This window comes from Coregonus clupeaformis, chromosome 28, assembly GCF_020615455.1.
Source record: "Coregonus clupeaformis isolate EN_2021a chromosome 28, ASM2061545v1, whole genome shotgun sequence".
Lineage (NCBI taxonomy): Eukaryota > Metazoa > Chordata > Actinopteri > Salmoniformes > Salmonidae > Coregonus > Coregonus clupeaformis.
Genome location: NC_059219.1, coordinates 27,623,458 through 27,675,079, shown reverse-complemented (window position 1 = coordinate 27,675,079; position 51,622 = coordinate 27,623,458). Strand labels below are relative to the sequence as shown.

Sequence of the window (51,622 nt, the reverse complement as noted above, 5' to 3'; positions counted from 1 at the left end):
GGCTTCAGGACGCTCCCCATCCAACCTGACAGAGCTTGAGAGGATCTGCAGAGAAGAATGGGAGAAACTCCCCAAATACAGGTGTGCCAAGCTTGTAGGGTCATACCCAAGATGACTCGAGGCTGTAATCGTTGCCAAAGGTGCTTCAACAAAGTACTGAGTAAAGGGTCTGAATAATTATGTAAATGTCATATTTCGGTTTTTAAATTTTTTATACATTTACCAAACAATTAAAAACCTGTTTTTGCTTTGTCTTTATGGTAGATTGATGAGGGAAAAAACAATTTGTTCAATTTTAGAATAAGGCTGTGACGTAACAAAATGTGGAAAAGTCAAGCGGTCTGGATACTTTCCAAATGCACTGTATGTTTGTAATACTGCAATGTCATTATATGTACACTACATGACCAAAAGTATGTGGACACCGGCTCGTCGAACATCTCATTCCAAAATCATGGGCATTAATATGGAGTTGGTCCCCCCTTCGCTGCTATAACAGCCTTCACTCTTCTGGGAAGGCTTTCCACTAGATGTTAGAACATTGCTGCAGGGACTTGCTTCCATTCAGCCACAAGAGCGTTAGTGAGGTCAGGCACTGATGTTGGTGATTAGGCCTAGCTCGCAGTCGGCGTTCCAATTCATCCCAAAGTTGTTAGATGGGGTTGAGCTCAGGGCTCTGGGCAGGCCAGTCAAGTTATTTCACACCGATCTCGACAAACCATTTCTGTATGGACCTCGCTTTGTGCACAGGGGCATTGTCATGCTGAAACAGGACTATTGCCACAAAGTTGGAAGCACAGAATCGTCTAGAATGTAATCGTATGCTGTAGCGTTAATATTTCCCTTCACTGGAACTAAGGGGCCTAGCCTGAACCATGAAAAACAGCCCCAGACCATTATTCCTCCTCCACCAAACTTTACAGTTGGCACTATGCATTCGGGCAGGTAGCATTCTCCTGGCGTCCAGCACTTACAGTTGACCGGGGCAGCTCTAGCAGGGCAGAAATTTGACAAACTGACTTGTTGGAAAGGTGGCATCCTATGACGGTGCTTCAGTAAGGCCATTCTACTGCCAATGTTTGTGTATGGAGATTGCATGGCTGTGTGCTCAATTTTATACACCTGTCAGCAACAGGTGTGGCTGAAATAGCCGAATCCACTAATTTGAAGGGGTGTCGACATACTTTTGTATATATAGTGTAGCTACAATTGACAAAGAACGTTGTACAACATGTCGATCATGTTGTTTGTAGTTACAACACATTAGGAAAAGATGTTTGTAAAACATGTCTATTATGTCATTTATAGTTACAGCAGACAAAGAAGTTTGCACAACATGCCTTTCAAGGTAAAGTAGCACATGCGCAGAAGGCATGCGGTTGTTTAGCTATCGGGAAGAGGCGTCCAGAGAATCTGGTAAATGTCACCCCCTCTGTCTGGGACATCCCAACACCAACTGCTTCCTCTCCTACAGTCCCACCATGACGTCGGCACGTTTTGGACTTCTAAACATTGTGTGTTTGAGCTACAGACTTCTGGGTTGTACCATTGGATTAGTCTATTTCTGTGTGATTAACAAAGGCTGAGCTAGAGCGGTGTTTGTGAGACAAGGGCGGATCCCGAAGGGGCCCGGGGCTAGTGACTGAGTAAACAATTTCTGTACTTACAGCATTCATATACATTCATTTTTATCAGGTGTTTGCTTTGGCTGACCTTTTTCTTTATTATTGACATTTGTCACTAAAACTCATGAATGTAACTATTTATGTCAAATTGTTTTGTGTTTTACGTATAGCCCTGGTAAAACACTTCATTGTGAGCCTAAATATAAAGGCTGGACATGCAGATAAATTAAAGTCAGATAAATGAAAAATATATTTTTGCTGGGGTCTCAGGACTGATAGGGTTGGTGACTTGACATTGTTACCCATCAGCCAACCCACCCTCCAAAAGGCAGAAAATGCAGGGGCTGGGATCCCTCGCCCAACAGCACCTTCCTGTCAGGACTGGAGCAAAGCAGCCCCTGGCTGTATCAATCTACAGGAAGCACTGGAGTCCCAGCAAAGTAGCAGAGACACAGAGCTACTCCTCTCGCTAGTCACTACTAGCATACACAACAGCTAAAATATGCCATCATGTTCCTTGCCAGTCGGTTTTCTTAGATCACACTCCAGGGAGAGCTAAGATAAGTTTTAGTCAATTTTTTCTCATTGTGCCGAGAGGCATATGGTGCCAGCTGGGTGGTTTGAATTAGGACTTTGATTCAATCAAAAACACAGTGATAATTACTATTATTTGTATATTTTCCATTTAACCGTAACAAATATGACCATTATAACGGTCAATTCCCTGATTCTTGAGTCCTTGTCTTATTTGTGAACACTGATGTGTAAAGATAACAAAACATTTATAGCAGTCAAACTCATAGGAACCTGACTTACTGGCCAGAAGTTGAAAAAAGGCATTTTGAGTTTTATGATTTCACAGTGTAATTGAAAGCAGGCCCAGGGCAGGCGTTATTGGTCAGGCAGGCCAAATGCTGTTTTTTATTTGTTTTATTTAACCTTTATTTAACTAGGCAAGTCAGTTAAGAACAAATTCTTATTTACAATGACGGCCTACACCGGCCAAACCCGGACGACGCTGGGCCAATTGTGTGCCGCCCTATGGGACTCCCAATCACGGCCGTTTGTGATACAGCCTGGAAACGAACCAGGGGGTCTGTAGTGACACCTCAAGCACTGAGATGCAGTGCCTTAGACCCCTGCACCACTCGGGAGCCCAAGTGGAGTTACAGACCCAACAGCAGCTGCCCACAACCACTATACGCATCAACACACTGTACATCTCACAGTTTCTGCATCATAGTCTGTATTTCTGCAGTTTTCTTTGCCTATTTGTCTCTTTGTTTTCTGCCTATTTCCTTGTCTCTGTGTCCCTGCCCTGCCAGTATGGGTATACAGTGGGGAAAAAAAGTATTTAGTCAGCCACCAATTGTGCAAGTTCTCCCACTTAAAAAGATGAGAGAGGCCTGTAATTTTCATCATAGGTACACGTCAACTATGACAGACAAAATGAGAAAAAAATCCAGAAAATCACATTGTAGGATTTTTTATGAATTTATTTGCAAATTATGGTGGAAAATAAGTATTTGGTCAATAACAAAAGTTTCTCAATACTTTGTTATATACCCTTTGTTGGCAATGACACAGGTCAAACGTTTTCTGTAAGTCTTCACAAGGTTTTCACACACTGTTGCTGGTATTTTGGCCCATTCCTCCATGCAGATCTCCTCTAGAGCAGTGATGTTTTGGGGCTGTCGCTGGGCAACACAGACTTTCAACTCCCTCCAAAGATTTTCTATGGGGTTGAGATCTGGAGACTGGCTAGGCAACTCCAGGACATTGAAATGCTTCATACGAAGCCACTCCTTCGTTGCCCGGGCGGTGTGTTTGGGATCATTGTCATGCTGAAAGACCCAGCCACATTTCATCTTCAATGCCCTTGCTGATGGAAGGAGGTTTTCACTCAAAATCTCACCATACATGGCCCCATTCATTCTTTCCTTTACACGGATCAGTCGTCCTGGTCCCTTTGCAGAAAAACAGCCCCAAAGCATGATGTTTCCACCCCCATGCTTCACAGTAGGTATGGTGTTCTTTGGATGCAACTCAGCATTATTTGTCCTCCAAACACGACGAGTTGAGTTTTTTACCAAAAAGTTCTATTTTGGTTTCATCTGACCATATGACATTCTCCCAATCCTCTTCTGGATCATCCAAATGCACTCTAGCAAACTTCAGACGGGCCTGGACATGTACTGGCTTAAGCAGGGGGACACGTCTGGCACTGCAGGATTTGAGTCCCTGGCGGCGTAGTGTGTTACTGATGGTAGGCTTTGTTACTTTGGTCCCAGCTCTCTGCAGGTCATTCACTAGGTCCCCCTGTGTGGTTCTGGGATTTTTGCTCACCGTTCTTGTGATCATTTTGACCCCACGGGGTGAGATCTTGCGTGGAGCCCCAGATCGAGGGAGATTATCAGTGGTCTTGTATGTCTTCCATTTCCTAATAATTGCTCCCACAGTTGATTTCTTCAAACCAAGCTGCTTACCTATTGCAGATTCAGTCTTCCCAGCCTGGTGCAGGTCTACAATTTTGTTTCTGGTGTCCTTTGACAGCTCTTTGGTCTTGGCCATAGTGGAGTTTGGAGTGTGACTGTTTGAGGTTGTGGACAGGTGTCTTTTATACTGATAACAAGTTCAAACAGGTGCCATTAATACAGGTAACGAGTGGAGGACAGAGGAGCCTCTTAAAGAAGAAGTTACAGGTCTGTGAGAGCCAGAAATCTTGCTTGTTTGTAGGTGACCAAATACTTGTTTTCCACCATAATTTGCAAATAAATTCATAAAAAATCCTACAATGTGATTTTCTGGATTTTTTTTTCTCAATTTGTCTGTCATAGTTGACGTGTACCTATGATGAAAATTACAGGCCTCTCTCATCTTTTTAAGTGGGAGAACTTGCACAATTGGTGGCTGACTAAATACTTTTTTTACCCACTGTATGTCTTTGCATATCCCACCATGACTCAGGGTGTAGTTGCTGTTGAGCATAAGTACATTTTTATAACCATGGACTTGTCAACCTTTCTTTATTGTTATTGCTCCTAAAGAAGTCATGGCTGAGTGACTGAAGTTTGGTCAAACTACTGTCCTAGCAAGTTTTGCTTTGTCAATGGTTCTTATAGATAATACAAGGGATAGCATTTATGGTTAATTGTTGAGTAGTGCACTTGAGATATTCATTGTCTATGCTCTCAGTCCTTCAAGGTCCAAATGACCAATGGCAAGCATCAGAAAAACATTAATTCCATTTTGACATTATGGGGTATTGTGTGTAGGCCAGTGACATTTTTAAAATATTTAATCCATTTTAAATTCAGGCTGTAACACAACAAATGTGGAAAAATTCAACGGGTGTGAATACTTTCTGAAGGCACTGGAACTACGATTGTTAGGCTTTTGTTACACAATTGCAAACAATTGTAGTTGATTGCAACTAAGTTTAATTGAGATGTGTAACACCCCTAGTTAGCAATGAGTAAAAAACGAATCTGTTACTTGATTGCATCCAGTTGCAAATTGTTCAAGAAAATAGTTCCATGCAACAGCCAATCAAAACGTTAACTGCAGGTTGTTGACCTTTGTTTGATCATGAGTAATAAATTAGGTTTTTATAGTGATGGGGATTGTATATGTACATTTTGCTCTTCATTGGCATCTAATGTGGCCTCAGTTGGTACATAATCAAAGAGCAAAAATCTGCCAAAATATGGGTTAACCTTTCAATAAGTAAACTCACTATCTATCTTCGAAGATAAGTTCCACAGCTTTTGTTTCCCTTCAGTCTTTAGATAAACATTACTCTGTAAGCAGACAAGCAGCCAAAGTGCTGACAGGTCAGGATTGCTGTTTAATGTGTTGTCTGCAACCAGGGTATTTTATGGTGATTCAATCCATATAACAGAGCCACTATGATTAGCACTGCTTTGATAAGCCCTGAACCATAGATACCCTGGTACACCGAGACTTTTCCATGGCACACATTCAGGTTTCCAAACATTCTCCACAACTGTATACTTTTTCAACAACAGAAGCTTACTATATCTATGTATCTCCCCACTTTGTATTACCAACATCTTTGCACACTATTTATATGACTGATAGCAGCTTGCAAAATAAGTTTTCTTTCTATTATCAAATGTGGACAGTGAGTTCCCGATGTAGATGGGAAATCAATACAGGCTACGTAAAGACTTGTACTACATACATTAAGCCTATATGCACAGCACATCATCAGAGAGATAGAATGGCAACCAAGTCCAAAGCCCTTTTCAATAATTTACCTCAAAATCAGGTCATGACCTCAGCCCATGCATGGTAAACTATTGAAATGTGCATGCAGGCCCAAACACTGTAAAATGCTGAGTGGGTGGTCTCACTGATCTTTGGACTGGTTGACCACTCGTGCAGCTCTTTCCCTGGACCCACCAATGTACAACGTCAATAAGAACAGAACAGGACGCACCGAGAGCCATATTAGGGAGATTGCTGAAACAACCTGAATTAATATTGGACCCAGTCAAGATGAAAAATGCTCCTTCAAGATTAAGAAATGGCCACACTTGGGTTACATTGGGGCCCAAAGTCTCACAGGGTGCAAAGAGCTTATGCATTTATTATATGTCATAATAAATAACTGGCAGGCAGGTGTGACCCACATAGAAGATGGTCTTACACATGTGGAAAGGAGACATGCAGACATAGCCACGGGAAGTAGGGGTGCTGAAAAATCTAAAAAATCTAAAAAATGAATACATATTTTATTTTATTTCTGGAAGACAATCTCACAAAAGCAGTGCACTGTGCCTTTTTACTAGTCCTGTATTAGTGTTCTGATATAGCCGTCTGTAGCACCGTCAGCACTCCCACCCCCAAACGACTTCCCGCGGCTATGCATGCAAATAGGTTCACCCTCAATGTCCAGCTATTTGATAAAGAATTTGGATCCATCAGGTGTCAGTAGAAGGCAAGCAGAGTGAGCATACCTTCAGGTAACCAAGGCTCAGTCTAATCCAATAGGCCTACATGCAACACTATTGATCCAATTACTTTTAGCTGGATCTCTGCACACACACACACCCAGCCAACCAACCACCATGCACAAACATCCAACTCACACAGAGATAATAAAACCCACCCAGGTTACACCCATTAGAAAGACATGGTACACATACACTACCAGTCAATACACATACACTACCAGTCAAAAGTTTGGACATCCTACTCATTCAAGGGATTTTCTTTATTTTTAATATTATTTACATTGTAGAATAATAGTGAAGACATCAAAACTATGAAATAACACATATGGAATCATGTTGTAACCAAAAAATTGTTAAACAAATCAAAATATATGTTATATTTGATATTCTTCAAATAGCCACCCTTTGCCTTGATGACTGCTTTGCACACTCTCAGCACGTTTCAATAAGACTTTTAATAACACTGCTAGCTTAGGTTAACTGTTTTGAACTCCAAGCACAGATAGGACACATGGAAATGCATTTGCTTAGGCATTAATCATGCAAACACATTAGTTTTTTATTGTGGCATGGCATCAATGAGTTCGTACGTATGATCTTCTATTCTCTATCCATGGAATAAGTCCACTGCCCCACCAAGATGGAGCTAGTATGCCATGTTTTCTAACTCATACAAAGCTGTTAATTTTTGTCTATTCAAACAGACCCCATTTAAAAGGAAATAAGCACTTATTAAGATCAGGTGTGGCAAATTAGTGGGCATGGTCAACACACCTGAACAGACTTAACAAGATACTTTTTCAATAACATTCTTAGAACATTCTACGAACGTTACTAATGTTTTCTTGTGTTTGTTATGGAAAGTTTTCTTAATGTTCTGAGAACATGACATTAAATAGAACCATGAGGAAACCTGCAAAAAACGTTTTGCTTAAGAACTGAAATTCCCACAGAAGAATTATGTTTCTTAACATTCTCGAAACGTTCCCGAAAACATGACTTTAAATACAACCATGAGGAAACGTTATGCTGAAGTACTGAAATTCCCACCTAAGAAACATATGGTTCTCAGAACGTTATGTGCTAGCTGGGTATCCGCCACCATTCCCAGAACATTGTGGGAAGGTTGTATGCAACATAACCATAGGACAACCACACTCTCATCAAGCTCTAAGAAACAAATGGTTCTCAAAACGTTATGTGCTAGCTGGGAACCTAAAGACATGGCTAAAGAACAATCAGGTGTGTGAACACAATCTCTAGCTGTGTATAGCCACTTTCAATGTTGTACGTTGTCTGTTAGACAATTATTTATGTCATTTTGTTTGCTTGATTTTTGTGTTTTTGCTTTGTCTGTCTGTATTGCAGTGTAGCTTTTTATATGTTGCTCTGTATGTGCTTATTGTCTGTCTGTATTGTCATTTTAAGTGTTATTAATAACCTGCCCAGGGACTGCGGTCGAAAATTAGCCGACTGGTTAAAACTGGCACTTTTACAGAAATGTTGATTAATGTGCACTGTCCCTGTACAAAATCAACTTAAATATAGCTGCGAGCAGAGCAAAGCAAGCACTCTATCATGTAGAAACTACAGGTAACTGACAAAATAATGGAAAAACTTGATTGAGTAAATGAGGGATACAAAGTACAGTGAGCACCATAATTCATTGGACAGTGACCATTTTTTTGTTATTTTGGTTCTGTACTCTAGCACTTTGAGTTTAAAGGATACAATGACAATGAGGGTGAAGTGCAGACTGTCAGCTTTAATTTGAAGGTATTTTCATACATATCGGATGAACCGTTTAGAAATGACAGCACCTTTTGTACATGGTCCCCCCATTTTAAGGTACTACAAGTATTTGTTAAATTGGCTTCACAGATGTGTGTCGTTAGGCAGGTGTATTCATTTGTGTCATTAGTGAATGCAGGAGAGCTGTTGATGAATAGTATTGATTCTAGACTTTGCTATTGCCTTTGGAGGTTGTTGTTGGGGTGTGACAACATGAGGAAGACAGCAGTGTCGATGTAAATGAAGCTGGCTGTCATAAGGCTCAGAAATGGGCTCCCGAGTGGCGCAGCAGTCTAAGGCACTGCATCTCCGTGCTTGAGGCGTCACTACAGACCCCCTGGTTCGATTCCAGGCTGTATCACAACCGGCCGTGATTGGGAGTCCCATAGGGCGGCGCACAATTGGCCCAGCATCGTCCGGGTTTGGCCGGTGTAGGCGGTCATTGTAAATAAGAATTTGTTCATAACTGACATGCCTAGTTAAATAAAGGTAAAAAAAATATATATATATATATATATATATATATATATACAGTGGGGAGAACAAGTATTTGATACACTGCCGATTTTGCAGGTTTTCCTACTTACAAAGCATGTAGAGGTCTGTAATTTATCATAGGTACACTTCAACTGTGAGAGACGGAATCTAAAACAAAAATCCAGAAAATCACATTGTATGATTTTTAAGTAATTAATTTGCATTTTATTGCATGACATAAGTATTTGATCACCTACCAACCAGTAAGAATTCCGGCTCGCACAGACCTGTTAGTTTTTCTTTAAGAAGCCCTCCTGTTCTCCACTCATTACCTGTATTAACTGCACCTGTTTGAACTCGTTACCTGTATAAAAGACACCTGTCCACACACTTAATCAAACAGACTCCAACCTCTCCACAATGGCCAAGACCAGAGAGCTGTGTAAGGACATCAGGGATAAAATTGTAGACCTGCACAAGGCTGGGATGGGCTACAGGACAATAGGCAAGCAGCTTGGTGAGAAGGCAACAACTGTTGGTGCAATTATTAGAAAATGGAAGAAGTTCAAGATGACGGTCAATCACCCTCGGTCTGGGGCTCCATGCAAGATCTCACCTCGTGGGGCATCAATGATCATGAGGAAGGTGAGGAATCAGCCCAGAACTACACGGCAGGACCTGGTCAATGACCTGAAGAGAGCTGGGACCACAGTCTCAAAGAAAACCATTAGTAACACACTACACCGTCATGGATTAAAATCCTGCAGCGCACGCAAGGTCCCCCTGCTCAAGCCAGCGCATGCCCAGGCCCGTCTGAAGTTTGCCAATGACCATCTGGATGATCCAGAGGAGGAATGGGAGAAGGTCATGTGGTCTGATGAGACAAAAATAGAGCTTTTTGGTCTAAACTCCACTCGCCGTGTTTGGAGGAAGAAGAAGGATGAGTACAACCCCAAGAACACCATCCCAACCGTGAAGCATGGAGGTGGAAACATCATTCTTTGGGGATGCTTTTCTGCGAAGGGGACAGGACGACTGCACTGTATTGAGGGGAGGATGGATGGGGCCATGTATCGCGAGATCTTGGCCAACAACCTCCTTCCCTCAGTAAGAGCATTGAAGATGGGTCGTGGCTGGGTCTTCCAGCATGACAACGACCCGAAACACACAGCCAGGGCAACTAAGGAGTGGCTCCGTAAGAAGCATCTCAAGGTCCTGGAGTGGCCTAGCCAGTCTCCAGACCTGAACCCAATAGAAAATCTTTGGAGGGAGCTGAAAGTCCGTATTGCCCAGCGACAACCCCGAAACCTGAAGGATCTGGAGAAGGTCTGTATGGAGGAGTGGGCCAAAATCCCTGCTGCAGTGTGTGCAAACCTGGTCAAGACCTACAGGAAACGTATGATCTCTGTAATTGCAAACAAAGGTTTCTGTACCAAATATTAAGTTCTGCTTTTCTGATGTATCAAATACTTATGTCATGCAATAAAATGCAAATGAATTACTTAAAAATCATACAATGTGATTTTCTGGATTTTTGTTTTAGATACCGTCTCTCACAGTTGAAGTGTACCTATGATAAAAATTACAGACCTCTACATGCTTTGTAAGTAGGAAAACCTGCAAAATCGGCAGTGTATCAAATACTTGTTCTCCCCACTGTATATCAATCAGGAACATTGCAAAAGCCATGCCCAAGTCAACAGTTTTGTTCATCATTGACAAGAAAAAAACAACCGGTGAACTCAATTATGTCAAAAGACCCGGTAGAACGAGGAAGACCACTGTAGTGGATGACCGGAGAATACTCTCTATGGTAAAGAAAACCCCCCTGACAACAGCCCAACAGATCAAAAACACTCTCCTGGATGCAGGTGTAGATGTGTCAAAGTCTACCATATGTAGAAGACTACACCAGCAGGACTACAGAGGGTACACTACAAGATGCAAACCACTGATAAGCCTGAAGAACAGAAAGGTGAGATTACAGTTTGCTAAAAAGCACCTAAAAGAGCCCCAAGAGTTCTGGAAAAAAGTATTGTGAACAGATGAGACAAAGATTAACAGAGTGATGGAAAGAGGAAAGTGTGGAGAAAAAAAAGAAATACCCATGATCCAAAGCATACCACCTCATCCGTGAAACATGGTGGTGTTATGGCTTGGGCCTGTATGGCTGCCAGTGGAACAGGCTCACTTGTCTTCATCGATGATGTGACTGCAGACAGAAGTAGAACAATGAATTCTGAAGTCTACAGAAATATTTGATCTGCTTAGATAAAACCAAATGCCTCCAAACTCATTGGACGGCACTTCATCATGCAACAAGACAATGACCCTAAACATACTGCTAGAGCAACGAAGGGGTTTTTGATGGCCGAAAAGTGGAAAATCCTTGACTGGCCGAGTCAATCACCGGATCTAAATCCAATTGAACAGGCATTTTACATGCTGAAGAGGAGACTGAAGGCAATAAGTCCCCGAAACAAGCAGGAACTGAAGATGGCTGCAGTACAGGCCTGGCAGAGCATCACCAGGGAAGATACCCAGGGTCTGGTGATGTTGATGCATCGCAGACTTCAAGCAGTCATTGCATGCAAAGGATATGCGACCAAATATTAACAATGATTACTTTATTCTACATTATGTTAAACTGTCCAATGTTTTCTGATGCCCGAAAATGGGGGGGACCATGTACAAAAGCTTCTATAATTTCTAAACGGTACATCCGATATGTTTGAAAATACCCTCAAATTAAAGCTGACAGTCTGCACTTCACCCTCATTGTATCCTTTCAAACTCAAAGTGCTAGAGTACAGAACCAAAAAAATAAATAAATGGTCACTGTCCAATGAATTATGGTGCTCACTGTATATTGAAAACAGGTGCTTCCACACAGGTGTGGTTCCTGAGTTAATAAATAAATTAACATCCCATCATGCTTAGGGTCATGTATAAAAATGCTGGGCAAGCCATTATTTTTGGCTACCATGGTTATGCCCCCATAGGATGACAATTACGCCATACAGTGGTCACTGAATAGTTTGATGAGCATGAAAATGCTGTAAACCATATGCCTTGGCCATCTCAGTCACCAGATCTCAACCCAATTGAACACTTAAGGGAGATTTCGGAACGGCGCCTGAAACAGCGTTTTCCACCACTATCAACAAAACACCAAATTATGAAATTTCTTGTGGAAGAATGGTGTCACATTCCTCCAATAGAGCTCCAGACATTTGTAGAATCTATGCCGAGGTGCATTAACGGTGTTCTGGCTTGTGGTGGCCCAATGCCCTATTAAGACACTTTATGTTGGCGTTTCCTATATTTTGGCAGTTACCTGTATCTTTCTTTATGTGCAATCAATGTAAATACAAAATCTGGAGTGAATCTGACGTATGGTCCATGAGAAGAAGATGATTTTGAGCATTGGCATTATAGAGTTGAATGAGTTGTTAATAGTTTCCTTGTCTTTTGAGATATCAATACCAAATTCAGTGTGGTTCATCTTAACCAATTCCTTAGCTTTTCTCAAACTACGTCATGAGATGTACCGTGGGCCTACATACCGAATGGTGTTATTTGGACTTATGGTTCATGAGAATATTTTGTCCAAGATGGAGGAAAATCTATCCTGATGGAACTTTTTTGTTTCAAGTCTCTAGGTCAAACAGGGCGGCGGATACGAGGGTTTAAGTGAGATAGCTTATAACAGCGCCACCTATCGGCCAATCGGTGTCATTCTTTTTGACCAAACTCTTGGCCTCTAGTTTTAAGTGTGCCAAATTAGAAAAAAAGTTACCAATCTATGCTTGAGTTATTCGCTGTGAACACCTAATATGGTGTAAAGTTATCCAAATAGTAATCTCTGTTAACCCAGAACTAAATGATTGTGTAATTTGGTCAGATGCTCCATTTATGTTTACATAGTCTGTCCACGAGAGATTATCTAAATAGAGACACATGCAACAGGCCATCCTAAATACACTGTAGCCCACTCAAAGGTCATCTTAATGCAACATTCAACTGCAGGCCTCAGTAAAGTATAAGTATGATGACCACTCAAGTTCTTTCTTATTTTTCCCCGTATCCTTCTTCAATACAACCAAACAGACTCCTTGAAGAGCAACACACCTTTTTTCCTTTCCATCAATGTGTGTAACCTTGGGTAAATGTAGCCATATAGGACTGTCTCTTGCGCATGATGTACACGATGTTTGCGGAACAATGGCTGGGAAAAAATAACCAATGCACTGCTTTGGTTGTGAAACTTAAAGTGACAGTGACAGTGATAGTAATAAAAGTTTCTCAGAGGTTTTTAGTCCCTAAAAAGTAGTATAATGCCAAAATGAGTCCACATACCACGTCATATGATTATGGTGATATTATTTATCAAAGTGCAGCTGCTACTACTCTAAGAACTTTGGATGCCATCTACCATAGTGCCCTTCGTCTTTGTTACAGGTGACAGTTTTGAAACTCATCATTGCATCCTGTATCAAAAGGTTGGCTGGACTTCGCTAAAGACCCGTAGATCTCTACATTACTCCCTTTTTGTTTACAAAGCCCTACTTCATAAACTTCCATCTTATCTAACTTTGCTGTTGAAGTATAGACACCTGAGTTGCCTAACCCGTTCACAGGATTGGTTAACTCAAGGTTCCTAGGGTCTCCACCGAGCTCGGTAAATCTGCTGTTAGTTTTAATTCACCGTATTGCTGGTACAAATTGAATCTTGATGTTCTGGTGCCGGTATTGATTGGGGACTTACTGTTACATACACCTTAGCCAAATACATTTCACAATTCCTGAAATGTAATCCTAGTAAAAATTCCCTGTCTTAGGTCAGTTAGGATCACCACTTTATTTTAAGAATGTGAAATGTCAGAATAATTTACATTTACATTTACGTCATTTAGCAGACGCTCTTATCCAGAGCGACTTACAAATTGGTGCATTCACCTTATAGCCAGTGGGATAACCACTTTACAATGTTTTCTTTTTTGGGGGGGTAGAAGGATTACTTTATCCTATCCCAGGTATTCCTTAAAGAGGTGGGGTTTCAAATGTCTCCGGAAGGTGGTGAGTGACTCCGCTGTCCTGGCGTCGTGAGGGAGCTTGTTCCACCATTGGGGTGCCAGAGCAGCGAACAGTTTTGACTGGGCTGAGCGGGAACTGTGCTTCCGCAGAGGTAGGGGAGCCAGCAGGCCAGAGGTGGATGAACGCAATGCCCTCGTTTGGGTGTAGGGACTGATCAGAGCCTGAAGGTACGGAGGTGCCGTTCCCCTCACAGCTCCGTAGGCAAGCTCCATGGTCTTGTAGCAGATGCGAGCTTCAACTGGAAGCCAGTGGAGTGTGCGGAGGAGCGGGGTGACGTGAGAGAACTTGGGAAGGTTGAACACCAGACGGGCTGCGGCATTCTGGATGAGTTGTAGGGGTTTAATGGCACAGGCAGGGAGCCCAGCCAACAGCGAGTTGCAGTAATCCAGACGGGAGATGACAAGTGCCTGGATTAGGACCTGTGCCGCTTCCTGTGTAAGGCAGGGTCGTACTCTCCGAATGTTGTAGAGCATGAACCTACAGGATCGGGTCACCGCCTTGATGTTAGCGGAGAACGACAGGGTGTTGTCCAGGGTCACGCCAAGGCTCTTCGCACTCTGGGAGGAGGACACAACGGAGTTGTCAACCGTGATGGCGAGATCATGGAACGGGCAGTCATTCCCCGGGAGGAAGAGCAGCTCCGTCTTGCCAAGGTTCAGCTTGAGGTGGTGATCCGTCATCCATACTGATATGTCTGCCAGACATGCAGAGATGCGATTCGCCACCTGGTTATCAGAAGGGGGAAAGGAGAAGATTAGTTGTGTGTCGTCTGCGTAGCAATGACAGGAGAGGCCATGTGAGGATATGACTTGGTGTATAGTGACTTGGTGTATAGCGAGAATAGGAGAGGGCCTAGAACTGAGCCCTGGGGGACACCAGTGGTGAGAACACGTGGTGCGGAGACAGCTTCTCGCCACGCCACTTGGTAGGAACGACCGGTCAGGTAGGACGCAATCCAAGAGTGAGCCGCGCCAGAGATGCCCAGCTCGGAGAGGGTGGAGAGGAGGATCTGATGGTTCACAGTATCAAAGGCAGCAGACAGGTCTAGAAGGACAAGAGCAGAGGAGAGAGAGTTAGCTTTAGCAGTGCGGAGAGCCTCCGTGACACAGAGAAGAGCAGTCTCAGTTGAATGACCAGTCTTGAAACCTGACTGGTTTGGATCAAGAAGGTAATTCTGAGAGAGATAGCAAGCGAGTTGGCTAAAGACGGCACGCTCAATAGTTTTGGAGAGAAAAGAAAGAAGGGATACTGGTCTGTAGTTGTTGACATCAGAGGGATCGAGTTTTGGTTTTTTGAGAAGGGGTGCAACTCTCGCTCTCTTGAAGACGGAAGGGACATAGCCAGCAGTCAAGGATGAGTTGATCAGCGAGGTGAGGTAAGGGAGAAGGTCACCGGTGGGTCAGAAGTTTACATACACTCAATTAGTATTTGGTAGCATTGCCTTTAAATTGTTTAACTTGGGTCAAACGTTTCGGGTAGCTGGTTGAATTTGTTGAATTTTGGCCCATTCCTGCTGACAGAGCTGGTGTAACGGAGTCAGGTTTGTAGGCCTCCTTGCTCGCACACGCCTTTTCAGTTCTGCCCACACATTTTCTATAGGATTGAGGTCAGTGCTTTGTGATGGCCACTCCAATACCTTGACTTTGTTGTCCTTCAGCCATTTTGCCACAACTTTGGAAGTATGCTTGCGGTCATTGTCCATTTGGAAGACCCATTTGCGACCAAGCTTTAACTTCCTGACTGATGTCTTGAGATGTTGCTTCAATATATCCACATAATTTTCCTTCCTCATGATGCCATCTATTTTGTGAAGTGCACCAGTCCCTCCTGCAGCAAAGCACCCCCACAGCATGATGCTGCCACACCCGTGCTTCATGGTTGGGATGGTGTTCTTCCGCTTGCAAGCCATCCCCTTTTTCCTCCGAACATAACGATGGTCATTATGGCCAAACAGTTCTATTTTTGCTTGATCAGACCAGAGGACATTTCTCAAAAAAGTACGATCTTTGTCCCCATGTGCAGTTGCAAACCGTAGTCTGGCATTATCTTTTATTTTTTTATGCCGGTTTTGGAGCAGTGGCTTCTTCCTTGCTGAGCGGCCTTTCAGGTTATGTCGATATATGACTTGTTTTACTGTGGATATAGATACTTTTGTACCTGTTTCTTCCAGCATCTTCACAAGGTCCTTTGCTGTTGTTCTGGGATTGATGTGCACTTTTTGCACCAAAGTATGTTCATCTCTAGGAGACAGAAAGCGTCTCCTTCCTGAGCGGTATGACGGCTGTGTGGTCCCATGGTGTTTATACTTGCGTACTATTGTTTGTACAGATGAACGTGGTACCTTCAGGCGTTTGGAAATTGCTCACAAGGATGAACCAGACTTGTGGAGGTCTACAATTGTTTTTCTGAAGTCTTGGCTGATTTCTTTAGATTTTCCCATGATGTCAAGCAAAGAGGCACTGAGGTTGAAGGTAGGCCTTGAAATACATTCACAGGTACACCTCCAATTGACTCAAATGATGTCAATTAGCCTATCAGAAGCGTCTAAAGCCATGACATCATTTTCTGGAATTTTCCAAGCTGTTTAAAGGCACAGTCAACTTTGTGTATGTAAACTTCTGACCCACTGGAATTGTCTGTAAACAATTGTATGAAAAATGACTTGTGTCATGCACAAAGTAGATATCCTAACCGACTTGCAAAAAACTATAGTTTGTTAACAAGAAATGTGTGGAGTGGTTGAAAAACAAGTTTTAACGACTCCAACCTAAGTGTACAGTGGGGGAAAAAAGTATTTAGTCAGCCACCAATTGTGCAAGTTCTCCCACTTAAAAAGATGAGAGAGGCCTGTAATTTTCATCATAGGTACACGTCAACTATGACAGACAAAATGAGAAAAAGAAATCCAGAAAATCACATTGTAGGATTTTTAATGAATTTATTAGCAAATTATGGTGGAAAATAAGTATTTGGTCAATAACAAAAGTTTCTCAATACTTTGTTATATACTCTTTGTTGGCAATGACACAGGTCAAACGTTTTCTGTAAGTCTTCACAAGGTTTTCACACACTGTTGCTGGTATTTTGGCCCATTCCCCCATGCAGATCTCCTCTAGAGCAGAGATGTTTTGGGGCTGTCGCTGGGCAACACAGACTTTCAACTCCCTCCAAAGATTTTCTATGGGGTTGAGATCTGGAGACTGGCTAGGCCACTCCAGGACCTTGAAATGTTTCTTACGAAGCCACTCCTTCGTTGCCCGGGCGGTGTGTTTGGGATCATTGTCATGCTGAAAGACCAACCCACGTTTCATGTTCAATGCCCTTGCTGATGGAAGGAGATTTTCACTCAAAATCTCATGATACATGGCCCCATTCATTCTTTCCTTTACACGGATCAGTCGTCCTGGTCCCTTTGCAGAAAAACAGCCCCAAAGCATGATGTTTCCACCCCCATGCTTCACAGTAGGTATGGTGTTCTTTGGATGCAACTCAGCATTCATTGTCCTCCAAACACGACGAGTTGAGTTTTTACCAAAAAGTTATATTTTGGTTTTATCTGACCATATGACATTCTCCCAATCCTCTTCTGGATCATCCAAATGCACTCTAGCAAACTTCAGACGGGCCTGGACATGTACTGGCTTAAGCAGGGGGACACGTCTGGCACTGCAGGATTTGAGTCCCTTGTGGCGTAGTGTGTTACTGAGGGTAGGCTTTGTTACTTTGGTCCCAGCTCTCTGCAGGTCATTCACTAGGTCCCCCCGTGTGGTTCTGGGGATTTTGCTCACCGTTCTTGTGATAATTTTGACCCCACGGGGTGAGATCTTGCGTGGAGCCCCAGATCGAGGGAGATTATCAGTGGTCTTGTATGTCTTCCATTTCCTAATAATTGCTCCCACAGTTGATTTCTTCAAACCAAGCTGCTTACCTATTGCAGATTCAGTCTTCCCAGCCTGGTGCAGGTCTACAATTTTGTTTCTGGTGTCCTTTGACAGCTCTTTGGTCTTGGCCATAGTGGACTTTGGAGTGTGACTGTTTGAGGTTGTGGACAGGTGTCTTTTATACTGATAACAAGTTCAAACAGGTGCCATTAATACAGGTAACGAGTGGAGGACAGAGGAGCCTCTTAAAGAAGAAGTTACAGGTCTGTGAGAGCCAGATATCTTGCTTGTTTGTAGGTGACCAAATACTTATTTTCCACCATAATTTGCAAATAAATTCATTAAAAATCCTACAATGCGATTTTCTGGATTTTTTTTCATCAATTTGTCTGTCATAGTTGACGTGTACCTATTACTAAATTACAGGCCTCTATCATCTTTTTAAGTGGGAGAACTTGCACAATTGGTGGCTGACTAAATACTTTTTTTCCCCACTGTATGTAAACTTCCGACTTCAACTGTATTTGTGGAGGAATGTAACTGTTTTTCTGGGTGATTTGTGATGTTTTATTTGTGCTTCCAACGACTGTGTTTTTTGTATTTTAATGTGTACAGTGCATTCGGAAAGTATTCAGACCCCTTGACTTTTTACACATTATGTTACGTTACAGCCTTATTCTAAAATTGATTACATAGTTTTTCCCTCATCAATCTGAACACAATACCCCACCATGACAAACAAAAACAGGTTTGTAGAAATATTTGCAAACTTATTAAAAATAGAAATTTGAAATATCACATTTACATAAGTATTCAGACCCTTTACTCAGTACTTTGTTGAAGCACCTTTGGCAGCGATTACAGCCTCGAGTCTTCTTGAGTATGATGCTACATGCTTGGCACACCTGTATTTGGGGAGATTCTCCCATTCTTCTCTGCAGATCCAGCTATTTTCAGGTCTCTCCAGAGATGTTCGATCGGGTTCAAGTCCAGGCTCTGGCTGGGCCACTCAAGGACATTCAGAGACTTGTCCTGAAGACACTCCTGCGTTGTCTTGGCTGTGTGCTTAGGGTCGTTGTTCTGTTGGAAGGTGAATCTTCGCCCCAGTCTGAGGTCCTGAGCGCTCTGGAACAGGTTTTCATCAAGGATCTCTCTGTACTTTGCTCCATTCATCTTTCCCTCGATCCTGACTAGTCTCCAAGTCCCTGCCGCTGAAAAACATCCCCACAGTATGATGCTGCCACCACCATGCTTCACCGTACGGATGGTGCCAGGTTTCCTCCAGACGTGATGCTTGGCATTCAGGCCAAAGAGTTCAATCTTGGTTTCATCAGACCAGAGAATCCTGTTTCTCATGGTCTGATAGTCCTTTAGGTGCCTTTTGGCAAACTCCAAGCGGGCTGTCATGTGACTTTTACTGAGGAGTGGCTTCCGTCTGGCCACTCTACCATAACTGCCTGATTGGTGGTGCTGGAGAGATGGTTGTCCTTCTGGAAGGTTCTCCCATCTCCACAGAGGAACTCTGGAGCTCTGTCAGAGGACCATCGGGTTCTTGGTCACCTCCCTGACCAAGGCCCTTCTCCCCCGATTGCTCAGTGTGGCCGGGCAGCCAGCTCTAGGAAGAGTCTTGGTGGTTCCAAACGTCTTCCATTTAAGATTGATAGAGGCCACTGTGTTCTTGGCGACCTTCAATGCTGCAGAAATGTTCCATACGCACAAAAAGCTTATTTCTCTCAAATCTTGTGCACAAATGTATTTACATCCCTGTTAGCGAGCATTTCTCCTTTGCCCAGATAATCCATCCACCTGAAAGGTGTGGCATATCAAGAGACTGATTAAACAGCATGATCATTACACAGGTGCACCTTGTGCTGGGGACAATAAAAGGCCACTCTAAAATGTGCAGTTTTGTTACACAACACAACGCCACAGATATCTCAAGTTATCAGGGAGCGCGCAATTGGCATGCTGACTGCAGGAATGTCCACCAGAGCTGTTGCCAGATAATTGAATGTTAATTTCTCTACCATAAACTGCCTCCAACATCGTTTTAGAGAATTTGGCAGTACGTCCAATCAGCCTCACAACCACAGACCACGTGTATGGCGTCATGTGTGCGAGCAGTTTGCTGATGTCAACATTGTGAACAGAGTGCCCCATGGTGGTGGTGGGGTTATGGTATGGGCAGGCATAAGCTACGGTCAACGAACACAATTGCATTTTATCAATGGCAATTTGAATGCACAGAAATACTGTGACGAGATCCTGAGGCCCATTTCTTTTAAGGTATCTGTGACCAAAATATGCATATCTGTCTTCCCAGTCATGTGAAACCCATAGATTAGGGCCTAATGAATTTAATTAAATTGACTGATTTCCTCATATGAACTGTAACTCAGTAAAGTCTTTGAAATTGTTGCATGTTGCATTTTTGTTCAGTATACATAATACTGTAAATAAAGGTATATTATATATAATATATATATACACACACAGTAGTGGTCAAAACTTTTGAGAATGACATAAGTATTGGTCTCCACAAAGTCTGCTGCCTCTGTGTTGACGATGGCAATTTGCATAAACTCCAGAATGTCATGAAGAGTGATCAGATGAATTACAATTAATTTCAAAGTCCCTCTTTGCCATGGAAATTTCCAATGCATTTCAGCCCTGCCACAAAAGGACCAGCTGCCATCATGTCAGTGATTGTCTCGTTAACACAGGTGAGTGTTGACGAGGACAAGGCTGGAGATCACTCTGTCATGCTGATTGAGTCAGAATAACAGACTGGAAGCTTTAAAAGGAGGGTGGTGCTTGAAATCAATGTTCTTCCTCTGTCAATCATGGTTACCTGCAAGGAAACACGTGCCGTCATCATTGCTTTGCACAAAAAGGGCTTCACAGGCAAGAATATTACTGCTAGTAAGATTGCACCTAAATCAACCATTTATCGGATCATCAAGAACTTCAAGGAGAGAGGTTCAATTGTTGTGACGAAGGCGTCAGGGCGCCCAGGAAAGTCCAGCAAGTGCCAGGACTGTCTCCTAAAGTTGATTCAGCTGCGGGATCGGGGCACCACCAGTGCAGAGCTTGCTCAGGAATGGCAGCAAGCAGGTGTGAGTGTATCTGCACGCACAATGAGGCGAAGACTTTTGGAGGATGGCCTGGTGTCAAGAAGGGCAGCAAAGAAGCCACTTCTCGCAAGGAAAAACATCAGGGACAGACTGAAATTCTGCAAAAGGTACAGGGATTGGAATGCTGAGGACTGGGGTAGAGTCATTTTCTCTGATGAATCCCCTTTCCGATTGTTTGGGGCATCCGGAACACACCTTGTCCGGAGAAGACAAGGTGAGCGCTACCATCAGTCCTGTGTCATGCCAACAGTAAAGCATCCTGAGACCATTCATGTGTGGGGTTGCTTCTCAGCCAAGGGTGTGGGCTCACTCACAATTTTGCCTAAGAACACAGCCATGAATAAAGAATGGTACCAACACATCCTCCGAGAGCAACTTCTCCCAACCATCCAAAAACAGTTTGGTGACGACCAATGCCTTTTCCAGCATGATGGAGCACCTTGCCATAAGGCAAAAGTGATAACTAAGTGGCTCGGGGAACAAAACATCGACATTTTTGGGCGAATGGCCAGGAAACTCCCCAGACCTTAATCCCATTGAGAACTTGTGGTCGATCCTCAAGAGGCGGGTGGACAAACAAAAACCCACAACTTCGGACAAACTCCAAGCATTGATTATGCAAGAATTGGCTGCCATCAGTCAGGATGTGGCCCAGAAGTTAATTGACAGCATGCCAGGGCGGATTGCAGAGGTCTTTGCATAAACTGAAAGTCATTGTCAATGAAAGCCTTTGACACTTATGGAATACTTGTAATTATACTTCAGTGTACCATAGTAACTACTGACATAAAGACCTAAGAACACTGAAACAGCAAACTTTGTGGAGACAAATACTTGTGTAATTCTCAAAACTTTTGACCACAACTGTATATAGTTTGGGTATATATTTGGCTATATTAATGTTATACAGTTTATACAGGGCTCATTTGTAAAAGATACCTAGGTCTCAATATGTCTTCCCTGTTAAAATAAAGGTTATAGTACCAGTCAAAAGTTTGGACACACCTACTTATTCAACGGTTTTTCTTTATATTTCCTATTTTCTACATTGTAGAATAATAGTGAAGAAATCAAAACTATGAAATAACACATATGGAATCATGTGGTAACCAAACAAGTGTTAAACAAATCAAAATATATTTTATATTTGAGATTCTTCAAATAGCCACCATTTGCCTTGATGACAGCTTTGCACACTCTTGGCATTCTCTCAACCAGCTTCATGAGGTAGTCACCTGGAATGCATTTCAATTAACAGGTGTGCCTTGTTAAAAGTTAATTTGTGGAATTTCTTTCCTTCTTAATGTGTTTGAGCCAATCAGTTGTGTTGTGACAAGGTAGGGGTGGTATACAGAAGATATCCCTATTTGATAAAAGACCAAGTCCATATTTTGGCAAGAACAGCTCAAATAAGCAAAGAGAAACAAAAGTCCATCATTACTTTAAGACATGAAGGTCAGTCAATCCAGAACATTTCAAGAACTGCAGTCGCAAAAACCATCAAGTGCTATGATGAAACTGGCTCTCATGAGGACCGCCACAGGAAAGGAAGACCCAGAATTACCTCTGCTGCAGAGGATACGTTCAGTAGAGTTACCAGCCTCAGATTGCAGCCCAAATAAATGCTTCACAGAGTTCAAGTCACAGACACATCTCAACAAATCAAATCAAATCAAATTGTATTGGCCACATGCGCCGAATACAACAGGTGCAGACATTACAGTGAAATGCTTACTTACAGCCCTTAACCAACAGTGCATTTATTTTTAACAAAAAAGTAAAAAATAAAACAACAAAAAAAGTGTTGAGAAAAAAAGAGCAGAAGTAAAATAAAATAACAGTAGCGAGGCTATATATACAGGGGGGTACCGGTGCAGAGTCAATGTGCGGGGGCACCGGCTAGTTGCGGTAGTTGAAGTAATATGTACATGTGGGCAGAGTTAAAGTGACTATGCATAAATAATTAACAGAGTAGCAGCAGCGTAAAAGGATGGGGTGGGGGGGCAGTGCAAATAGTCCGGGTAGCCATGATTAGCTGTTCAGGAGTCTTATGGCTTGGGGGGTAGAAGCTGTTGAGAAGTCTTTTGGACCTAGACTTGGCACTCCGGTACCGCTTGCCGTGCGGTAGCAGAGAGAACAGTCTATGACTAGGGTGGCTGGAGTCTTTGTCAATTTTGAGGGCTTTCCTCTGACACCGCCTGGTATAGAGGTCCTGGATGGCAGGAAGCTTGGCCCCAGTGATGTACTGGGCCGTACGCACTACCCTCTGTAGTGCCTTGCGGTCAGACGCCAAGCAGTTGCCATACCAGGCGGTGATGCAACCAGTCAGGATGCTCTCGATGGTGCAGCTGTAGAATTCTTTGAGGATCTGAGGACCCATGCCAAATCTTTTCAGTCTCCTGAGGGGGAATAGGCTTTGTCGTGCCCTCTTCACGACTGTCTTGGTGTGTTTGGACCATGATAGTTCGTTGGTGATGTGGACACCAAGGAACTTGAAGCTCTCAACCTGTTCCACTACAGCCCCGTCGATGAGAATGGGGGCGTGCTCTTTTTTTTCCTGTAGTCCACAATCATCTCCTTTGTCTTGGTCACGTTGAGGGAGAGGTTGTTGTCCTGGCACCACACGGCCAGGTCTCTGACCTCCTCCCTACAGGCTGTCTCATCGTTGTCGGTGATCAGGCCTACCACTGTTGTGTCGTCGGCAAACTTAATGATGGTGTTGGAGTCGTGCCTGGCCATGCAGTCATGGGTGAACAGGGAGTACAGGAGGGGACTGAGCATGCACCCCTGAGGGGCCCCCGTGTTGAGGATCAGTGTGGCAGATGTGTTGTTACCTACCCTTACCACTTGGGGGCGGCCCGTCAGGAAGTCCAGGATCCAGTTGCAGAGGGAGGTGTTTAGTCCCAGGATCCTTAGCTTAGTGATGAGCTTTGAGGGCACTATGGTGTTGAATGCTGAGCTGTAGTCAATGAATAGCATTCTCACGTAGGTGTTCCTCTTGTCCAGGTGGGAAAGGGCAGTGTGGAGTGCAATAGAGATTGCATCATCTGTGGATCTGTTGGGGCGGTATGCAAATTCGAGTGGGTCTAGGGTTTCTGGGATAATGCTGTTGATGTGAGCCATGACCAGCCTTTCAAAGCACTTCATGGCTACAGACGTCAGTGCTACGGGTCGGTAGTCATTTAGGCAGGTTATCTTAGAGTCCTTGGGCACGGGGACTATGGTGGTCTGCTTGAAACATGTTGGTATTACAGACTCAGTCAGGGACATGTTGAAAATGTCAGTGAAGACACTTGCCAGTTGGTCAGCACATGCTCGGAGTACGCGTCCTGGTAATCCGTCTGGCCCTGCGGCCTTGTGAATGTTGACCTGCTTAAAAGTCTTACTCACATCAGCTACGGAGAGCGTGATCACATAGTCATCCGGAACAGCTGGTGCTCTCATGCGTGCTTCAGTGTTGCTTGCCTCGAAGCGAGCATAGAAGTGGTTTAGCTCGTCTGGAAGTCTTGTGTCACTGGGCAGCTCGCGGCTGTGCTTCCCTTTGTAGTCTGTAATAGTTTTCAAGCCCTGCCACATCCGACGAGCGTCAGAGTCAGTGTAGTACGATTCAATCTTAGTCCTGTATTGACTCTTTGCCTGTTTGATGGTTCGTCGGAGGGCATAGCGGGATTTCTTATTAGCGTCCGGGTTAGAGTCCCGCTCCTTGAAAGCGGCAGCTCTACCCTTTAGCTCAGTGCGGATGTTTCCTGTAATCCATGGCTTCTGGTTGGGGTATGTACGTACGGTCACTGTGGGAACGACATCATCGATGCACTTATTGATGAAGCCAGTGACTGATGTGGTGTACTCCTCAATGCTATCTGAAGAATCCCGGAACATGTTCCAGTCTGTGCTAGCAAAACAGTCCTGTAGCTTAGCATCTGTGTCATCTGACCACTTTTTTATTAACCGAGTCACTGGTGCTTCCTGCTTTAGTTTTTGCTTATAAGCAGGAATCAGGAGGATAGAGTTATGGTCAGATTTGCCAAATGGAGGGCGAGGGAGAGCTTTGTATGCGTCTCTGTGTGTGGAGTAAAGGTGGTCTAGAGTTTTTTTTCCTCTGGTTGCACATTTAACATGCTGGTAGAAATTAGGTAGAACGGATTTAAGTTTCCCTGCATTAAAGTCCCCGGCCACTAGGAGCGCTGCATCTGGATGAGCGTTTTCCTGTTGATTTATGGCCTTATACAGCTCATTCAGTGCAATCTTAATGCCAGCATTGGTTTGTGGTGGTAAATAGACAGCTATGAAAAATATAGATGAAAACTCTCTTGGTAAATAGTGTTTGTCTACAGCTTATCATAAGATACTCTACCTCAGGCGAGCAAAACCTCGAGACTTCCTTAGTATTTGATTTTGTGCACCAGCTGTTGTTTACAAATATACACAGACCGCCACCCCTTGTCTTACCGGAGTCAGCCGTTCTATCCTGCCGATGTAGCGTATAGCCCGCTAGCTGTATGTTATCCATGTCGTCGTTCAGCCACGACTCGGTGAAACATAATATATTACAGTTTTTAACGTCCCGTTGGTAGGATAACCATAATCTTAGGTCATCCAATTTGTTCTCCAATGATTGAAGATTGGCTAATAGGATTGATGGGAGCGGCAGTTTACTCGCTCGCCGTCGGATCCTTACAAGGCACCCCGACCTACGTCCACGATATCTCCGTCTCTTCCTCATGCGAATGACGGGGATTTGGGCCTTGTCGGGTGTCTGTAGGATATCCTTCGCGGCCGCCTCGTTGAAGAAAAAATCTTCGTCCAATATGAGGTGAGTAATCGCTGTCCTGATATCCAGAAGCTCTTTTAAGAGTTATAAGAGACGATGGCAGAAACATTGTGTACAAAATAAATTACAAATAATGCGGAAAAACACACATAATAGTACAATTGGTTAGAGGGCTGTAAAACGGCAGCCATCTTCTCCGGCGCTGTTTGTTCATCAACTGTTCAGAGGAGACTGCGTGAATCAGGCCTTCATGGTCGAATTGCTGCAAAGAAACCACTACTAAATGACACCAATAAGAAGGAGACCTGTTTGGGCCAAGAAACACAAGCAATGGACATTAGACCGGTGGAAATCTGTCCTTTGGTCTGATGAGTCCAGATTTTAGATTTTTGGTTCCAGCCGCTGTGTCTGTGTAAGACGCAGAGTAGGTGAACGGATGATCTCCGCATGTGTGGTTCCCACCAGGAAGCATGGAGGAGGAGGTGTGATGGTGCGGGGGTGCTTTGCTGGTAACACTGTCGTTGATTTATTTAGAATTCAAGGCACACTTAACCAGCATGGCTACCACAGCATTCTGCAGCGATACGCCATCCCATCTGGTTTGCGCTTAATGGGACTATCATTTGTTTTTCAATAGGACAATTACCCAAAACACCTCCAGGCTGTGTAAGGGCTATTTTGACCAAGGAGAGTGATGGAGTGCTGCATCAGATGACCTGGCCTCCACAATCACCCGACCTCAACCAAATTGAGATGGTTTGGGATGAGTTGGACCACAGACTGAAGGAAAAGCAGCCAACAAGTGCTCAGCATATTTGAGAACTCCTTCAAGACTGTTGGAAAAGCATTCCAGCTGGTTGAGAGAATGTCAAGAGTGTGCAAAGCTGTCATCAAGGCAAAGGGTGGCTATTTGAAGAATCTCAAATATAAAATATATTTTGATTTGTTTAACACTTTTTTGGTTACCACATGATTCCATATGTGTTATTTCATAGTTTTGATTTCTTCACTATTATTCTACAATGTAGAAAATAGTACAAATAAAGCAAAACCCTTGAATGAGTAGGTGTGTCCAAACTTTTGACTGGTACTCTATATATATACAGTATATGAACCATGTTGTGTAAATTCTTAAAGTACATATGATGCGAAATCAATAAAAAATATTACAGCAATCCAGTTAAATTACTGTGGAATTTCTCTGTGTTCAAAGCCATAACCCTAGCTTCAATTTGACCAAACACATATTTATTTATCCAAGGGAGGCACAGCCTTTAAAAATGAAAGACTTTTCGGCTTTAACCTTTTGCTCATTTCTCATTTAGTAAATGTGAATCTCTGAAATTTGAAGACAAACAAATGTGAATGACCTCAAACCATTACCATCAAACTCTGAAAAAACCTATCTGCATTAAACTAATGTCATTCCATTCAGATATTGGTGCCAGCAGATCCTTTTAAATGGGAAATCCCTAGACAAAATATATATATATTTTTTTAAATAAGCCTAAGCGTTTCTTGATTGACAAGTTAAGCCTAGTACCTCCTCATTTCACTCCATTTCAAAACACTTTCTTCCATTCCGAGCCTACTAAAGACAATGCTGTTGCCAAATCAATCTACTGCAGTCGGAAGTTTCACGTGCAGACCCATCGAAAACAGAGCCAGTCGTAGAGCAAGCCTAAACTCTGCCATCCATTCCTCTACATTTTTACATTTTAGTAATTTAGCAGACGCTCTTATCCATAGCGAATTACAAGCGCAATTAGGGTTAAGGGCCTTGCTCAAGGGCACATCGGCAGATTGTTCACCTAGTTGGCTCAGGGATTCGAACCAGAGACATTTCAGTTACTGACCCAGTACTCTTAACCGCTAGGCTACCTGCCACCCGTAAGGTTGGGCGGTATCAAGATTTTCATATTGTCATACCGTTTCTGTACTATATATGTATATACGGTATTACCAGAAGTGCACACAAGGGGTACTATTTCAAAATATATATACCAAAAAACTATTTTGATCCAGGAAGGTATTGAATGTCTCTACTGTAAACAAGAAGCTTGATCTTGACATCTAGCCACTTAGCTAGCAAGTTGGCAAACCAAATGCATAGCTGGAGCCCTGAGCTGGACATAATATATTTGACACATCTTAAGATTTCTTCTAGTTATACTTAATTTATAGCTAGTTATAAACAGTGGCGTAGCACACATTGAAAATCATACCGTCAGTATATCGCCCAGGCCTACATTCCTCTGAGCCCTGGAGGTGGATCAGTTAATCTGAAACACATTAGACACATCTGGTTACTCACCCCTATCATTGGCCTGGACACCTACTTGTAAATGCTGCCCCTTCCTTCTGATCTGCTCACTCCTTATATCCCCACGTGCTCTCTCTCAGCTACAAACATGCCCTCCAGCTCAACCCTCAGTGGTAAGGCAGGCCATGCACTCACAATACTCTGGGTGGCCTGAGCTGGCCTCTGTCCCATAAAATATTTGGGGTTAACATGCACGATAGTACGCCTCAGCCTCGCCATCCAAACCGAGTCAGCTATAAACAGCAGTGAAACAAGTCATCTACTGGTTAACTATTTGTGTTCTAGTCCAGATGTCATCTACAGTATGACTTGCCATATCCACAATGAAACAACTAGGTGTTACTCTGAGTGTTCTTAAACCACTTTCTGATTCTGTTTAATAGTAAGGGCAAAATAGAACAACATTTTGTCAGGCGCATCTATTTGAGTTCTGACCAGCCGTTTGAAGTTAGGATAGGATATGTATTATAACATTTACATGCTGCACTGAGAAGGCCTTTGATGTGGGATGAGATACAACATACAGTTTTAGAGGGAGTTATGTACTAGTAACTAGTCTAAGATCTGTTTGTTCATGCTCCAGTTTCTCTTTTGTGTGTACATGCTGAATGACTCAGGAAAAGGACACACACAGAACCTACAATACAGGCTCTTACTTACAGCCTCTTAAATAATATAATGGAGGAAATACAGTGTCAGAAAGTATTCATCCACTTTGACTTATTCCACATTATGTTGTATTACAGCCTGAGTTCAAAATGGATTACATTTATATTTTTTCTCACCCATCTACACACAATACCCCATAATGACAAATGTTTTTAGAAATGTTTTGGGAAAAAATGAAATACAGAACGATCTCATTTACATAAGTATTCACACCCGAGTCAATACTTTGTAGACAATCTGTGAGACTTTCTGGTTAAGTCTCTAAGAGCATTCCACATTCCACCTTGTGTTTTAGGTTACTGTCCTGCTGAAAGGTGAATTCATCTCCCAGTGTCTGGTGGAAAGCAGGCTGAACCAGGTTTTCCTCTAGGATTTTGCCTGAGCTTAGCTCCATTTGGTTTCTTTTTTATCCTGAAAACCTCCCCAGTTCTTAATGATTACAAGCATAACAATGACATGATGCAGCCACCACTATGCTTGAAAATATGGAGAGTGGTACTCAGTAATGTGTTGTATTGGATTTGTCCCAAACATAACACTTTGTATTCAGGACAAAAAGTAAATTCCTTTGCCAAATGTTTTGCAGTATTACTTTAGTGCCTTGTTGCAAACAGGATGCATCTTTTGGAATAATTGTATTCTGTACAGGCTTCCTTCTTTTCACTCTGTCAATTAAGTTAGTATTGTGGAGTAACTACAATGTTGATCCATCTTCAGTTGTATCCTATCACAGCCATTAAACTCTGTAACTGCTTTAAAGTCAGTATTGGCCTCATGGTGAAATCCCTGAGCGGTTTCCTTCCTCTCTGGCAACTGAGTTAGGAAGGACGCCTGTATCTTTGTAGCGACTGGGTGTATTGATACACCATCCACAGTGTAATTAATAACTTCACTATGCTCAAAGGGATATTCAAGGTTTTACCCATCTACCAATAGGTGGTCTTCTTTGCAGGGCATTGGAAAACCTCCCTGGTCTTTGTGGTTGAATCTGTGTTTGAAATTCACAGCTCAACTGAGGGAGCTTACAGATAATTGTATGTGTGGGGTACAGAGATGAGGTAGTCATTCAAAAATCATTTTAAACACTATTATTGCACACAGAGTGAGTCTATGCAACTTATTATGTGACTTAAGCACATTTTTACTCCTGAACTTATTTAGGCTTGCCATAACAAAAGGGTTGAATACTTATTGACTTAAGACATTTCCGCTTTTATTTTTAATTAATTTGTAAACATTTCGAAGACCATAATTCTACTTTGATATTATGGGGTATTGTGTGTAGGCCAGTGACAAAGAAATCTCAATTTTAACTATTTTCAATTCAGGCTGTAACACCAAAAGGTGGAAAAAGTCAAGGGCTGTGAATACTTTCTGAAGGCACTGTATAATGGCATGGCAAAAAAATGTATGGGAGGATAGAAAAGAGTAGTTTCAAAAATAGATTTTTAAAAATAATTCAGATTCTGTGCTGTCATAGAAAGCCTGAGTATATAGTAGAAGCAGTGGAGGCAGGTTGGAGGAGCTATAGGACGACAAGCTCATTGTAACGGCTGGAATGGAATAAAAAGAACGAAGTCAAATGTGGTTTCCATATGTTTGATGCGTTTCATACCATTCCATTCCAGCCATTACAATGAGCCTGTCCTCCTATAGTGCCTCCCACCAGCCTCCACTGAGTAGAATTGTCATGTCAGTGTTGCTACTGCAAAACCTCTCAAATGACACCTGAAGTGAAAAATGATCTGAACGAAACTCCTCTGAGCAGCGACAGAGCAAAGGCATGGGAAAAAACTAACAGACAGAGTTGAAAGCTAATGACTTTTAATGAGCAATGGTACAGTTCCTCCGTTTAATCCTCACAGGAATGATCTAGACTACAAAACCAAATCAAACAGCCCATAATAGTACAAGCACAGTTTATAGTCATAATAACAGTTGTAGGAGCGCTAAACATCTTTGATTCAACTGACCTAGCTATAGGTTTCAAATGAATAAATAAATACACAAACGGTTGACTACCAGACAACAGTCCTCCACAATCACACACGCTACATGCAGTTCATTTAAGTATATTGAAGGAAAAGTAGGCATCAATGGACCTACCCCAATTGCTCTGGTCCATAAAAGGTATCTGAGTAGCGCAGTGGACTAAGGCACTGCATTGCAGTGCTAACTGTGCCACTAGAGATCCTGGTTCAAATCCAGGCTCTGTCGCAGCCGGCCGCAACCGGGAGACTCATGGGCGGCGCACAATTGGCCCAGCGTCGTCCAGGGTAGGGGAGGGAATGGCCGGCAGGGATGTAGCTCAGTTGATAGAGCATGGCGTTTGCAACGCCAGGGTTGTGGGTTCGATTCCCACGGGGGGCCAGTATAAAAAAAAATATATATATATGTATTCACTAACTGTAAGTCGCTCTGGATAAGAGCGTCTGCTAAATGACTAAAATGTAAATGTAATGTAAATGTCTCTTGAATGTACTAATTGTGTTATGAGTAAGTAGATAACGCCCCCTTGAGGCCAACAGCATTACCTTCAGTCTAATGTCATGTTAGAGATAGTAGTCTATGATAAACGACCAGTCCAAGGGAAATGGTTTCATGCCACTAGCAGCACAGGCAAAGGTCACTTCAAGTCAAAATGACAACTTGCATTGCCTGTAAGCGGTATCATCTTACACTTCTAGAAGTTCTGTGCTTCAAACATGATGTAAACTGTTACATATCACATTAATCTGTACCTTCCTTCTCTACGAAAAAAACAACAGTTTGAACATGTGCCATTACAGTAAATATACATGAGGAAACCAGGCATCACATTTCAAAATCCCTAGCAAGTTAATTGAACAGTTAACATTGTGTCAAATGTATTAACTGGCCTCCAAAAGACAGAAGAAACTCAGCAGGCAGTATTGAATTTGTATTTGGATCAAGTCTCAGTGCTTAAATGAGAATAAATGTAAAAGGAACATTCAAAGGACAATCAAAAATGCAAGCTCACAATGAACTCTTCTCCTAAAGCACATGTTCATTTAGCTTGGACAGTCAATAAAGTCTAGTCCCAGTCAGTTCAAACACAGAATACCAGAATAAATTCACAAGCATTTTCACATTTACACCTACACTCTCTCTGCCTCACTGACACTCTCTCTTAAACACAGCGACAAATAAATATACAAAAGCAAGTCTGAGTTTAAATCTAACAATCAATCTGAACACCTTTTCAGCCTAAGAAAAAGAGGTTCAACAGATTACAATGTCAGCCGTCAGCAACCTTGGGAAACAGCCCACTACAGCACTTGTCCCATCCAATCAAAGTGAGTCACTGTCTCAACTGCAGCCAAGGCCTAAACATACATAACAATATCCACGGCATGGCCGATCCAAAAGACAGTAGAGTAGAACGAGGGGGTGGAAAGTAACTTCACAGAGCCCTTTACACTGGGAGACCTTGGGTGTTTTCACTACAGCTGAGACAAAGAGCATAGGAAGCCAGTTAGCCCAAAACCCTATTATCCACTAAAAAAAGCCCTCACACCTATGGCAGAATAGGGGTGTGTGTATGAATGATTTGCATAAGAGGTAATAGAACAGAGTACATAAAAGGCAAAGAGGCTGCTTCCTTAGTTACTATGCTGGAACACCTGCCAAGTAAGTGAGTACATATGGCTTGAAGCTTTGTGAAACAAATGTTCTATGAATCAGTGTATAAAAACTTTTATAAACTATTTGTGCTTGTCAGTGTTACCAAGTTTAACTTTCTGCCTGTAGGAGATCTTTCCGTTGAGGAATAAAACATTCTATGAAAATAATGTTTACCAGCTAAGTCATCACCAACAGGACAGGGGAAAACACTGGCTTAAGTCCTGAGTTTAGAAGAAGACGCAGTAAGTTCCATGAAAAAGTTAATGGTTTAAAAAAATGTGATGGCAAAGGTTCAAGGCAGTGTAGCCACTAATTAGTTCCAGGGAGCTGTGTGGAAGGGGAATGTTCTCTTAAGCAGTCCTACTGGAGCCACTGAGCGCGCTCAGTGCAGTTGGATGAAGCCCATGTCAGGAGCGTCTCCCAGGATGATGGTATTGTGGGTGAAGGAGGGAGAGGGGCTGGCCAGGCGGAAGGCCGGGTTGTTGGAGTGCAGTGAGGGTCTCTTGCTGCTGCTCACAGGGCGACAGTCCATGGGCGGGGCCTGGCGCCCTGAGCACCCCGTTGGGGGAGGCCCATTGGCAGACCCAGAGCAGCCCGTGGCGGGAAACCCATTGGCGGACCTAGAGCAGCCCGTGGAGGGAGGCCCAGCGGAGGAGGAGGGGGCTGGGGACCTGGACTCTGGGCTGGCTCTCAACTCCTGGCCAGGGACAGTCTTGGGGGTGCCGGGGGGCCACAGGCCCTGGAGCTCAGAAGAGCGGATCACCCTCTCCAGAAGGTCCTTAGTCCTCTGAGTGCACTGTGTGAAGAAAGGAGGAAGGCAGAGAAGTCAAGAAAAAGGGAAAAATGAGAAACGGAAACGCAAGAGGAAAAAGACGAAGGGATATGAGGAAGTGAGAGACGGACGACAATGGTATGGCAGAACACAGTTCATGGAAATGCACAGGAGCTGAAAACAAGCATTAGTTTGGAGCAGCACAGTGAGATTGACATAAGAGCAATGGCCAGGTTAGGTGTGACAGCATGGCATTGCGGAGAAAGAGTGAGTTGTTGCAGGCAATCCAGTTAGCATAGGACAGGGAGGAACAAAGACAAAAGAGACGATCAGACACAAAGCTTGGGGAAGCTTCCCTTCCCTCCTCTGTTAGGGGAGTGAGGATATGTAGGACAGGACAAGCTGTATGGTTTCCCTTGGGTCACCGGGGTTGACAAGATGGGCTTGTTTATACCAGGGAAAGTATCCATTATTAGCAACAGCAAGGAAGGCAATACCGTAGTAGTAGGGGGTAGAATGTAATTCGAGAAGCACGAGTTACAGTTAGGCTACTTTAGTTTGGCTGCTGTTACATAAACAAAGTTTATCCTGTCCATTGCATTTATGCTTCTAGTGACACCATTTCTAGTGAATAAATACAATACAAATACAGTAAATAAGAATAGGGTGTGTGTTCTTTGTCAGTACACTATCATCTATCATGAAATATCCTCATTATACTGGGGTATATGATACCCATATGCAATTGGGGGAGGAAAGTAAGTACCTTTCCTTATCAAACTGGATAAGTGACATGAACAACAGATGAGTGTTTAGGATTTAGGCTACCGTAACCTCTGACCTCACCACATGTGCTCAGCTGCCCCAGGGCATAAGAGACAATGATTGAAAGTTTGACAATATGATGCTGCGGTTGTTCTAAGCTGTGTGTTCTACATCAAGTCATCAGCATGACATCCACATGCCTTTGTGTATGTGGTCCTCTGTAGCTCAGCTGGTAGAGCACGGCGCTTGTAACGCCAAGGTAGTGGGTTCGATCCCCGGGACCACCCATACACAAAAATGTATGCACGCACGACTGTAAGTCGCTTTGGATAAAAGCGTCTGCTAAATGGCATATTATTTATTATTATTATGCCTAGAATGGGCATGCAGATTCATGAAGAGGGAGATGAAAGATAAGTTATGGCTCAAATAGTGGCAGAGTGGCATGCAGTTCCAGAGGTAAGGCACATCATGATGCCCCACAACATACCATGGCTCAATTCACAACACCTTTCCACTTGACCTTGTGATAGTCAACAGTGACACTTGTTCTACTGAGTGATGAATACAATGTACTAACTGAAATTAAAACCAACTCAAATTGGATGGGTGATAAGCCAGTATCCAAACTGTGATGTCATTTCACAGTTACTTATGATAGCAGCCACACATGATGAACATGCAAACCGAACAGATGACAGCAAAAATAAACGTGTGGTGATGGGTTGGAGCTTGAGCCCTACTCTTACCATCGACCCTCTACATGCGGAAGTTACACTTCAGGCTGTGCAGGACAGAGTAAAATCTTGACAATTCTCCTCCTATAGTGGGGTGGGAAGGACACATTACAAAACTGGGAGTTAAGTGTTACACACTGTGGAGTACAGAGATCTGTCAGTTTAGTCCTGGTATAAAAGGAGAGTCACTCAAATTGTAAAAAGCTACTAAGGGAGAAAAGGCCTCAGGACTGCAGGATAAACTGATGGTAATATGGAGTTACTCAAACAGATTAAAAAACAGAAAATAATTTCATAAAAACAGGTAAAGATCATTACTAAGCCAAGATGAAGGAAACTTAAACCAGAGGCCAACCTTAAAAATATTTATTTAAGATAGGAACACTTGACAATTACGCCTCTACAACGCTCCATATTATAGGATAAAAATATATAATAATTCAGTAGGGTGCCCAGAGTGGGTGTAAACGCACTTTGGTTATGACATTTCACTTTCTTATGTTATAAAATCAATTTTACCAAGACAAATATGATTCCTCATGTTCTGAATCGTTCAGTGGGGTCTTTCTCTAACATATCACCAACATTATATCTAATTTCGTAAGCTAATGCATCCGATAATAAGCACCGAGCTCAGTTGACAGAGCGGTGCAGCTTTCGATGAAACTTAAGGATTTTACATTTTGTGGCTGGTGTCTTACAAGTTGTTTCCAAGGGCCGAAAACAGCAAAATTAGCATGACACAAGCTGAATTAAAGAGCAGCAGTAAAATAACAGTAGCGAGGCTATATACAGGGGGTACTGGTACAGAGTCAATGTGCGGGGGCACAGGTTAGTCGAGGTAATATGTACATGTAGATAGAGTTAAAGTGACTATGCATAGATAATAAACAGAGAGTAGCAGCAGCGTAAAAGAGGAGGTGGGGGGCGGACAATGCAAATAGTCTGGGTAGTCTTATGGCTTGGGGGTAGAAGCTGTTAAGAAGCCTTTTGGACCTAGACTTGGCACTCCGGTACCACTTGCCAGTCTATTACTAGGGTGGCTGGAGTCTTTGACAATTTTTAGGGCCTTCCTCTGACACCGCCTGGTATAGAGGTCCTGGATGGCAGGAAGCTTGGCCCCAGTGATTTACTGGGTCGTACGCACTACCCTCTGTAGTGCCTTGCAGTCGGAGGCCGAGCAGTTGCCATACCAGGCAACCAGTCAGGATGCTCTCGCTGTAGAACTTTTTGAGGATCTGAGGACCCATGCCAAATCTTTTCAGTCTCCTGAGGGGAAATAGGCTTTGTCGTGCCCTCGTCACGACTGTCTTGGTGTGTTTGGACCATGATAGTTCATTGGTGATGTGGACACCAAAACTGCGCTCTGATGCTGCTGATGGTCATTAGTAGCCTACCTACTAATGGCCTGGTACTCAGCGATTTATTGTCCCTCTAAATCACTCGGACATCAATGCAAATATTATCAAAAATCTAATCAAACACTTAATGAGAGCCCATGAGCTCATGTTGCGCAACATTTCTATAGGCTATGCAATTGCGTGAGAAAACAGAGTTTTGATGGCCTCTATTAAAAAGAGGGGGATCCCATCAGCTTTCTATAGGCTAGGCCTACTATATTTATTTCTAAACTTTCCTAATATTAAGCACAGTGCTTTGCTTTACAACAGGAGTATAGCCTACCTGGTGGGAATGAACCGCAGGAAAAGCGTCCTCCATTCGCTATTTAAGTGCGTAGATGATGTAGTGCATAGATTATGTATTTTTTTTCCACTGCCCTGTTCCGACAGGTGCATGATAATGGTCCATTCTAAATCAAAACTAATTTCACACATACATTATTTAGTATATGTAAAGACAAAATTAAATTAAGAATAGTCTGATGGGTGACAATATTATCACTGGTGAATGATGCCCAGCATGTGCAGTAAGGCAACAAACAGCACAACATTTTTTGCGACTTTTTCAAATCATAGTCACACACATTATGTAGCCTAGCCCATAGGCCTATATGTTTTGATAAGGTTTGTATCACAAATAAAAATGGCCAAATAACGCCAAACTTAGCCTTTAGGCCTAGGACCCCTAGAACACGGTTAGAAAGCACATAGCCTACAGAGCCTAATGAAATGTGTTCTTATAAGCACAGTCACCGCACAATCGCATGTGAAAACAGAGTTGACTGGCAACTATTTAAAAAGAGGATCCCAGCTTTCTTGTGCTGCTATATTTATTGCTCAATTATTAAAATTAAGCACATTAACCTGTTTTAAAACCTGGCATACATAGGCGGCGTGTGAGTTTCAACTTTGGGGAAGCTAATTGTCACCATAAAAATGCACCTTTATAATAAAGCATTCCATGCATCATCGCATTTGCAGACTTATGTAAGATAGCCTACTATTTGTAATGTGATGAGTAGATTGGATAGCCAAAACAATTAAGTAGCACTGACCCAACAATGATAAATAGTGAATATGCACAGAGCACACTCACCGGGGATATGGCCAATGCTCTCCACTTGTGCCAATAAGATAGGCTATACTGTTCAATCAATTAAGTTGAGAAGTTTGATAACTAAAAGACAGATTAGTATTTTCATTGTCTTCTCTTTACAGCAATAACCATTTGCTTTCCAAACTATGTTATCCTGTGATTGTATTTTGAAATATTGCGATATGCCTGGCCTCTACTTTTCACAGACAGTTGCAACTCAACAATAATCTGCCCAAATTGCTTTCCTTCCAACTGTAGGCAATATGATTTATAACATTCCACAATTATATATATTTTTTAAGAAGCTAATGATCCCCTGTGGCCAAATCATGATTTAGTAGTCTATTTTGAATTGTTTATTTATTATATAGCTAATTAGGCTATATAATTTTGGCAATTTAATTCAATTTACTTTAGGAAAAGTTTAGCTTCCCCTAGCCTTATGGACGCGCTGCCTATTCTTGCACATTAAAAATGTAACAGCACGTAACCTCCATTCGCTATTCATGGGACATTATAAATCAAAAATAATTTCACCCATTGGCTATATGTAAAGACCAGATTCAATTAAGAATAGTCTGATGGGTGAGAATATTATCAAGTGCTTGTCAAATTGTGAATGAGAGACTGATGAAGTGTCTGCAGCCTGCGCAAGAAACAGAGAAGAGCTCATGCCTTTCATGCAACTTTTTTTAAATCATTGTTAGTCGCACAATGCAGCCATAGAATGTATTAAAACTCAAAACATATAGCCTAACATTTGTATCACAACTAAAGTTGCGTAAATAACTGTAAATTAAGCATATAGGAGGACCCATTTCTTCGATAACTGCTCGACACAGAATAGCCGAAAAACTCCATCGTAAATTGTTTGGAGAAAATATCCTTTCTATTTTATTCAGATATGTTCAATTGTATTCTTCATACTATAAAATAATGCCATGGAATTCTAAGCAAATCTTGTCTGCTAAATGAACTAGTGTAGCCCACAGCCATATGGCATAGCCAGATCAGGGCCTAAGATAAGGACACAATATGCCATTCTGTTCTCCTGAAATAGGCCACATTTTCTTCATATCATATCAAATACATCTAAAATAAATAATGGATTTATTGTGATTGTGTAGGCTATGGATTTATTTGAGTTTTAGGCTTGTAGGCTATGCATGGAAGCCAGGAGATGCTAAAAATGTTAATTTAAAAATGGTCAATTACAGTAAAACCGGCAGTTATTTGCATGACAATCATCAGCTGACAAAATTTCATGACTGCCACAGCCCTATTTCAGACAACTTTTTTTCTCTGGCCTCCACTGATTTAGTCCCCCTAATTTTGACAATCCTACTAAACTCCAATACATTTTGAACGGATTATGATAGAGACATGAGGTTTGGACCATTTGTTTTCTTAGAGGATTATCAACACAATTGACATATTGTGACATATTTTACCAATTGGTCAAAAGATGCGTTTTTGATTGGACACCCTAAATGTTGTCTTAATTTGGAGAAAAAAAATTAAAGTAGTTATTCAAAACAAAACAGATCGTAATAAACATGATTTTCAAAGACCTGCCTGTAAGTGAATACAATATGATTGGTGATAAAGTACTTAATAAAAAAAACATACCTGACATCTCCACTACCAGTCAAAGGTTTGGACAAACCTACTCATTCAAGGGTTTTTCTTTATTTTTACTATTTTCTTTACATTGTAGAATAAAAGTGAAGACATCAAAACATTGAAATAACACATATGGAATCATGTAGTACCCCAAAAAAGTGTTAAACAAATCAAAATATATTTTATATTTGAGATTCTTCAAATAGCCACCCTTTGCCTTGATAGCAGCTTTGCACACTTCATGAGATAGTCACCTGGAATTCATTTCAATTAACAGGTGTGCCTTCTTAAAAGTGAATTTGTGGAATTTCTTTCCTTCTGAATGCGTTTGAGCCAATCAGTTGTGATGTGACAAGGATGGAGGGGTATACAGAAGATAGCCCTATTTGGTGAAAGACCAAGTCAATATTATGGCAAGAACAGCTCAAATAAGCAAAGAGAAACGACAGTCCATCATTACTTTAAGACATGAAGGTCAGTCAATACGGAACATTTCAAGAACTTTGAAAATTTCTTCAAGAGCAGTCGCAAAAACCATCAAGCGCTACGATGAAACTAGCTCTCATAAGGACCACCAAAGGAATGGAAGACCCAGAGTTACCTCTACGTTCATTCGAGTTACCAGCCTCAGAAATTGCAGCCCAAATAAATGCTTCACAGAGTTCAAGTCACAGACACATCTCAACATCCAACTGTTCAGAGGGTACTGTTTGAATCAGGCCTTCATGGTCAAACTGCTGCAAAGAAATCACTACTAAAATGACACCAATAAGAAGAAGAGACCTGCTTGGGCCAAGAAACAAGCAATGGGCATTAGACCGGTGGAAATGTGTCCTTTGGTCTGGAGTCCAAATTGGAGATTTTTGGTTCCAACCGCTGTGTCTTTGTGAAACGCGGTGTGGGTGAACGGATGATCTCCGCATGTGTAGTTCCCACCGTAAAGCATGGAGGAGGAGGTGTTATGGTGTGGGGGTGCTTTGCTGGTGAGACTGTGTGATTGATTTAGCATTCTGCAGTGATATGCCATCCCATCTGGTTTGGGCTTAGTGGGACTATAATTTGTTTTTCAACAGGACAATGACCCAACACACCTCCAGGCTGTGTAAGGGCTATTTTACCAAGAAGTAGAGTGATGGAGCGCTGCATCAGATGACCTGGCCTCCACAATCCCCCGACCTCAACTCAATTGAGATGGTTTGGGATGAGTCAGACGGCAGAGTGAAGGAAAAGCAGCCAACAAGTGCTAAGTATATGTGGGAACTCCTTCAAGACTGTTGGAAAAGCATTACAGGTGGTTGAGAGAATACCAAGAGTGTGCAGAGGGTGGCTATTTGAAGAATCTCAAATATAAAATATATTTTGATTTGTTTAACACGTCTTTGGTTACTACATGATTCCATGTGCTATTTCAATGTGTTGATGTCTTCACTATTATTCTACAATGTACAAAATAGTAAAAATAAAGAAAAATCCTTGAATGAGTAGGTGTCCAAAATTTTGACTGGTACTGTATTTAAACCCAGAGTTCACCCGATTGCTGAAAGCATCTCTGTTGCAAGAAATTAGCTTATACAAACCTCAGCCATTTAATTTCCCTTGTGGATATCTACACTTATAGCCTGGTCCACACAGGTGCAATAAACATGAGTGTGGAAAACTTTGAACTATACAAATATATGAACTTGCAACAAAAAACATAGGAGTACAGCTAACAGGTAGTTCCGATTCAGGCAAATAACAATTATGTAAATCTGCTTTTTTTTTTATAAACACTAAAAGCAATACACGTAATGTTCATGAATGCAGTGTCCCATCCCTAATGTGCATAATAATAATAAAATGTGCACCATCCTCCCTCTTATGACACAATATGTGTGTGGGGGGGTCTGAAGGGGATATAGTGGGCTCATGCAGGCCAGGCACACAGGGGCAGAATCTCAATTACATACTCCTCGCGGAGAGAGGACGTGAAGAGTATGCAATTGAGATTCTCAGAGGGTCAGGGTTGAAACTTTGGAGCTACAGCACAGTCAGGACAAGTAGCCACTAGATGGCGCCCCTACCATGTTTGTGTCATTCTTGGCCAGGAAAGGGGGACGCTCCATGTCCACTGCAACAGCAGGTGGAATGTCTTCAGGGGGCAAAAAGCCTCTTCTGTCAATTAGACTGAAAGACATGAGGGGAAAAGATGAATGTAAAAAGATACATAGATAGACCATTTCCATACCCATGAGGACATTTCATTGATTGCAAGTATAATTATTGGTTAGCCTTGAGGTAGTTGGGAGCAGAGTTTAACGAAAGGTGAACTGAGATACATTTCATACGACAGTAGCAACTTTGACTGACGTGGAGGTTTAGCCATTCGTACTGACCTGGGGGGCATGGGCCCACACAGCGTTGCACAGCAGTTGGTAAAGATATTGTCGTAAGTGTAGGGATTCCCAGAGTCCTCTGCACCTCTTTTACTCGACCAGGAGCCTTTTATCTGCACATGACAGATACAAAAGGTAAGAAGCAGTCTGGAGACTTAGCAGGATCAAACATTCAAGTACTGTATACTTGGGTACTTAGAATGTGTAGTGTGGCCTTGGTGGTCTAGCAGCAATCCCGCTTCCTCCGGCACAATGTCTATCGTGTCAGCATAGGTTCAAATCGTCCACCTGCCCTTTCACACAACCACTCTCTATCTTCGACCTCTGTCTCTCTCACCATCTGTTCAATAACATTTTAGAAACAATCCATAAAAAAAGAATGTGTAGAGTACGAAACAAAACATCTTATAGGTAGCCACTCCTGAGTGGCGCAGTGGTCTAAGGCACTGCATCGCAGTGCTAACTGTGCCACTAGAGATCCTGGTTCGAATCCAGGCTCTGTCGCAGCCGGCCGCGACCAGGAGACCCATGGGGCGGCGCACAATTGGCCCAGCGTCGTCCAGGGTAGGGGAGGTAATGGCCGGCAGGGATGTAGCTCAGTTGATAGAGCATGGTGTTTGCAACGGCAGGGTTGTGGGTTCGATTCCCATGGGAGGCCAGTATAAAAAAAATACAAAAAATATGTATTCACTAACTGTAAGTCGCTCTGGATAAAAGCGTCTGCTAAATGACTAAAAATGTAATGTAAAAAATGTAGCTAATCTTCAGTTACTCGTGAAGCCTCTAATTTCTCCAATGCAGTAATGAGTTCTGTTCTGAATAGCAACCTAGTGGTGCCCAATGCCTTGGTCTGCCCTAGAAAGCCTATGTAAATTACGATTGCCAGACTGGGCCAAACTAATTTTTTTAGACCGCCGTTTTGGCCTCTAAAATGTGTTTATTATGATCAAGTTCGATCCCCACTGTGAATTATTTTCAAGTTAGCTACAAATCGAGACATTTAATTAAATAGTGATCCATTCTGACAACTACATTTGTCATCACACAGGACCACGTGCTGACACAGACCATTCATGGGCCGGCAGGCTATGAGGCTCCGGGTTGACTATCAGGCAGGGTGAAAACGACTACATCGACCATGATCCTTAGCGATTTTTGGTGCCATTCAGCCCTATTCAGCAATATGGGGCGCTTCATATTAAAATACTTCCGCCCTCTTATGCCATCGGGAGTTTTCCATAGGAATACGTGGATGACGTCAGCGCTATCACTATCTACTATTTTCAATGTCTATGGTTGGTACTTACATCTTCATTTGTTGTGAGGTTGAAGGCCACCAAGTATGTATGGAAACCAGAGAGGCCCAGAATAGACCAGATGGAGAAGAAGCAAATAACTAGCTCAACCACAGTGAGAGAAGGCTTGTCAAGGCTTCAACATACGCCAGCAAAGGTTATCAACAATGATTATCAAGAATAAGAACTACATGATCATCACAAGGCCTTATTGTGTTAATCTTAGGGAATCACAATCAGAATCACAATATTAGAGCAATGAAGGCCTAACTACTGGTTCCCCTGAACTGCAATTATACCATATTTCTAACTGTACTGCTCACCATGTCCTGGGTTTAGAAGAAATCACAAAAGCCTCTATTGTTAACCACATAATGTGTCTAGCCAGTGTGACAACATTAGGGTGCACACCTGCCTCTGAAGTTTTGCCATCTGTCTAAAAGCCACAGGCTTACACGATTGCAAGTGTGTGAAGAATGGGTTCCAGGGAACTGATCCTATTAGGAATGAGTAGGCTTAGGCCAAAGTCTTAGCACCAGGAACTAAAGCCTTGTCAACTTGTATCTCTGGGCTAAGAGCAAGAGCAGCACTGTGGGCATCTAAGCCACTATAGGGATTGTAATGAGATGGAGAGAATGTTTGGTGTGAAAAGGATATCTGGCAGGACTCTCCTGTAAGGCCAGGACTAAGCCATTCCCTCCTTGGGATCCTGAAAAACAGAAAGGTAAAAAGTCAGCAACCCAATACTAACACTCCACGGTCAATATTGTCATGGAACAGCAGGGAAGGAGACAACAAAGTACATTCATGTTTGTTTGCGAGTGAGCATACGTACGCAGCATGAGGTGTGTGACGACACAACCGAAGATGAAGGAGGTGTGGAAGGAGAGAGAGACTATGAAGCTGTAGAAGAAGCGGTAGTTGCGCTTGCCCACACAGTTCCCCACCCACGGGCAATGGTGATCGAACCGCTCTGAGGGCAGGCCATTTACAAATTAGAGATGTGCCATATTTGGACACTGAACAACAGAGTCCTTACCCATACAGTCCTTACCCACACAGTTGTCACACATACTGCAGTGTGAGGTCCGAGGAGGGCGGAACATCTTGCAGGTGAAGCAATACTTAAGCTTCACCACCTGCTGGTTAATGAGGATTTCTTTGGTGCGCGGAGGGGGGCGGTACGTGGAGGAACCTGAGGTGTCTTGAATCAGGGGAGGGTTAGAGGGAGGGATTGATTCTCTGAAGTCAATACAATAATGTTGTAAACATCAACATGATCACATTTGAAACAAAATCTTAACTGAATACACTGATACTGCTGAAGGATATTAATCTACTATGAACGCGACTGAAACAGTTGAGCCCAGATATACCCCAGCTGGTCTAGCTCTCTAGCCATCACCCCAGTCTGTTACATTATATCCTAAGTCTATCTTACCTATCTGTTTCTCAATGTCTGCAGCCTCATCTGGCAGGGCCCTAGGCAGGATGCCGGGGTCTGTAAAGCTGGTCTGCAGTAGGGAGGTGACCACAAACACAAACAACGCTCCACCAATCACAGGTATGCAGACGGTCAGGTGAGTCACCAGGAATGGGCAGCTGCAAGAGGACAAAAGAGGACATGAGAGCTTTTGTCTGTCCCTGGCCTTGAGTGGTTGAGACACCCATTCTAATAGGCCTACTGTACAACTCAGTAAAATCTACCTGAACCAGAGACAAGCTCAATTCAAATATACATTTACATTTAAGTCATTTAGCAGACTCTCTTATCCAGAGCGACTTACAAATTATACACAAAATAAACAAAAGCAAAAACAGAGATCGCATTTTTTTTCTAAGAAGAAAAAACAGACAGGTAGGTATGTATGGCCCTGAGCTTCACTGTTAGTTAACTAGTCAGCTACTTTGAATAACTGAGAAAGCCTACTCAACGAAGTAATGTTAGCTACCTAGTTACCTATGCAGCTAACGTTAGATGGCTGTCTATACTGGTAACGTTAGGTTAAACAAAAGCAAAGCAATATTATAAAGCATAGCCACTTACTCGAATGCAAAGAAAAGGCCACTTGTGACAATGATAAGGCCGAGTGTCAGAGGCAGGATACCACTTTGTCTGGCCAGAATAATCCGTCCATCGCAATAAAAGCGATTTTTCCCTGGAAATACTTCCCATTTTCTTCGAGGCCGGCTCTGCACATTATTTTCGGTAACGTTACAGGGTTGCGTTGACGAGGGTGTTGAAAGTCCCCGTGGGTCAATTTGCTGGTACTCACAGTTTTTCATAATGTAAAAGGATCCGGTGCTCAACTGAGAGGGACTGACCCTCTGCTCAAAGTTAGCTAGTTAATAATGTTAGCTAGCTAGCTAAGTTAGCTGTTTACATCGTTAGCTAGACTAGCATACTAACCACCGGGCTAGCTAGCTAGTTATTTATCTAACGTTAATCGAATGTTTCTGCTGTGCTGCTAGCTACGAAATCATTAAGCGATCACGCAAGCAACCCAGTTAGGTAGCTAGCTATCACTATTCTTTTAGCCAAGTATCAAGCTCTTTGCAGCCAAAACAGCGAACGCGTTCCCATTCATAGTTAGCTAGCTTTGACAACTACTGTAGGTAGAAAGCCATCTACACTCCACCAAAATGTAGCTAGACAGACAGCTTCTGACTGTCCCACGACTCACACACAGATTAACTCGTTCGTTGTATGCGACTACACTATTTAGACCTTTGTTTCACAATTAACGACTAGCTTATATTATTTTCTAGCTAACTAAACGCTCAACAAGTGTAGTGTTGCCGTCTTTGCCTTCCGCCAAAAAATGCAATAATGTGCAACTGCAGCCTGCAATTCGAGGCGTTCCTGCAGATCTCGAGCTTCTTCTTCGATGAGATTTAACCGCGGTTGGCATCCTATAAATGTTGCATTACCGCCACCTACTAGACTGGAGTATAACTCCCTTATACCTTGCTAAAAAAATCACAATAATAATAATACTAATCCCCTACCATCTAACACTACACTCACAAAACATTAAAAATATATATATATACCATACTACACTATTTACATCTATTTAGTCCTACTTCAGGCCAACAGCCTGAAAGGATGGGACACCGCCACTTAACACACACTGTAACGCTTCTGATGTCAAGTCTTGCACACCCAAATACCTCTCTGCAGCTGCCACCACAACCTTGATTTTCTGCAACTTACGTTCCATCCCTGCAGTACAGTTGATAACCATTGCTATAAATGCCAAAAATCCAATCTTACTGAAACATATATCACTTGTTGGTTTATCCCTCTGTACTGGTACAGATCTACTACTCACACCACTCCTCTCAGGATCCCTCCCCCTTGACCCATCTTCCTCTACTTTCTTCACTGCCTCAGCATATGACAACTTCTGCACTACTCTAACCCTGGAAACCTCAACCTGCCTCTCTCGCATAGGACATTTTTGATCCCCAGTCCCAGGGGCACCCCTACAATTAACACATACCACTACTTTCCCCAATGGTACACATTCCTTTGTCTCATGCACTTCTGCACACTTCTCACACCTAGGAACCTCCCTCCTACACACTGCTGCCATATGCCCATAAGCTTGACACCTGTAACAACGTAATGTATTTGGCACAAAAGCGCGTACAGTATAACTTATATATCCTAACATCACTTTGTCAGGCAAAGACTCAACATCAAAACTCAAAAGAACAGACAATTACTCTTCTGTTTCTCCACTCACGCCACCCTGTGTGCGTCGTGCCAAACGACGAGCATCCCAAACACCGGGAATCTACCTCTTCAGTTGATCAGCTTTCACATTTACCGCTACCCCAGTAATCACTCCTTTCAATGGCACCCACATCTCTTGCGCCCATTCGTTTAACACGGAGCACCTGCTCCCTCTGACCAGCAGAAACACAAACAATTATCACTAGACCACTTCTGGTTACCCTCACCGATTTCACAGCTCCCAACTCTGTTTTCACCCACCCTGAAACCACAAATGGATCAGCCAAAAGGCAAGGGTCCACTTTTTCCAAAAACTTCGCTCCTACTGTCACAGTGGCGGTGACCCATCCTTTCAGGCTGTTGGCCTGAAGTTGGACTAAATAGATTTAAATAGTGAAGTGTGGTATTTATTATGATTTTTTATGTGGTGTGGTGTTAGATGGTAGTGTAACGATCCCGGCAGTCTGAGTCGGGTCCTGTCTGTGGACTAGTTTTTCTGCTCGGGATCTCCAGTTTCCCGAGGGTTCTGGAACGCTCCGGGGAGCTCTCTTGATTTCCGCACCTGCATCCCATCAGCAATCTGCACACCTGGTCCTGATCATCACCCTTCTTAGGCTCTGGCCTAACATCCATTCCCTGCCGGATCGTTAGCCATGAACAGTAGGTTTATCAGAGTATCAGTCTTAGAGCTTCTAGCGTTAGTTTTGTTGTTTTGCACCTTGTTGGTTTGTTGTTTACTTACCTCCGTTTTGTTCCATCTGCAGTCACTCGTCCGGAACCTTCACCCTACCTCTGCCTGATGGTCGGCGGCTGCCGAGCCATCATTGGACCAACAACTGCACCCTCAACAACTCATCCACGCCGCCCGCTCTGTTCCCTGGATGATTCAGCATCACTCGTGAATTTGTAAATAAACACTCACCTTCGTTTCAACTTACCTTGTCCTGGTCTGCTTCTGGGTTCTGGCTTTGTAACTCGTGACAGAACGATCCGGCCAGTAATGAACCCAGCGGACCTGGACTCTGTTCGCCATGCCATTACCCATCAGGAGAAGATGTTGGGCCATCATAGCACGGTACTACAGGAGATCGCGTTGTCAGTTCGGAACCTTTCTACCGGTCTGACGGAGGTCCAGAACCAGCGCAAGTTTCCGGTGGAGGATCCACTACCGGTTTCACCCATCTCGCCTGCCGCTTCTGGAGCTGTGTCCTTCCGTGAGCCCAAGGTTCCGACGCCGGATAAATATGAGGGGGAGCTGGGAAGATGCCGTTCCTTCCTTATGCAGTGTGGGTTAGTGTTCGATCTACAGCCCTACTCTTATGCCACAGACAAGGCTAGGATAGCCTTTGTGATTGAGTTGCTGCGTGGTCGAGCGCTGGAGTGGGCTTCAGCCGTTTGGGAACGACAGGATCCCTGCATGGCTTCATACCAGGGGTTCACGGCCGAGATGAGAAAGCTCTTCGACCATTCCGTCCGAGGAGGGACGCAGCTAGGCGCCTGTTTTCGCTTCGCCAAGGAACTCGCAGCGTGGCCGACTTCGTGATCGAGTTCAAGACGTTGGCTGTGGAGAGTGGGTGGAATGAGGAGTCTCTGCAAGCGGCCTTTTACCAGGGTCTGTCGGAGCAGCTCAAGGATGAGTTGATCTCCTATCCGGAGCCTAGTGACCTGGACAGCTTGGTAGCCTTATCTATTCGGGTGGATAATCGAGTCCGAGAGCGAAGGAGGGAGAAGCAATGGGGTCCGTCCAATCGATCAGCTTCTCAGTTCCCAGTCGGGTCGGGTGGTGGACCAGAACACGTCGATCATTCTCCACCACAAAGGATTAGTGGAGAGGTCCTCTCTCCCGATTCTGAACCCATGCAAGTGGGGCGGCACGGGTTAACCAAGGAGGAGCGTCAACATAGACGTAAGACCAACTGCTGCCTCTACTGTGGTAGCTCGGGACATTACATCTCCACTTGTTCCCGGCGGTCGTCAAACTGCCCGGCTCGCTAAAGTTGGGAGGACTTTTAGCGAGCCAGTTTCAACCTCTCAGTACCTCTGTCAGACCCCGTTTCCGGCTACCCTTGTGAACAGGAATCAGAGCTTAGCGATTAACGCTTTTATCGATTCAGGTGCCGATGGAAGCTTTCTTGATGCCGAGTTGGTGGAACAGCTGGGGCTTTCCAAGGAGCAATTGCCGGAAGCCATTGAAGCGACCACTCTGAACGGCAGTAGTCTGGCACGTATCACGATGAGGACTGAACCGGTTAAGATGCTGTTGTCGGGGAATCATTCGGAGATGATTTCATTCTTCATTCTGCCGTCTTCCCATGTTCCTCTGGTCCTTGGATACCCCTGGCTGAAGGAACACAATCCCACGTTCGATTGGGTGACGGGCAAGGTAACGAGTTGGAGCCTCGATTGTCATGCTAACTGTCTCAAGACTGCCTGTCCCCATTCGGTTCCCAGTCAGGTGATTGAGGCTAAACCCCCAGATTTGTCCCTGGTTCCCGAGACATATCACGATTTGGGGGAAGTGTTCAGTAAGCAGAAGGCTCTGTCACTCCCTCCCCACTGACCATATGATTGTGCCATCAACCTGTTCCCTGGAGCTGTCTACCCCAAGGGAAGGTTATACAGTATCTCCCGCCCTGAACGTGAGGCTTTGGAGACCTACATCAAGGAGTCCCTAGCTGCTGGTCTCGTTCGTCCCTCGTCATCACCCCTGGGGGCAGGATTCTTCTTTGTGGGTAAGAAGGATGGCTCTCTTCGACCGTGTATTGATTATCGGGGGTTGAATGACATCACGGTCAAGAACAAGTATCCCCTGCCCTTGATGAGTTCTGCCTTCGACTCCTTACAGGGTGCTACGGTGTTCACCAAGCTAGACCTACGCAATGCGTATCACATGGTCCGGATCAGAGAGGGAGACGAGTGGTTGACGGGTTTCAATACACCGATGGGTCACTTCGAGTATCAGGTGATGCCGTTTGGACTGACCAATGCTCCAGCGGTATTCCAGAGTATGGTGAACGACGTCCTGAGAGATATGATCGGTCTCTTTGTGTTTGTTTACCTGGATGACATTCTGATCTTCTCGAAGGAACCTTCCGACCACGTCCAGCATGTCCGGCAGGTTCTGCAGCGATTGTTGGAGAATCGCCTGTTCGTGAAGGCCGAGAAGTGCGAGTTTCACGCCCACACGACATCCTTTCTCGGGTACATCATCTCCAGGGGAGAGATTAGGATGGACCAGGAGAAGGTTAGAGCGGTTCTGGAATGGGCCCAGCCCGGTACGAGATTGCAGCTCCAGAGATTTTTGGGGGTTTGCGAATTTCTACCGCAGATTCATCCGGGATTACAGCCGTGTGGCCGCTCCGTTAACTGCCTTGACTTCCAGTATCAGGAGCTTCAAGTGGAATCCGGAGGCGGATCGAGCGTTTCTGGATTTGAAGAGGCGATTCACCAACGCACCGATTCTCTCTCAACCGGACACGGCCCGTCAGTTCGTCGTTGAAGTGGACGCGTCTGATGTGGGAGTTAGCGCCATCCTGTCGCAGCGATGCTCCACGGACAGTAAACTCCATCCCTGCGCCTACTACTCTCGTCGCCTTTCGCCTGCGGAGAGGAATTACGATGTGGGTAACCGGGAGCTTCTCGCGGTGAAACTTGCCTTGGAGGAGTGGCGCCACTGGTTGGAGGGGGCGGAGCAACCGTTTATTGTCTGGACTGACCACAAGAATCTTGCTTACGTGCAATCGGCTAGACGTCTCAACTCCCGTCAGGCCAGGTGGTCGTTGTTTTTCGGACGATTCAATTTTTTCCCTGACGTTCCGACCTGGATCTAAGAACGGCAAGGCGGGACGCCTTGTCTCGGATGTTCTCCAAGACGGAGGAGAGTGGGTCCAAGACCGAGACAATTCTCCCCCGGAACTGCGTCGTGGGAGCTGTTAGGTGGAAGATTGAGGAGGAGGTGATGGCGGCTCTTCGGACGCAGCCCGGTCCCGGTAACAAGTCCACCCGGTCGGTTGTTTGTGCCTGAGTCGGTTCGTCCTGCGGTCCTCAAATGGTCCCACGCCAGCAAGATGGCTTGTCACCCTGGCGTGGCTCGGACGATGGCGTTTCTTCGCAGACGTTTTTGGTGGCCTGCCATGGCCGAGGATACTCGGGGTTATGTTGCTGCCTGTCCAGTGTGTGCGCAGAATAAGGGTACCAATCGGCCCAGCTCTGGACTACTTCACCCCCCTTCCTATTCCCCGCGACCATGGTCGCATCTGGCCCTGGACTTTGTCACTGGGTTGCCCGCTTCTGAGGGGAACACGGTCGTTCTGACTATCGTGGACAGATTCAGCAAGTTCGCCCACTTTGTGCCAATTGCCAAGCTTCCCTCTGCCTCGGAGACGTCCGAGATCCTGGTTAGGGAGGTTTTCAGGGTCCACGGGTTGCCCAGTGATATCGTTTCCGACCGTGGCCCTCAGTTTACCTCTGCTGTCTGGAAGTCCTTCTGTTTGGCCATTGGAGCTACAGTCAGTCTCACATCTGGTTTTCACCCCCAATCTAATGGTCAGGCGGAGAGAGCCAACCAGAAGATGGAATCCACGCTACGCTGCCTGGCCTCTTCCAACCCCACCTCCTGGGTCTCTCAGTTGCCTTGGGTTGAGTATGCCCACAATACTCTCCCTACATCTGCCACTGGGATGTCTCCCTTCCAGTGCCTGTATGGCTACCAACCTCCCCTTGTTCCCTTCTCAGGAGAAGGAGCTCTCAGTGCCTTCTGTTCAGGCCCATATTCGTCGTTGCCACCGGACCTGGCATCGGGCCAGAAAGGCACTCCTTAGAGTTTCGGACCGGTATCAGCTCCAGGCGAATCGTCGCCGGATCCCCGCTCCCACCTACACCATCGGAGATAGGGTCTGGTTGGCCACACGGGATCTTCCTTTACGGACTGAGTCTAGGGAAGTTGTTACCGAAGTTCATTGGTCCGTTTGTGGTGGAGAAGGTGATCAATCCGGTGGCAGTTCGACTCAAACTCCCGAGGACGCTCAGAGTCCATCCCACCTTTCATGTCTCCTGCCTCAAGCCTGTTCTCCTCAGTCCTCTGTTGCCTCCTCCGCCTCCTCCTCCTCCTCCTCGGATGATCGGAGGTGGTCCTGCCTACACGGTGCGACGCATCATGGATTCCAGACGGCGGGGCCGGGGTTTCCAGTATCTCGTGGACTGGGAGGGGTATGGTCCTGAAGAGAGGAGTTGGATTCCGCGGCGACAGATCCTAGATGCTGACCTCATCCGTGACTTCTACCGCCTCCATCCTGGCGCTCCGGGGAGTCCGCCCGGTGGCGTTCGTCGGAGGGGGGTACTGTAACGATCCCGGCAGTCTGAGTCGGGTCCTGTCTGTGGACTAGTTTTTCTGCTCGGGATCTCCAGTTTCCCGAGGGTTCTGGAA

General features: G+C 43.9%; 1 protein-coding gene across 2 annotated transcripts; it reads right to left on the bottom strand.

The window, feature by feature from the left end:
* Nucleotides 1-31,654: 31,654 nt before the first annotated feature.
* Nucleotides 31,655-45,315, bottom strand: LOC121543504 (palmitoyltransferase ZDHHC18-A-like). 2 transcript variants are annotated; one of them, XM_041853400.2, is made up of 9 exons: nucleotides 44,503-45,315; nucleotides 43,897-44,057; nucleotides 43,510-43,659; nucleotides 43,291-43,428; nucleotides 43,113-43,164; nucleotides 42,468-42,570; nucleotides 41,161-41,273; nucleotides 40,849-40,951; nucleotides 31,655-33,188 (listed from the first exon to the last, which is right to left on the bottom strand). In XM_041853400.2, the coding sequence occupies exons 1-9, from the start codon at nucleotides 44,739-44,741 to the stop codon at nucleotides 32,775-32,777; spliced, it is 1,473 nt and encodes a 490-aa protein (XP_041709334.1). In that variant the 5' UTR covers nucleotides 44,742-45,315; the 3' UTR covers nucleotides 31,655-32,774. The 2 variants fall into 2 exon arrangements, with proteins under 2 accessions (XP_041709334.1, XP_041709335.1); XM_041853401.2 differs by lacking the exon at nucleotides 43,291-43,428.
* Between the last annotated feature and the right edge of the window lie 6,307 nt (nucleotides 45,316-51,622).

What these genes read in the sequence shown, in the direction of transcription:
- LOC121543504 (XM_041853400.2), bottom strand. Translation starts at nt 44,741, where the DNA reads ATGAAAAACTGTGAGTACCAGCAAATTGACCCACGGGGACTTTCAACA. An exon ending in TTACAGGAGAGTCCTGCCAG is followed by an intron (nt 42,571 to 43,112) that starts ATATCCTTTTCA and finishes GCCTTCTCTCAC; the next exon opens with TGTGGTTGAGCTAGTTATTT. An exon ending in TGTGGGCCCATGCCCCCCAG is followed by an intron (nt 40,952 to 41,160) that starts GTCAGTACGAAT and finishes CATGTCTTTCAG; the next exon opens with TCTAATTGACAGAAGAGGCT.